This window comes from Silurus aristotelis (genome assembly GCF_946808225.1).
Source record: "Silurus aristotelis genome assembly, chromosome: 22".
NCBI lineage: Eukaryota > Metazoa > Chordata > Actinopteri > Siluriformes > Siluridae > Silurus > Silurus aristotelis.
In genome coordinates this window covers 10,941,183-11,002,130 of record NC_139595.1, presented here as the reverse complement: position 1 = coordinate 11,002,130, position 60,948 = coordinate 10,941,183, and the positions used below count along the sequence as shown (strand labels likewise).

The following is a 60,948-nucleotide window of genomic DNA, read 5'->3' as shown; positions in this document are numbered from 1 at the left end:
TAGAAGCCGAAATTAGTGTCTCTTAGCTATTATTTTGAAATCACCTCTTGAGGAACCACTAGATAACATAATTAGCATAGAGGAAATGTGTGTGGTTGTGAATATAATGAATATGTTGCTAATGCTAATATGCGTATTTAAACCTTTGTCCTCAACAGTTAACTTTTTAACTGGTCACTGTCTAAAAAGTGCAGTTTAGTGCAATCTTGTCAGACGTGCACACACGTGCAGTCTCTAAAAAATTACTTACAGTTTTAGGCAGGGCTAAAAAACGATACTTCTATAATAAGGACATTAACCCCAACCTCACCTAGTGAAACCCCAGTATGATATTTGCACAAACTATACTATTGTACATACACAGGAGGGGGTCGGGGTGAATCTTATTAAAAACTAGAAACATCACTGTCATTGATATTTTAATACTGATAAAAAATACACAATATACATGTGCATTGATGTAAACACATATTTAGAAATAATACTTCACAATGAATAATACTGTAATGAGTAATGGTTAAAACAACAAATCAAACATACATTACTTCCTATTGTCTCTTAAATCAAGTGCACTCCATCCTTTTCTTTCACCCATAAATTTTCATGTCCTCCTTTTCCTATAACTTATTCTGACTGCTTTCTATCTCCAAAGCAGTTTTTGGGCACCAGTGGCTTTGTTCCACTTTTTACCAATTAGTTTTGATTTATATATTTATATACTTCTGAAACATCTGAAATTATCCTCAGGTAAATTACTAAGCATGTAATAGCTGAGCATAATTATGGATGTTATTGCCGAGGGGGAAAATACATTAGAGTCATATCTTAATGCCAGGATTCCAAATCACTGTCTGTTTGGTTTCCAAAACAAACAAATTTTTGCAAGTTTTAATATATATTTATAAATGGGCTTTAACAAAGGATTTGTTTATGGATTAAGGAATCAGTAGGAATGAATGGCACATACAGCTTGGCGGTCTTGCATAAGGATGATGAGGGGTTCCAAGACCCTTTCATTGTTCATCTATCACAAATTAACACATTAAGAAGTCACTAGTTCTAAGATAGAAACAATGTGTTCTTATATAACTGCATATGATATTCTAATGGTTCACATTATTTAAACACTTTTATAAATGGCTTCAAAAATGATGGGTAATGACAGTACAAATGGTAAATAAAGTGTTATCATTTTTTCTCTCTCTAAGGATATGTTCTGAGGTGGATGATATATAATTAAAGCTGTATTTCTATTGATACTCAAACACAGACTTCGCTGGGCATTTAATTCAATCTTGAATATTAATTCTGTAAAGGAGAAAAAGAGCTAACACTGGTTTTGAATTTGTGACACATACAATTTCTGACTTAAGTGTTTAAGCTGCTCCAATATGTTCCGTTATTTTCCAAAATACTACATGAACAACTTACAGTGCCTTATTACAATTTAAACATTGGACAATTTTTTTTTCCTTTTTTGCAGGTATCTGCAATTAGAAGTGTTTACATAAAATTACAACTAAATACATATTTCAAACAAAAAAATCCATAATATTCAGATTTATAATAAAAATATGATTAACATAATTTCTTTTTTATGCATTACATGTATCAATTGCTTTTTTTTCTTTATAGAGGACACCATTATCTGTAAGTGCAAACTTATTTCTTTCCTATAGACACAAAAGCAAGGATGCTAAGCTAACACTGGCTGGCCTAATTTGAATTAAATACTGAATGGTAATTACTTGAGGCATCGAGTCCATAAATAAAATTTTTTAATGTACTTAAAGTGTATCCTAGTTTTTATCTAAAAGAAGTACTAAAATATTGATAAAATACTAATTTAGAAAATTTCACTGGCAATAAAAATGTGTAGAAATGTCACCTGCAGATGAAGAAACAACAAAAAAGTCACCAGTAACAATAAACAACTGGAGGTTGAGGTTTAGTAAAACCTTTTAGTTGTATCTGGTTAATGAAATTTCTGATGTTATATAGCTAGTTTACAGGCTGCTGTGATTTGTGGATCAGGCACACCTGTGATTCATACACAGTAAATTAATAACTCAAAATCATCCCTATAAAGTAGAGACTGCTGTCTTCATTCAGCTAAGGGCTCTTCAAACCTTCAAATCTTTCATAGAGCAGTATAGATTTACTAAAGAGAAATTATCATTATTATTTGTTTTCTACAGTAACATTAAACACATCATTCTCCATTGGTTTCCGTATTTCATCCTCTATTTTGCTGTTCATGTCTTCCATTCCCGAAGTCTTCATTACTTCCAACCCCAGTGGGTCCTCTTCTTCCACCTGTTTTTTCTCACCCCCCAACTCTTCCTCCTCCTCTTCATCATATTCCTCACCAACCCTGACCACTCTTATGTCACTCATGTCAAATTCTGGAAAATCTTCGTCTTTTTCACGTTTTGGGTCTTCATCGTCATCTATCTCCTCCTCAGCTTCGCTCTCCCTCTCATCCGAGTCAAGTTGTGAGGGAGGTGTAGATGAAGTATTATTTGGCTCTGGCTGGTCATAAACCTCCTTCCTGCAGTAGGAGTAGCGATGGTTCATGTGTTGGGAATAGGAGCCAGAATGCGAGAACCGTTTGCCACATTTATCACACTGGTATGGTTTCTCGCCAGAGTGTAGACGTGAGTGCTCAATTAGGTGGTGCTTGTGTTTAAATGCCTTTTTACAGACTCCACACTCATGAGGACGTTTACCTGTATGGTGACAATGAAAATGAAAATTTGACACATGTTCCACAACAATGCTGTACTAATACTTGCACTGTTTATTTATAATAGTTCTACTGTGAGATTTTTGAGTGTATACAGACCAGGTTCCTGTTCAGTGACTTTTGACTGAAAGCTATGTTAAACTTCATTTCACTGTTAAACTAAATCAACAAGTTTGAACTCACTGACATTTTTTATTGTAGCTACAGTTGAAACCAGATATTTACATACACTTAAAAAAAAACCCCACAAAAACTTTAATCTGGAAGGTGCATCTGGAAATTGCACCTAAGGATGAGCCATACTTGTGGAGGACAATTCTTTTTTTGATGTCTTGGTGGATTTCTCTTGATTTTCCCATGATGTCAAAGAAAGAGGCTCTGTGTTTGAGGTGTGCCTTTATATGCATCCACAGGTGTGCCACCAATTAACTCAAATGGAATTAATTAACCTGTCAGAGGCTTCTTAAGCTCAGAATGGAATCATCTGGAGTTTTTTTTTTGTTTAAAGGCACGATAAACTTAGTGTATGTATACTTCTGACTTTGATGAAAGTGATAATAAAAATACATAAAAATTCTCCCTCGCTCGATTCTGACATTTAACAAATGCAAAAAATATGTTAATATTTACTGATTTAAAACAGAAAAAGTTTACTCTGATTTAATGTATGACAGTAAAGAAATAAAAGTTTTTGTGTTTTTTTCTGAAGTGTATGTAAATATCTGGTTTAAACTGTAGGTACCATATAGGTAAATAGATTTAAAAATAGTTAAGAAATAATTAATACATTGCATGGGTAAAAGTATGTGGACACCACCCCTAATTACTGAGTTCCCTGAACTACCTTTAGCCACATCCACTGGGAACATGAATCATGCATTCTCCACAGATAAGCACTCGCAGACCTCCACTGGCCTGGACAAAGTCACAACCTCAACTGTGCCGAACACATTTGGGATGAATTGTGAAGCTAGTTTCAAGACAAGCTTTGTCCAACAATTGAACACCAATGTCAACTGCTAAAAGCAATAACTTAATTGAATTAAATTCATACAACTGGACCATGGCAGATTCTGCATCAAGGTAGTGGAAATGTCCAGTTAAATTCTATCAGCATTTTAACACAATTTTTCTATTCTGGTACTCAGGTGGCTCTCACCAGAAGGTTTTTACCATTCTGGACAATGGTGTTTTAGATTCTGTTAGTAAACATAGACTTCCAACATCATCTTGGAACTGTGACTCTAGTTCCTCGACACAAAAATAAGTACAGCATCCAGAATACTATCCTGGTGCTAGTCTGGTGTTGAGTGAGAGGCTCATGTAGTTCACATAGAGCAGTGTCTTCCTTGGGAGAAGGATAAATGACACTGACTATGACCACCGTAAATTTCAAAGAAAGATAGAAAGTGCAAAATTTAATGTTTAGGAGCTTCAGCGTGGATGTTCAGAAGTGTGTGAGAGAAAGAATGGTTGCGTGAGCAATCCAGCTGCTGTTTACTAGCAGACATATGTGTTAATATATGCTGTCATAGGTAAATATAAGCATGGCTTATTATCTCTCTCTCATTCTCTTACACGAGGTACCAGTGATTCTCACCCATCCTTTTTTTCTGACATGCCTGCTCCATCCTGTTGCCCCCTAATTTTGGAAGTAAATATGGGAGAAAGAAAATATTAATTATTATTATTATTATTATTATTATTATTATTATTATTATTATTATTATTATTATTATGTATCCTTGTTGTTACATGTCTAACTTGATGGAGTTGCAGGGATATCCTTATTGTTATATATAGGTCACTGTTCAGTATGATCAGGATGCAAGCAATGACTCCAGCAAGACTAGCTATAAGATAAGATATACATTTATTCATTCCACAGAAGGGTAATTTCTGACAGCTATGACAGCACAACTAAAAGGAAACATACAATATCTCACTAAAACTAATGTGAGTACACCCCTCAAATTTCAGCAGCCATTTTAGTATATTTTCACAACGAACAATATTATAGAAATGTTGCTATTTTGACAATAATGGCTGTATTTTAAGTTATTTTCAGAGGACAGTAAATCTTTACTGCTATACAAGCTGCACTTTGACTACTCTAAAATATATATAATTTTTTTATTTCTATATTATTGTCCCCTGAGAAGATATACTAAAATGGTTTCTGAAATGTAAGGGGGGTACTCACTTTTGAGATACTGTACTTATGAGGGATCTCAGGGATATAAGACGTCATACAAACATCCCAATTCATAGTTCACCAAAACACTCTATAACCATGATCCCCAGATCTGCTACTTTACCTTGGAAAAACCTATTTACAAAAGTTTTAAATCTTGACTGAGATATTGTCCTGAACATTACTTAGAAGGCTGGCAAGGTACCAACAAATAACCTGCACCTTTTGATCGAAGTTTCTGATCGAAGTTTCTGATCAAAGTAGGTGTTAATCGATCATAAGTGACCAAAGGTTCACTCAGGCACTGCACATGAGAGCATCCAGTACTTTATAATGCAGTAGTAATAATTTATAATCAGTGCTAGATTTGAGTGGCAACAAATATAGAGTGGATAAAACAGGGTTGATATGGTCATAGTTTCTGGTAACAAAAGCATTAACTAGTTTTTCTGCATCTTGTAACAGTATATTGCATGTTTTTGCAATATTTCTGAGATGAAAGAAGTCTATCCTCATAACGTTATTCACATGTACCTCAAAAGGACAGATTAGAATCTTAATCCCGCCAAGACCATTTACTGTTGCACATGGTATACAGTAACTTTGGATGGTCTTTTTGTCTAATCAGAAAGCCTACTTCTAGCTGAATGTTGTCCTAGTACTTCCATCTTATTCAAATTTAGAAGGAAGTTTATAAGCATCTACTCTCTAATGTCCTTTACACACTCCTCAACATTGATCTTATGTCTCTTATCTGGCTTTGCTGTTACATACAAATGTCTATAGTCAGCATAATAGTGAAATCAAAATATCATGTTTACAAATAATTTCGCCCAGAGATCGTATAAACAGTGGTACCTAGGAATATGAATTTAATTATTTTCGGGAACACGATTCGCACTCTGAAATGTTCATATACTGATACAAATTTCCCCATAAGGAATAATGTAAAGTGGGATAATTAGTTCCGAACTACCCCAAATATTAATATAAAAATACAACCAATATGCACTAATATTATTTAGTATTTACCATTCAATATTGGTGCCTTAAAATCTAAAAGAGGAAAACATAATCTTTACTAGGTACTTTACCTTTAAGAAGAGTGAATGCTGGCATGATGGAGATGACATTCGGAGGAGAATGATAGATAATTATTGTTTGAAAGGAGATAAATCTTTTTTTTTCTTTTTTTTTTGATACACTTTGCTTTCACTACTTTTGCCTCTTTTTTTTTTTTTTACACCCAGTGTATGCAATACTGTTCAGTGATGAATATTAACAATACAAAGACACAGAGATAAACACATCGCTGACAGTGCTCTCACTATGAAATGAAGATGCTAACTGGGGGTTGAGAGGCATGGGAGGATGTAAACCATCGTCCCTTGGAATTTTTGCCCGCGAGATTCGGATGATCCGTATTCTGAATTTTTATGTGTAAACTGATACGAAAATGTTTATGAATTTCGATTCGCATTCTGAGTTATACGTATTCAGGGGCATTCGTATTTAGAGGTACCACTGTATAAAGAGAAGCGCAGTCTGCCTAAGACAGATGCTTGTTGATCACAAAAATGTACCTTAGTAAGTGTAGAGAACACACCATTTACATGAACAAACTAATAATGTCAGATAAGACCTGAACAGGAGAGATTCCAACAATATTTTCTAGTCTATCAAGGAAAACATTATGGTCAATGGTGTCAAAAGCTGCACTAAGCCCAAGCAACAAAAGCAAGGAGACACAACCCCGATCAGAGGCCAGTAACAGCTCATTCACCCTTTAAACCAGTGCTGTCCTTGTGCTATGATGAGGCCGAAATTATGTGTGATACCTTTCATTAATGTTTTTCTATGTAAGTCTGAGCATAACTGCTGTGCTACATTTTCTATGGTCTTGGAGATAAAGAGGAAGTCTGATATCGGCTTAGACAACTGACATATATATTAAAAATATATTAGTTAGACAGCTGACAGAGATCAAGGTCAGGTTTTTTAATTGAGGATGTAATAATTGCCAGATTAAACGATTTAGGTAACCAGTGTTAATTAAAAGAAAATGTAAACAATGGCAAAATAATCAGTAGTGGACATAAGACAACTGGACATGATTATTCGGGATGTACAAGTCAAATCTTTGCTACAAAATTCGGTTGAAGCGTGATTTTTATCAATCATGGTGGAGGCAGTGTAAAGGTATGGTGCTACAGACATCATAGTCTTATTCAGTATGACAAATATAAATAAACTTTTAAAATATGTACAATATAGACTATAACACTCTCCTTGATATCCTGGCTGGCACAATCCCCAGAACTCAAACCTATTAAAATCTTGTCAAATGTGTTAAGCTCTTGTAAAACATTTTAGTATTCAAAACTTTCTTTCTTTTCTTTCTTTAACATACCCGTATGCTCATATTTATGACGAAGTAAAGAACTACTCTTCTGGAAAATTTTGTCACATAGATCACATATATACTGGCCACCATGAATCTTCCTCCTCTTCTTGTTGGGGGAGAGGCTGCTGTCATTGGGCCCGTCACACCCAGACACTGATTCATCTCCAGCATCAGTCTTCTCCTTTTGAAAATTTAAGCAAGGTGGTTAGTAAGATGAGTCTAAGCAATGAAATTTTCTATGGTTATGTGCAAGGATACAATTATTATTATATTTATATATAAGTCAACAAAACATTAGACATACACTGAACAAAATTATAAACGCAACACTTTTGTTTTTGCCCCCATTTTTCATGAGCTGAACTCAAAGATCTAAGACTTTTTCTATGTACAAAAAAGGCCTATTTATCTTAAATATTGTTCACAAATCTGTCTAAATCTGTGATAGTGAGCATTTCTCTTTTGCCAAGATAATCCATCCACCGCACAGGTGTGGCATATCAAGATGCTGATTAGACAGCATGATTATTGCACAGGTGTGCCTTAGGCTGGCCACAATAAAAGGCCAAACTAAAATGTGCAGTTTTATCACACAGCACAATGCCACAGATGTTGCAAGTTTTGAGGGAGTGTGCAATTGGCATGCTGACTGCAGAAATGTCCACCAGAGCCATTGCCCGTGAATTGAATGTTAATTTCTTTACCATAAGCCGTCTCCAAAGGCGTTTCAGGGAATTTGGCAGTACATCCAACCGGCCTCACAACCACAGATCACGTGTAACCACACCAGCCCAGGACCTCCACATCGAGCATATTCACCTACAAGATTGTCCAGCCACAAAGAGACCAGCCACCCAGACAGCTCTCTGCAACAATCGGTGTGCATAACCAAAGAATTTCAGCTCAAACTGTCAGAAACTGTCTCAGGGAAGATCATCTGAATGCTCATCGTCCTCATCGGTGTATAGGACAGCGTGTTCCAGTTCCTGCCAATATCCAGCAACTTCGCACAGCCATTGAAAAGGAGTGGACCAACATTCCACATGCCACAATCAACCTGATCAACTCTATGCGAAGGAGATGTGTTGCACAGCATTAGGCAAATGGTGGTCACACCAGACTCTAACCCCCAGAACCCCCCAATACAGTAAAACTGCACATTTTAGAGTGGCCTTTTATTGTGGCCAGCCTAAGGCACACCTGTGCAATAATCAAGCTGTCTAATCAGCATCTTGATCTGCCACACCTTTGAGGTGGATGGATTATCTCGGCAAAGGAGAAGTGCTCACTAACACAGATTTAGACAGATTTGTAAACAATATTTGAGAGAAATAGGCCTTTTGGGTACAAAGAAAATGTCTTAGATCTGTAAGTTCAGCTCATGAAAAACGAGGGCAAAAAAACCCAAAAGTGTTGCATTTTATATTTTGTTCAGTATAAAAACATCTGGTGATTAAATTCCACTTAGTAAGTCAGATGCTTTCTTACCTGACAGCCATTGAATACTTTTCTCTGTGTGTCTATGGATGGTATTGTGGTAATGGAGCTAGCCTCAGAGCTAGAGGAAGTGGTGTGGTTAACTTTGCCATTGGTGTAAGGGGAACTGTATGTGTAGGACAGCTGGGGAATGAGGATGGCACGCTGTTTAGTGGAAATGGCCGCTCTGAGGCAGGAAAGTCCACCAGGCTCTGCGATGGCAACCAGAGTAGGTAAAGGTGTGGCTATGATGTTTATCGGACTTTTAATGGACTGCGTCACATAAATGGTGTTGCCATCTAATGTATCCTTCTTGAAACATGTTAGATTAAGCGGTTCTTCTTGGGTGGGACCAGATGGCTTGGTGCCAGACACTGCAAAGGTGACCGAGGTGTTGCCATTGCAACAGGACTTTGAGAATGAAAGGTCCAACGGTTCAGCTTGTCCTTTTTCTTCTAAATCCTCCACCTTTATGATACTAGGGTCATTTGTAGAAAGGTTTAGAGGAGGATGATCAATGTTCTGGCCCACTGCTTTTTCAAAGTGAGCCTCAGTTGGAGTGTCTAAGTTTTGGGTTTTCGTATCCATACTTGGCACTGGTTCAGAGTTTGGCACAGTCTATAAAAAATAAAACAATAATAAGGATTTTAAATATGTATGCTAAAATGCATAAATATGTAATTTATTCATATAATGTCAGCGTGATAATCTTAAAAGCACAAGGGTCCACTGTCATGTGATTTACCTGTTGCCTATTTTGGGTATTTCCAGCTTGAGAGAGTAGTATGTTTTTTAAGCGCATTCTGTGAAACCATCTACTGACCACATCCACCGGCAAACTGACCAAACCTGCAACTTGGGACAGCTGCTCTTCACTGGGTTGTGAGTCTTTGTTGTATGCCTCAAGAAGAGGAAGGAGACTCTTTACTGGAGGCTGATCTGCACTTCCATTGTCTTCAACTCCCAACAGAGAAGAGAGAGACCTGTCAGAATCTTGTTCACTGCTGCTGAGACAATTCAAGATACCAGTGCTGCTGGGACTGTTGTCACAAAATAGACATGTAGCATAATTATGAAATCCATCACCACAAACAACACTTCTGTGAGGTGTTGTTGAATGACTCAATGTCATAATTTCATCTTTCCTTTCTCTCTCCTTTTTGCTTTCTATTTGTGAAACTTCTTTAGAATCTGTCTTAATCTCAGATTCAGTTTCGGTTTTCAACTGAATTCTCTGTCGCAAAGCAGGCCTCAGGTCTTCAGGTTGGCAGTTGTCACTACAGAACTTGGTCTCTTCTGTAACCTGGTTTAGTTCAATGAGTGACTTGTGTTCTGCTGCCATGATAGTATATTCTGGAGTTGTTTTCATATCTGTAGTTCCTACAGGTGGAGTTACTTGTGGTTGTGGATTCACAGCTGCCAAATGTCTCACCAACAGGCCCTGAGAATCACTGACTGTTCTTAGAAGCAACATTGCTGGCTGTGTATGCTTAGCCTGTCCAGGGACCAGCTTTGTGACCTTAATTATGGATGCTGCTTTTTTTGGAGCAACTGACTGTGTGGATTTTAGTATACGTATGTGTGCAGGTACAGATCTGGAAGTGGGTGTTTTTTGGGTTGGAGTGAAATTTGGCTGTGTTGTGTTAGTTTGTACCACCTTTAGATTTTGTGTTGAATTCATCTTTCCCACTTCTGGTGATGCCATACTTGGTTGCTGCACTTTTATTTGGGCTGTAGTTTGAGGTGGCAATGCCAACTGTGCTGTGTTTATGTCTTGTGAGTCTACACTATAGTTTACGATAATTTTGGAATTTCCATCCTGATCTAGCACAGGGAGAGATATAGCAGAAATCAACTGCAAATGGGGATGGGGAGACTGCATAAGCATTGTTTGTGCTTGTGGCTGCCCTTCATTTACAACTTTACTACTAGCTCCATTAGCATTTGAGCTAGCCACAGCTTGCCATATCATGTTCCCATCCACTGCCACTTTCAGCATGTTCTGGAGGTCTCGTAGGTTGATGCTAATTGGTTGAACAAGACCCACAGTAGGTAGCACTAATGTTTGTACCACACTCTGTGGAGCAGCTGTTTGAACAGAAATTCCATTGCCATTATTAGAAGTACTGGTAGTGGTGTTTGTAGTTACAACCGATGTAGTCTTGATAGGTTTAATTTCATGCTCTTCTTTAATCTTCTTAGGAGGCAGCTGTTCCTCTAAAGGCTTGTTATCAATATCAACTTTCTCCCGCAAGAGGATACGTGCAGGGCAATTCACATTTGCTTTGACTACAGAAGTGTTAGACAAGCCATTTGCAGCAGGTGCAATTGCTACACACTTCTTACTGCTGATGTGAGAACTGTAGGAGCCGGAGTGGGAAAAGCGCTTCTTACAGTGAGAGCATTCATATGGTTTTTCACCTATACAGAGAAGGAAGAGGACAATGTCATATCAATGTTAACATGTTCATTCTTTAATCACACAATGCTCAAATATAATTAGAAATGTCATTTAATTAGGCTTGTCTCAGATAGTGACCAAATTTATAAATGCAGTAAAATGCTAAAACTAACCGCTGTGAATGCGAAGGTGTTCCTTTAGGTGATGCTTATATTTAAAGGCTTTAGAACACTCTGTGCATTTGAACTTTCTGTTTCCTCCTGAATGTGAAACCATCCTCTGAAAGAGAAAGAGAGAACTCAAAATTCCTGTAGATGTTACCAAATGCTATGTTTATTTTGCATTCTGATAGATGATATATATGTGAGACATGAGATAATATGCATTTACAGGTCTCCTTGTTCAAACTCATTTTCTTTGCTTATTTGATACCAAATGTTAAATCCCCAGAGCTACTTTACAAAATGTAGTTAAAATCATTAAAAAGTTAAAGTTATTAGAACAGGGGATATGTCTCATGGTTGTGATTAATCAGGCATCCCTGTAGTTGAGGTAGTGCTGGTCGGTATAACCAAAAATTTATATCACAATATTTTTCTATTACGGTATTTTTTTTTTTATGCATGACCACATGCAGTTTTTTTTTTTTAATGTATTAACCACATTTTCTACTGATTCAGAGAGGAAATGCTGCAGCAGACACTAGTATTACAGGTTTGTAAGGCCCCGCAAAATGATGCCGTTTACAAAGAGGTTTCACTCATGATTCTAATAAAGTGAAGGAATCAGAATGCATAACAGTTGCAGTAAAAATACAGAACCTTTGATTGTGCACATTTTGCAAACAACTTGTAAATAATAATAATAATAATAATAATAATAATAATAAAATAAATAAATAAATAAAAACATCTTTTGTAAACCAACTGGCAAGTACACAATGTAAACAATCCCCTTCCCTTATACAGTAACTGCAAAGTTTAGACTTCTTTAACAACTGAACAGCAGGCATAATATTTAAACAAATCTAAAAGGTGTGCAACTTGCATTAGTAATACCATTCCTTCAAGTTCAAGCACAGGTAAGCAACACAGCATTCATGTTAATCTAAAAAGAGAATATATAAAACAAGTGGTAAAGACTTCTAAACGCTTCGTTTTATTTGAGTTTTTGTGTGATGATGAACACGGACATGAACAAGGAACTTTTTAGAACATAAAACATACAACTTAAGCGATATTTTAATAAAAACAGGCGAAGGTTTTGTTGCGTTCTATGTTCCTTTCTTTAATAATAATGTAATATCTGTAGAACTCAGCGATTCACCTCTGTCTTGCGCTTCAGACATTTTGCCTCTGTGTGCTCTAGTAGTTTAGAACTGCTCGTGAAGCAGGTGAGAGTGAGCTTCTTGTGCCTGCAAATTGTTTTATTTAATTTTAGTTGTCACTGTCGCTTTTATGCAGGAGAAAAAATACAGAATTTTTTTTAGTAATTAGATGTATTTTTTTTTATTAAAGAAATGTATATTTCCTTAAATAATTTTATCCTCCCACAACCCGCACTATTTTACCGCCCGCACCCACATTCACCCATCAAATCTTGTCCCGTGCCTCAATTGTTTGCGTCGTGTTTCGTGGGAGTGCAGGTCTCTACTTTCAATGCCTATCCTATCCATCACCGTCAGACTTAGTAACACATACAGGTGCATCTTACAGGCATACATACAGGTGCTTTTTTATTAAAAAGTGGAATTATTTTTAGTAATTCAATTCAAAAAGTGAAACTTGTATATTATATAGATTCATCACACACAGACTGATATTTCAACTGTTTATTTCTTTTAATTTTGTTTATTATGAGTAGGTTCCCTGGTGGTCTAGTGGTTAGGATGCGGCGCTCTCACCGTTGCGGCCCGAGGTCGATCCGCGGTCAGGGAACCAACCCCAGCCATTAGGGTTGCACAAGCCTTAGTGCCGGTCCCAAGCCCGGATAAATGGGGAGGGTTGCGTTAGGAAGGGCATCCAGCGTAAGAACATGTGCCAAATCAAACATGCGGATGGTCCACTGTGGCGACCCCTAATGGGAGAAGCCGAAAGTAAGTTTAATTTTGATTATTATGGCTTACAGCTAATACAAACCCAAAATTCAGTATCTCAGAAAATTTGAATATTGTGAAAAAGTTACAATTTTGGAGACTCATGGTGTTACACTATAATCAGCTAATTAAATCCAAACACCTGCAAAGGTTTCCTGAGCCTTTAAATGGTGTCTTGGTCTGGTTCAGGCTACACAATCATCGGGGAAGACTGCTGACTTGACAGTTGTCCAGAAGACGATTATTGACACCCTGCACATGGAGGGTAAGACACAAAAGGTCATCGCTAAAGAAGCTGCTGTTCACAGAGTGCTATATCCAAGCACATTAATGGAAAGTTGAATTTGAGGGAAAAAAATATAGGACTTTGGGGGAGATTCACAAAGAGTGGACTGCGACTGGAGTCAGTGCTTCAAGAGCCACCAGGCACAGATGTATCCATGAGCTACAACTAACGCATTCCTTGTGTCAAGCCACTCCTGAACCAAAGACAACGTCAGAGATGTCTTACCTGGGCAAAGGACAAAAAGGACTGGACTGTTGCTCAGTGGGTCAAAGTCATCTTTTCAGATAAAATGAAAGAAAATGTTGCATTTAATTTGGAAATCAAGGTCCCAGAGTCTGGAGGAAGAGAGGGGAGGCACATAATCCAAGTTGCTTGAGGTTCAGTGTAAAGTTTGCACAGTCAGTGGTGGTTTTGGGAGACATGTCATCTGCTGGTGTTGGTCCACTGTGTTTTATCAAGTTCAAAGTCAGCATAGCCGTCTACCAGGAAGTTTTAGAGCACTTCATGCTTTCCTCTGCTGACCAGCTTTATAGAGATGCTGATTTTATTTTACAGCAGGATTTGGCACCTGCCCACACTAAAAGTTGGTTAAATGACCATGGTGTTGCTGTGCTTGACTGGACAGCAAACTCACCAGACCTGAACCCCATAGAGAATCTATGGAGTATAGTTAAGAGGAAAATGAGAAACAAGAGACCAAAAAATGCAGATGAGCTGAAGACCACTGTCAAAGAAACCGGGGCTTCCATACCACCTCAGCAGTGCCACAGACTGATAACCTCCATGCCACACTAAATTGAGGCAGTATTTAAAGCAAAAGGAGCCCCTACCAAGTATTAAGTACCGTTATTTCTGGACTAGTTAGCGCAACCAAATATAAACCGCACCCACTGAATTTTACAAAGATTTTTATTTTGATCATAAATAAGCCGTAACTGTGTATAAGCCGCAGCCTACATTGAAACTAATGAACTTTACACAGGCTTTAACGAAAGACAGTGACTGTTACATGGCTTGTATCCAAACAGTAGCCTACCAAGAAAGTCATTGTTTACTGTCTTCTTCCTTCTTTTCACAAAAATTTATCTCGGGAGTTTATCTTTTGGCATCGTCATGCATTTAAAAATCACCATCGGTGAATCTTTTCCCCCGATGCCGTGCAGCTCAGAACACAGGTGAAGTGCGTTTTTTTCATGCCCGGTTGTTTTCAGCGGGACGAATGATTCGCATTTCCTGTAGACAGTCCGAGTGAGTGGCAGGTCAAACTTCAGAGGAACCTCATCCATATTTATGATGTGGTGCGGCCCGATTTAGTGGGAGCGCTATTTAATATAAAGAGTTTCATTGGTTCACCTGAACCGGTTCCGCAATTTCATTGGTCTAATGTTATGGGTCTCAGTTTTTTGGCTTTGAGGATTGTGAAACCGGGAAAAAACCCAGAGAAATCCATAAATTAGCCGCTTCGTTGTTTAAGCCGCGGGGTTTAAAGAGTGGGAAAAAAGTAGCGGCTTATAGTCTGGAAAATACGGTACATATACAGTAAATGAACATACTTTCCAGAAGGCCAACAATTCACTAAAAATGTTTTATTTATTGGTCTTCCAAAGTATTAAATATTTTTTTTTAAGAGTAAATTGGTGGGTTTTTGTCAAATGTGAGCCAAAAATATCAAAATTAAAAGAAATAAACACTTGAAATATATCAGTTTGTGTGTGATGACTCTATAATATACAAGTTTTACTTTTTGTATTAAATTACTAAAATAAATCAACTTTTTAATGATATTCTAATTTAATAAGATGCACCTGTACAGCTGTGCCCTCACCAGTGCAATAGTGAAAAGGGACCCCTCTCAAAAAGCGCTGCGTTCTAGACGTTTTTTAAGCGAAACACCTCGGTATTGTGGTTATACTAAAAATTCATATCATAACAAAAATAAACACTGGTATTCGATATAAAACGGTATGCCGCCCAGCACCAAGTTGAGGACCATTTAGTGTCGTTAAGTGCACATCTAATATCTCGTTAATTTTCTGGCACTTATGCAGAGTTTAAGGGTAAAGATAAGATATACCTCCTCTCTTCCATTTTTGTGGGCATTCATATGTCGGTCAAGCTGTGTGCGATAGGTGAAAGTGTAGCTGCAGAGGGAGCAATTGAAATCATCCTTGCTTTTCTCATGACGCAGTTTGATGTGTTCCTTCAGCGATGTGTGACGCTTGTAACCTCGGGAGCAGTATGGACATGAGTGAAGTTGAGAAAACTCATCAGGTGTACCTGAGAATAATTCACATTTTAGAGACACTTTTTTGTGCGTTTGGCCTGTGACATAGAATAAATGTAAAGACTAAAAGAAACCAGTACCACAGTTTCTCATATGCATTACATTAACCCAATCAACAAAGACTACCATACTACAACCCTGCACCTTGGATTTATGTGGCAAATATATATTTGCACTGCCTCAGTTTTACATACCATTTGCAAATTGTATAGTTAATGTTTTTATCTCGATTTATTACTATATTTTCTTAGTTTTTTAAAATATATTTTTTATTTATACAGCACCAGCACACCATGGCACACTAATAAACTGACTAACAAACTCAAATGAATTAATTGGAAGAGCTTATACAGTTATTTGTACCATTCTCATCATGGACTCCTCTTTCTGGTGTGCTCTGTTCTTCTTCTGGAATGTCTTGACAAACAATGCCTGTTTTCCCCTGCCATGGGGCTTCATTAACCCGATCTTCTTCATTCTCTTCATCTGTTAAACACTCCTCTTTTGTTGTAACAAACATGGCAGATATAGGTCAACACACACAATTATAAGATAGGCAAGCTGATGCTATTACATACTATTTTAACCTATATTAAAAACATGCATTATGCATATCTATTTACTCGACTAATTTCGACCTTTACTATAAAGTTTTCCCTTATTACAGCAAACAATAAAAGCTTTCTACATTTCCCCCACCTCTCTGTAATTGCTTGCACAGCTACATGAGTATGACATCTTACCTTTCACCCTTATTTCTTGTACTAAAGCATCTGGCCCCAGGTTGCCATCTGTATACATTCCAGATAATAACAATAATATCACAATCATAATTATTTCATAAATAAATTAATATTATGAATCATTGTATAAAACAACTGGTTTACTGACCGTTCAGTGTGTGCCCCTTGTGTAGTTGCTGTGCTGAACTGAGCTGGAATACTGTGGGCTTTTCCTCCAAAGTGTCAGGAATACTGTCTTCCTCCACAATGTGAAGTTTATCATCATCATCAGAATCTGAAGCTGCTTCCGACACATTTGAATAACTTCTCGCTGAAATGCAAAAAAGTGAATTGTGTGGGAAAAATTTTTCTAATTAAAATCAATGCATCAAACCTTATTTCTCAAAAGAACAAAAGACCTATACAGATAAAAATGATATAATTATATCATTGATCATTCTCTCTTGCAGATCAGTTTTTTACCTAACGATGCTCAAAATGCACTACAGTGCCTGTCAATATTTGGATGCGCCTATACTTTTATCGTTTTTGAGAGACACATGCATGTTTCTTTTGTTTATAGGCAAAAATGTAAGCAATATTAGTGCGATGGAGTTCTTTAGGTCTGGAGACTGGGCAGGTCATCCATGATAGATAACACTCCAGTCAACTGTTTGTTATTTAAATAATGCTTACAGAATTTTGGCATAGGTTTTAGGTCACTGTCTTGAAATGCAGACAGATTTTAATGATGTTAAAATATGGAAAGGTAGAAATGTTGGTTTGTATTCCTTTCACCCAGAATAAGTCTCGAACCTTCCTTTTTCTAAAACAACCCATTAAGCTTCTACATTCATGTTTGACTACGGGTAGTTTCTCTCCTGTACTCTGTCTTACTCTGTCTGCTCTTCTTCAAGCAGTATGATAGATGAATTCATAAAGCTCTTTTTAAAACAACTACCGTAATTTCCGGACTATTAAGCGCACCCAAATATAAGCCGCACAAACTGAATTTTACAAAGATTTTTATTTTGAACATAAATAAGCCGCACCTGTCTATAAGCCGAATGAACTTTACACAGGCTTTAATGAAAGACAGTGTCTGTTACACGGCTTGTATCTAAACAGTAGCCTACCAAGAAAGTCATTGTTCACCGTCTTCTTCCTTTCACAACAATTTCTCTCGGGAGTTTATCATTTGGCATTGTCATGCGTTTAAAAATCACCATCGGTGAAGCTTTTCTCCCGATGCTGTGCAGCTCAGAACACAGGTGAAGTGCGTTTTTTCATGCCCGGTGGTTTTCAGCACGACGAATGATTTGTGTTTCCTGTTGACAGTCCGAGTGAGCGGCAGGTCAAACGTCAGAGGAACCTCATCCATATTTATGATGTGGTGCGGCCCGATTCAGTGGAAGCGCGATTTAATATAAAGAGTTTCATTGGTTCACCTTAACCCGTTCGGCAGTTTCCTTGGTCGAATGTTATGGTGCTCAGTTTTTTGGCTTGAAGCTTGTGAAAACGGGGAAAAAAATTTATAAATTAGCCGCTTCATTGTTTAAGCCAAAACGTGGAAAAAAAAAGTAGCGGCTTATAGTCTATATACCGAAAAAATACGGTATATGGTCTTTGGCATTTGTACACCATCCTGTTCCAGCAGGATAGTGTACAAAGCAAGACCCATAATAAAGACAAAGGCAAAGTTTGGTAATAAGACCCAGTCTTATGGGGGGGGATTTGTAGCACTCCCAAAAAACCCTACCACCCACCTCAGGCTTGGGAGCCATCAAGCCTGCAGTTCATAGAATGCAGCCTGGTAGAATGAGATCGCTATTACCATTTGGGGTACATATATGTCCATAAACAAAACAGAAGCCATACATCCACCTGTCACATTACATTTCTTTGGGTTTGCACTTCAGGAGTGCTGCTGGTCATAGGCATCTTTATAGCTCATAAAAGTTAATGCTGCAGCCATATAAATAAACAGTGGAATAAGCATTGTGTGGGTAGGATACTCAGTCGATTAGATGCTGAAATATCACCGGAGCTCAAAATAAACAGAAGTGTAACCAAAAGAGGAGAAAACTTTATTTATTTAATTAAGGCAAAAAGAAACATTTGAAAACACATCAGAAGGTCTTTCTTGCAACTTGTTCTTTTAAGAGAATGAGAACTGGTCTCCATATTTGACTAGAATAAATTAAGCCACACTTAAGTCTTGGCTCCACCCCTTTAGTACCCACCATTGCCACATGACCCAGTAAAAAAAGTACCTTATCTTCCAGTCCACCATAGACAAGTACCCCTGGTGTATAGTCTGGACTGTAGTTCTTGGGCATGATGCAAATTCTTTTAGCTGACTTAAGGTGTAGAGTTTTGCTCTCAGGTCCAGAACGTATTGAATTTAATTTTTGCTGTTAGAATGATCCCACAAGGTTTGTGGGACCTCTTGTTCTGCAAACAACAGGAGTTTGAATTATTTAGAGCCAAGTATCCCAATTCTGAGCATCCTAAAACTTATTTTAAAACAAATTATATTTTTGAGCATTTAATTTAGTCGTCCGTTTAAACCCAGCCATTACGGAGGCACAAGCTCTTAGTGCTGGTCCCAAGCCCAGATAAATAGGGAGGGTTGCGTTAGGAAGGGCATCCAGCATAAAACATGGGCCAAATCGAATATGCGGATAACAAATAAGAATTTCATACCGGATCGGTCGAGGGCCGGGTTAACAACGACCCCCACAGGTATCGTTAGCCAACAGGGTACCGGTGGAAATTGGGCTACTGTTGGCCGAAGGAGGGGAAGAAGAGGAGGAAGACGTCAAGTCAAGTCAAAAAGCTTTTATTGTCATTCAACCATGTATAGCTGATGCAGTACACAGTGAAATGAGACAACGTTCCTCCTGAACCCAGGTGCTACATAAAACAACATAAAACAACAGTAAACAACAGTCACAGAAGAACACAGGGCCAGGAACTAAGATCCTCACCACATAAAGTGCATGTGTGCAACTGGTGCAAACAGTGCAAAGACATCACAAGACAGTGCGAGACAACACAGGACAGTGCAGGACAATACAAAATACACAAAATATAAAAATAAAATAAAATAAAAATAAACATCTACAGAGACAGCAGGAAAAGGAGAAGTGTAGGAGAGTGGAGGTTCGAGTTGGTACTTTAAATGTTGGTACTATGACTGGTAAAGGGAAAGAGATAGCTGATATGATGGAGAGGAGAAAGGTAGATATGTTGTGTGTTCAAGAGTCCAAGTGGAAAGGGAGTAAGGCCAGGAACATTGGAGGTGGTTTTAAACTGTTCTATCATGGTGTGGATGGAAAAAGAAATGGTGTAGGGGTGATCCTGAAGGAAGAGTACAGTAAAAGTGTAGTGGAGGTGAAGAGAGTTTCTGATAGGGTGATGAACGTGAAGCTGGAAGTTGAAGGGATGATGATAAATGTCATCAGTGCCTATGCTCCACAAGTCAGCTGTAATATGGAGGGGAAGGAAATATTCTGGAGTGAATTAGATGAAGTGGTAGATGGTGTACCTTGAAAAGAACGACTGGTGATTGGGGCAGATGGTGGTGGATTTTGCTAAAAGAATGGAAATGGCAGTGGTGAATACGTATTTTAAGAAGAAGGATGATCATACGGTGACCTATAAGAGTGGAGGAAAGTGCACACAGGTGGACTATGTTTGTGTTGGCGGGGGACAGTGTAGCTAAACAGCATCTGATGGTGGTCTGTAGGATAGTTTTGGAGACGAAGAAGAAGAGGAGGAGAGTGAGGACTGAGAAGAATAATATGGTGGAAGCTGAAGGAGGAAGAGTGTAGTGTGAGGTTCAGGGAAGAGGTCAGACAGGGGCTCTGTGGTGGTAAAGAGGTGTTGGATGATTGGGTAACTACTGCAGGAGTGATCAGCTAGAAAAGTACTTGGTGTGAAATCTGGAAATAGAAAGGAGGACAAAGAGACGTGGTGGTGGAATAAGGAAGTCTAGAAGAGCATAAGGAAAAAGAGGTTGGCAAAACAGAAGTGAGATCGCCAGAGTGATGAGAAAAGTAGGCAGAAGTACAAGGAGATGCGGCAGCAGGTAAAGAGGGATGTGGCGAAAGCCAAGGTAAAGGCTGTATGAGAGGTTGGACACTAAGGGAGGAGAAAGGGATTTGTACCGATTGGCCAGACAGAGGGACCGAGCTGGATAGGATGTACTGCAAGTTAGAGCAATAATGGATTGAGATGGAAATGTGTTGACTAGCAAGGAGAGTGTGTTGAGAAGGTGGGGGGAGTATTTTGCGCAGCTGATGAATGAGGAAAATCAGAGAGAGAGAAGGTTGGATGATGTGGAGTTAGTAAAGCAAGATGTGGATAGGATTAGTAAGGAGGAAGTGAGAGCAGCGATTAAGAGGATGAAGAATGGAAAGTCGGTGATCATAGGGTGCATAAAGACACCTGTCCACCCCATACAATCAGTAAGAATCCAACTACCAACATAGCCAAGAACAAAGAGCTGTCCAAAGACACTAGAGACAAAATTGTAAACCTCCACAAAGCTGGAAAGGGCTACGGGGAAATTGCCAAGCAGCTTGGTGAAAAAAGGTCCACTGTTGGAGCAATCATTAGAAAATGGAAGAAGCTAAACATGACTGTAAATCTCCCTCCGACTGGGGCTCCATGCAAGATCTCACCTCGTGGGGTCTCAATAATCCTAAGGAAGGTGAGAAATCAGCCCAGAACTACACAGGAGGAGCTGGTCAATGACCTGAAAAGAGCTGGGACCACCGTTTCCAAGGTTACTGTTGGTAATACACTAAGACGTCATGGTTTGAAATCATGCATGGCACGGAAGGTTCCCCTGCTTAAACCAGCACATGTCCAGGCACGTCTTAAGTTTGCCAATGACCATTTGGATGATCCAGAGGAGTCATGGGAGAAAGTCATGTGGTCAGATGAGACCAAAATAGAACTTTTGGGTCATAATTCCACTAAACGTGTTTGGAGGAAGAAGAATGATGAGTACCATCCCAAGAACACCATCCCTACTGTGAAGCATGGGGGTGGTAGCATCATGCTTTGGGGGTGTTTTTCTGCACATGGGACAGGGCGACTGCACTGTATTAAGGAGAGGATGACCGGGGCCATGTATTGCGAGATTTTGGGGAACAACCGCCTTCCCTCAGTTAGGACATTGAAGATGGGTCGAGGCTGGGTCTTCCAACATGACAATGACCCGAAGCACACAGCCAGGATAACCAAGGAGTGGCTGTGTAAGAAGCATATCAAGGTTCTGGCATGGCCTAGCCAGTCTCCAGGCCTAAACCCAATAGAGAATCTTTGGAGGGAGCTCAAACTCCGTGTTTCTCAGCGACAGGCCAGAAACCTGACTGATCTAGAGAAGATCTGTGTGGAGGAGTGGGCCAAAATCCCTCCTGCAGTGTGTGCAAACCTGGTGAAAAACTACAGGAAACGTTTGACCTCTGTAATTGCAAACAAAGGCTACTGTACCAAATATTAACATTGACTTTCTCAGGTGTTTAAATACTTATTTGCAGCTGTATCATACAAATAAATAGTTAAAAAAAAAATCATACATTTGTGATTTCTGGATTTTTTTTTTTTTTAAGATTATGTCTCTTACAGTGGACATGCATCTACGATGACAATTTCAGACCCCTCCATGATTTCTAAGTGGGAGAACTTGCAAAATAGCAGGGTGTTCAAATACTTATTTTCCTCACTGTAAGTGCCTATGCAATACTGCATGAAGAGATGATGCAATAAGCCATGACTCCCAGGAATGGTACTGCACTGTCCGCTAGAACTAACACAAATTGATGCCCAGGTCAATGGCATTTTTTATTCTAAAGATGATACTGCCCAAATGCCCAGCCATTGAATTATGATGAACCACATGGAACAAAGGTTCTTAAATGCTCTTCCATACAAACATCATCTGTTCCACGTTTTAAGAATACTGCACTTATTTACCATCTTTGTTCTTTGTTCCACTTTTGTAGTGGAACAAATGCCTCATGATCTTAATGTCATGCTAGGAACCTTGGGTATTTAGTAATATTGAGATCAGGGCTCTGTGCAGGTCACTTTAGCTCATCCACTCCAAACGTGGCAATGTCTCCATGTTCACCCTCAATTCCAATAAAGTTGGTATGTTGTGTATAATGTAAATAAAAACAATACTCAATCATTTGCATATTTTCCATATTCCATATTTTATATACAAAAGAGCATAAAAAACCTACTAAATGTTTAACCTCTTAGTCATCAGCCTTGTGCCTTGTGCAAAACCGATATCAAGTCAAGACCCAAGATCCTTGATGCAGTCCAAACTTCACCTTGAACCAGTCTGTCGTTCCTACTGCACACTTCACTGCTGTCACACTGTCCTCATACATGTCCTGCACCACCCTCACATACTTCTCTGACACACCTGACTTCCTCATACAATACCACAACTCCTCTCTTTGGCACTCGGAGTCTTGGTCGTACGCTTTCTCTAAATCCACAAATACACCATGCAATTCCTTGTGTTCTTCTCTATACTTCTCCATCAACATTCTCAAAGCAAATAAGGCGTCTGTGGTGCTCTTCCTCTGCATGAAACAATACTGTTGCTCACAGATGGTCACCTCTTCTCTCAGCCTGGCTTCCACTACTCTTTCCCATAACTTCATGGTGTGACTGATCAACTTAATTCCCCTGTAGTTACTGCAGGTCTGCACATCTCCCTTATGCTTAAAGATCGGAACCAGCACACTCCTTCTCCATTCCTCAGGCATCCTCTCACCTTCCAGAATCTTGTTAAACAATCTGGTTAAAAACTCCACTGCCATATCTCCTAAACATCTCCATGCTTCTACCGGTATGTCGTCTGGTCCAACCGACTTTCCACTCTTCATACTCTTAATCGCTGCTCTCACTTCCTCCTTACTAATCCTATCCAATTCCTTCTTCATCAACTCCACATCATCCAACCTTCTCTCTCTCTGATTTTCCTCATTCATCAGCTGCTCAAAATACTCCCTCCACCTTCTCAACACACTCTCCTCACTAGTCAACACATTTCCATCTCCATCCTTTATTGCTCTAACTTGCAGCACATCCTTCCCAGCTCGGTCCCTCTGCCTGGCCAATCAGTACAAATCCTTCCTTAGTGTCCAACCTCTCATACAGCTCCTCATATGCCTTTTTTTTGGCTTTCGCCACATCCCTCTTTACCTGCTGCCGCATCTCCTTGTACTCCTCACCCTATCAGAAACTCTCTTCACCTCCACTACACTCATACTGTATTCTTCCTTCAGAATCACCTCTACACCATTTCTCTTTCCATCCACACCATGATAGAACAGTTTAAACCCATCCTGAACACACAACATATCTACCTTTCTCCTCGCCATTATATCAGCTACATCTCTCCCTTTAACAGTCATAGTACCAACATATATAAAAGTACCAACCCGAACCTCCACTCTTCTACACATCTCCTTTTCCTGCCGTCTCTGTAGACCAGGGGTCACCAACCTTTTTGACACCGAGAGCTACTTCTTGAATACCAAACAATGTGAAGGGCTACCAGTTTGATACACACTTTTGAAATAACAAATTTGCTCAATTTACCTTTAATTATATGTTATTATTAATAATTAATGATATTCATCTATATCAGGGGTGATAAACTCACTTTTAAGTCATTTTTAATCACCGCATTATCTGTGTAAAGCTGCTTTGAGACAATGTTCATTGTTAAAAGCGCTATACAAATAAAAATGAATTGAAAAATTGAATTAAACTCAATTGCACAGGGGGCCAAAACTCAAAGCACACTTTAGGTTGCGGGCCGAACAGGATTTATTATTTATTGAACACACTAAAACTAAATGTTTTTTAAACATAAATATAAATAAAAACAGAGAGGAAAATTATTTCAGAATAAATCAACTTAAACTTTGAATAACCTAAAATATTTTGCCATCCATAAAAATATCTCCTGTCAAAATTTAGAAATATTATATTTTATATTATATATAAAAGTTAGAAATATGAACATGCTGCGAAAAAACCCTGAACAATTAAAAATGTTGCTTTTAAGTAAACTTTAAAATAACAACAAATAAAAACAATCAGATTTCTTTGCTCTTATGCCATTTTATAAAAAAGAATCTTAAACTTTGAATAACTTAAAATATTTTGCTCTCCATAAAAATATCTCCAGTCAAACACCAGACCTCTCACACCTTCATCATGCAGCTCATCAGAAACTCTCCCTCAGTAAATAACCGGCTGATGTGCCTCTGATTTCTCCTCTGCTTTTACACTAGCTTTACTTTGTAATTTTGCTCTGGTGAAAAAAGGTCTGCTGAAATGTCAGATTCTTCTTTAACTGTTCTACTTTCTGTATCTTCTGCTCTGCATTCAGGTTTTTCAGCTTCTCCTGATGTTTTGTCTCATAGTTCCGTCTTAGATTCAATTCCTTAATTACAGTCACATTCGCTTTACAAAAAGACACGGGTTTACCGCCAGTGTCAGTAAACATCTACTCACAATCAACTTTTCTCTTCACCACTGTGAGGCGCTGTTTCACAATAACTGTACAATAGGGTTAAATACATCAACAGAAGCTCGACTTGATTGGCACTGGAATGTTCCCAGGTAGTCTAGCGTTTGGTAAGGTAGCTGAAGCGCTGCATTATGGGATCTGTAGTTTGTGTTATCAGTGCATCATATCGCCGCGACATTAATAACAATAATAATAGATCTATATAAAATCATCTTGCGGGCCGGATATAATTGTACATTGGGCTGGATTTGACACTGAGTTTGACACCCCTGATCTATGTGAAGACACTGATCATGTTAATGATTTCTCACAATAATTATCAACAATGATTTAACAAGGTAGGAAACAGCTATTTTTAGAAAAGGCCCGCGGGTGACTCATGTGGTCCTTGCGGGCACCACGTTGGTGACCCCTGCTGTAGACGTCTTCCTCCTCTCCTTCTCCTCCTTCGGCCAACAGTAGCCCAATTTCCACCGGTACCATTTTGGCTAAAGATTCCTGTGGCGGTCGTTGGTAACCCGGGCTTCGACCGATCCGGTATGAAAATCTTATTTGTGATCCGCATATTTGATTTGGCATGTTTTACCCTGGATGCCCTTCCTAACGCAACCCTCCCCATTTATTCGGGCTTGGAACCGGCACTAAGAGTGGCTGGGGTTGGTTCCCTGATCGGGGATCGAACCCAGGCTGCAGCGCCACATCCTAACCACTAGACCAAGTAAGTAAGTTAAGTAAGTTGGTAAGTAAGTTGGTTCGAAGATGGCGGCGCGGCAGTAGCTCGCAGCGGCCGCTCCGGACCCAAAATGGTGCTACTCTCACTTTGTAGCCCGCCTTACTACAATACATGGACATCAGAGCAACCGGTGTCCCTGTGTACAACCGAAAAACCCTGAAAGAACTCAGCAACAACCCAAACAACACCATTAAGGATGACCTGCGGCAGAAGCTACGCGACCTCGGCGTGCTCCGAGAACCAGGCCTCCAGTCCTCGGCATCGCCTGCGGCGGACGGGCGGAGGAGGGGGAATCGGAAGCGCTGCGCGAGAAAACAGAAGCGCCGAAAGCGAGCGGGTGCTAATGCTAGGCTAAAAGCTAACCCTAGCCGGCCCGCTCTACCATCACTACTGCTGGCAAATGTCTGCTCCCTGGACAATAAACTAGACTACATCAGACTCCAACAAGCTACTCGGCGTGAGTTCAGACACTGCTGCGTTTTTGTGTTTACTGAGACGTGGCTGAGCGACAGAGTTCCGGACGCCGCCATCCAGCTGGACGGGCTAGCCGCGTTTCGTGCCGACAGAAATGCAGCTCTGTGCGGTAAGACTCGCGCGGCGGTTTGTGTGTTTACATCAACACGGAATGGTGTAAGAACTCTGTGCTTGTTTCTACCTACTGCTCATCGCTGCTGGAGTCTATTGTTGTGAGATGTAGACCTTTTTATTTACCCCGGGAATTCACCACCGCTATTGTGCTCGGAGTGTACATACCACCTAGCGCTAATGCTAAGGAAGCGCTCAGTGTGCTCTACGGGACCATTAGCGGACTTCAAAACTCACACCCTGACGGATTGTTTATAGTCGCCGGAGATTTTAATCACGCAAATCTCAGGACTGTGCTCCCTAAATTTTATCAGAATGTGGACTTTGCAACCAGAGGAGAAAACACGCTGGATGTTGTTTACACAAACATCCAGGGCGCATACCGGGCGAAGCCCTGCCCCCACCTCGGTTACTCAGACCACATCTCTGTTATGTTGATCCCAGCATACAGACCACTCAGCAGGCGTTCAAGACCAGTTCGGAAGCAAGTGAGAACCTGGCCAGCAGGATCCATGTCTGCTCTCCAGGACTGTTTTGAATGCACTGACTGGGACATGTTCAGGGAAGCTGCAACCAACGGCGATTTCATCAACTTGGAGGAATACACGTCAACAGTGACCAGCTACATCGGCAAGTGCATTGATGACGTGACTATCTCCAAGACCATCACTACACGCTCCAACCAGAAGCCGTGGATGACCGCCAAGGTGCGTGCGCTGCTAAAAACAAGAGACTCTGCCTTCAGAGCAGGGGACAGGGCGGCCTTGAAAACAGCAAGGGCCAAACTGTCCCGTGCCATCAGAGAGGCGAAGCGCGCACACGCCAAGAGAATTCACGGCCACTTCCAGGACAGTGGAGACACCCGGCGCATGTGGCAGGGCATCCAGGCGATCACGAATTACAAGACCACATCACCTGCTTGTGACCGTGACGCCTCCCTCCCAGATGCGCTGAACGACTTCTACGCCCGGTTCGAGGTGCAGAACAACATGGTGGCGAGGAAGACCATCCCTCCTCCCAGTGACCAGGTGCTCTGTCTAACCACAGCTGAAGTGAGGGAAAACTCTATGCAGAGTTAACCCACGGAAGTCTGCTGGACCAGACAACATTCCTGGCAGAGTGCTCAGGGAATGTGCACAACAGCTAGCAGATGTCCTCACTGACATCTTCAACATCTCCCTGAGCAGCGCCACTGTTCCTATGTGCCTCAAGACGACGACCATCATTCCTGTGCCGAAAAAGTCTTCTGTCTCCTGCCTTAATGACTATCGTCCCGTTGCACTCACACCCATCATGATGAAGTGCTTCGAGAGGCTCGTCATGAGGCACATAAAGACCCAGCTTCCACCCACACTGGACCCCATGCAGTTCGCATATCGTCCAAACCGCTCCACGGACGATGCTATTTCCACAACCCTTCATCTGGCCCTCACCCATCTGGATAACAAGGACTCTTATGTAAGGATGCTGTTCATAGACTTCAGTTCAGCATTCAACACAATCATTCCTCAGCACCTGATCGAGAAGCTGAGCCTACTGGGCCTGAACACCTCCCTCTGCAACTGGATCCTGGACTTCCTGACTGGAAGACCTCAGTCAGTCCGGATCGGAAACAGCATCTCCAGCACCACCACACTGAGCACTGGGGCCCCCCAGGGCTGTGTGCTCAGTCCACTGCTGTTCACTCTGCTGACTCACGACTGTGCACCAGCTCAAATCACGTCATCAAGTTTGTCGATGACACGACCGTGGTGGGTCTAATCAGCAAGAACGACGAGTCAGCATACAGAGAGGAGGTGCAACGGTTAACAGCCTGGTGTGGAGCCAACAACCGGTCTCTAAACGTTGACAAAACTAAAGAGATGGTTGTTGACTTTAGGAGAACACAGAGTGACCATTCTCCACTGATCATCGCTGGATCCTCAGTGGAGATCGTCAAGAGCACCAAATTCCTTGGTGTTCAACTGGCGGACAAGCTCACCTGGTCACTTAACACCGGCTCCATCACCAAGAAAGCCCAGCAGCGTCTCTACTTCCTGAGAAGGCTGAGGAAAGCTCATCTCCCTCCCCCCATCCTGTCCATGTTCTACAGAGGGAAAATTGAGAGCATCCTGAGCAGCTGCATCACTGCCTGGTTTGGGAACTGCACTGTCTCGGAACGCAAGACCCTACAGAGGATAGTGAGGACAGCTGAGAAGATCATCGGAATCTCTCTCCCCTCTATCATGGACATCTACACTACACGCTGCATCCGCAAAGCACACAGCATTGTGGATGATCACACACACCCGTCACACACACTTTTCACACTCCTACCATCAGGGAAACGGCTCCGAAGCATTCGGGCCGCCACATTTAGACTGTGCAACAGTTTTTTCCTGCAAGCCATCAGGCTCCTCAACAAAGAACTGAACTGAACTCTCTCTCACACACACACTTACACACAACTGTGTGACTGATCCGCACAAACCGGACTCAACAACCATCATACACTTCGTTCACCCAGGTTTCAATACCAATCACATTTTTCACTATCGCAAAATGTTTACATGCCGTCTGTTGCTGATTCCGGGACTTGTTATTTTGCACAATATTCTGTCCAAATCCTTTGGTTACTGTTAACTCTATTTTTAATTGCTGCTACTGCTGAATTGCACAAATTCTGTTTACATCTTTCTGTTTACACTGCACCTTATTCTGTTACGACAGGTTTTACTGGCGGAGCTATTTCCATTTTTTATTTTATATTTTGTGTATTGTGTATTGTCCTGCACTGTCCTGTGTTGTCTTGCACTGTTTGCACCAGCTGCACACATGCACTTTATGTGGCGAGGATCTTAGTTCTCGGCCCTGTGTTCTTCTGTTCTGTACTGTTTGTTTTATGTTGTTCTATGTAGCACCTGGGTTCATGAGGAACGTTGTTTCATTTCACTGTGTACTGCATCAGCTATATATGGTTGAAATGACAATAAAAGCTTCTTGACTTGACTTGAGACCACTAGGGGCCAACAATTCACAAAAAAATAAAATAAAATCATTTTTGTCACAGGCTTGTGCCTCCCTAATGGCTGGGTTAAGTCAAGTCAAGAAGCTTTTATTGTCATTTCAACCATATATAGCTGATGCAGTACACAGTGAAATAAAACAACGTTTCTCCAGAACCCTGGTGCTACATAAACAACATAAAGCTACAATACCGAAAAACACAGAGTTAAGGACTAGTAAGTGTCCTCGCCACAAAGTGCATAGTGTGCAAGACAGACTGCGCAAAGACAACAGAAGACAGTGTAGGACAAATACACAAAACACAAAATAGCGCCGCCAGTAAACCTGTTGTATATTACACGGTGGAGGGGGGAGAGCTTTCCTTAGCCTTCTCAGGAAGTAGAGACACTACTGGGATTTCTTGGTGATGGAGCTGGTGTTGAGTGACCAGGTGTGGTTATCCTCCAGATGAACACTAAGGAATTTAGTGCTCTTGACGATCTCCACTAAAGATCTATCTATGATCAGTGGAGAATGGTCGCTCTGTACTCTCCTGAAGTCCACAACCATATATTTGCTTTTATCAACGTTCAGAAACAGGTTGTTCGCTCCACACCAGTCTGTTAACCGCTGCACCTCCTCTCTGTATGCTGACTCGTCGTTCTTGCTGATGAGACACACCACGGTCGTGTCATCGGTGAACTTGATTATGTGATTCGAGCTGTGCATTGCTACACAGTTGTAAGTCAGCAGAGTGAACAGCAGTGGACTGATCACACAGCCATAAGGTGCCTTAGTGCTCAGTGTGGTGGTGCTGGAGATGCTGTTCCTGATTCGGACTGACAGAGGTCTCCCAGTCATGAAGTCCAGGATCCAGGTGCAGAGAGAGGTGTTCAGGCCCAGTAGGCTCAGCTTCTCAATCAGGTGCTGAGGGATGATTGTGTTGAATGCTGAACTGAAGTCTATGAACATCATTTGTACGTATGTGTCCTTATTGTCCAGGTGGATAAGGGTCAGATGAAGGGTCGTGGAGATGGCATCAGCCGTGGAGCGATTTGGACGATACGCGAACTGCATGGGGTTCAGTTAAGGTTGGAAGCTGGGTCTTGACGTGCCTCATGGCGAGCCTCATGGCGAGCCTCTTGAAGCACTTCATCACGATTGGGTGTGAGCACGAAGGGACGATAGTCATTGAGGCAGGAGACAGTAGACTTCTTTGGCGGGAACAATGGTCGTGATCTTGAGGCATGTTGGAACAATGGCGCTGCTCAGGGAGATGTTAAATTTCTTTTCGTTTTTTTTGTTCTTGTCTCGTTTTTACTGTGTACTGTGTACCACTGTGTATAGTAGAAATTACAATAAAAGCCTCTTGACTTGACAGTAAGATAACACAGCTACTTGAAAATGGCGGACAGTACAGGGTCAACCAGTAGCAGTAAAAACGGTGTGTCCCAAGTAATCCAAGGCAAGGGAGCATTTTACATCAAGCGCAAGGCATGAAAACATTTTTAATTAAATGCAACAAAGAAAACTGTACCAGCAAGTTATGCAAAGTGGAGCTTGTATGGATATGGAGCTTGTATGGGTATGAAAGTACCACAGTGATGCACGAGCACATGGAAAAAAAAAAAAAACACACTGATGTCACAGATGAAGGCGAAACATGAACACCGTAAGCAAAAACTGTATAATTAAATAATGTATATTTGCTAACTTCGGTAAAGTCGCACTGGATCTGTTTTGTCCTGACTGTTTTGTCACTCGTGACATAGTAATGAATTTAATTAAAATGGTGCACACAAACGCTAAATCTAAAAGCATCAAATAACAGCAGCAGTAAACAATTAAATTTTTAGTCATGTTGTGGTTTTCAATGAATGATTATTCATGCATTTTCGCATTGTTTTTCTAGTTTTTTAATCAGGCCTGCTGTGTTTCTCCATTCCTTTCTCTTTTTAAACCATTCGTCTACTACAACAGTAACCTTTGTTTTCAAACTTGATTTACTGGGGCTTTACTACGATCAAATGTTTCTTTTTAATGTTTGTATATTTCATTTATGGACACGACATTTAATTATTACACAAAATTAAATGAATTAAATATTCTAAAGCAGTGGTCCCCAACCTTTTTTTGCGCCACGGACCAAATTAATGTCAGACAATATTTTCACGGACCGGCCTTTAAAATGTGGCGGATAAATACAACAAAATAAAATGATATGACTGGCATAAAAACTGGTATTTTCTAAATATAATAATAAACGTGAATTCACGGTGTTGTTTCTTGTTCATTTTGCTAGCTTGGGGGTTTCAATTTAGCGGTAATGTATTATGTGTTACCGGCCGGAGAAGCCCCTTTAAAAAGGTAGTGGATGTAGGTAAGACATGTGGCCAAGGCAGGCATCATGAAATGCATTAAAAGTGAGTCATAGACAGATTTTCCAAAATAAAACCATTTAGAATCAGGTAATAAATAAAACTAAATTAATGTAAGTTTTTCTATTCTTTCTGTGCAGCCCCGATACCAAATGACCCACAGAACGGTTCCGGTCCGCGGCCCAGGGGATGGGGACCACTGGGTTATGGTATGGGCAGGCGTATGTTATGAACAACAAACACAGGTGCATTTTATTGATTGCATTTTGAATGCACAATGACACTGTGACGAGATCCTGAGGCCCATTGTTGTGCCATTCATTCACGACCATCACCTCATGTTGCAGCATGATAATGCACAGCCCCATGTAGCAAGGACCTGTACACAATTTCTGGAAGCTGAAAACATCCCAGTTCTTGCATGCCCAGCATAATCACCGGACAGGTCACCCATTGAGCATGTTGCTCTGGATAGGTTTATACGACAGCCTATTCCAGTTCCTGCCAATATCCAGCAACTTCGCACAGCCATTGAAGAGGAGTGGACCAACATTCCACAGGCCACAATCAACCTGATTGAACAACCTGATCAACTCTATGCAAGGAAGAGGCAAATGGTTGCACTGCATGAGGCAGATACTGACTGTTTTGCCAATACAGTAAAACTGCACATTTTAGAGTGGCCTTTTATTGTGGCCAGCCTAAGGCACACCTGTGCAATAATCATGCTGTCTAATCAGCATCTTGATCTGCCACACCTTTGAGGTGAATGGATTATCTTGGCAAAGGAGAAATGCTCACTAACAGATTTAGACAGATTTGTGAACAATATTTGAGAGAAATAGGCCTTTTGTGTACATAGAAAAAGTCTTAGATCTTTGATTTCAGTTCATTAAAAATGGAAACAAAAACAAGTGTTGCATTTATAATTTTGTTCAGTGTAGTTATATCTTGCCAAAGTCCCCACTTGCATCCTAAGCACATTGTACTGTGTCTAACTTTTAAGTACAACAAGCCTACTTAATAATCCCCCCCCCCACAACACCCCCTCTCTTTCTCTCCCCCTCTCTGTTAAGTCAAACATGCTACTGACGTACCAGTGTTCCTGTCTCCTCTTCTTTACGGATCCGCCTGATCCATCCCAACACCCTTTCACATGAACAGCTCATAGATCCATTACGAGCAACTCAAGAATTATGAAAATGGATTTGGACTGTAATTAATATAAACAGTCTGCTACAATGGCTTAGGACCACAGATGTCATATGTCAGTTATTTAATAAATAAGAAGCTACTCTGCCTCAGCTAGGGTTAAATAACTTTTTGCCAGCTAAAACATATTAATCAGTGCAACAATTATCTAATGCAAGGCATTTACCTATTTGATTAGATAACACTAAAGTACACCCAACCTGGAACTCTTAAAACACCAAATGTAGTCCTTTATTCTTCTATGGAATATAACTGAGCCATAGTCAGCACTGAATATATTTGACCTTAGCTGAACACAGACACTACTTTATGTGAAGTACATGAAGGGGTTTATTACTCAGCAGACTTATCACCTCGGATGCTGCAAACATTGACGGGAACTTTAACAAGCCCCTTTAAACGCACAATACCCAACATCTATCAGAATATCACCTGGTCTACCAGGGGCAAATGGATACTGGACTACACTCCTTTTACAAGGCACAGGCTCATCACACATATATATATATATATATATATATATAATTCATACAAGATTCATAGCAGTTGTTTTGTTTTGAGTTTATATCCTGAAAGCTAGGCAGATCTCTGAACTTAAACAGTGACAGGAAGTACTAGCATAATCTTAGCATTGATATCCACCTGTTTCCTGGGGAGCTGCTGTAAGAACAATTATAAGTATAACTTCTGCCAAAAGTAATAGTGATTACTACTATTACTAATAGTGATAGAGTAAAAGAAAATATGTTTTGTTTATGTGCGGTTTGTTTTTCAGAAGGAATATGTTAAAATGGCAATAAAAAGCTCATGAACAACATATGCATGTATTCATGGTTACACTTTGTGGAGGCCACACACTTATAACCACACCACTGCCACACACTTACCCTTATGGGTATGGGTAGGTTTAAGGGGTTAGCTGTGAAATGTTATATTTAATGCAAATGTAGATCCCACTGTGTTCTGGTTAAAATAATATTTTTGCTTATGGTTTGCATATAGTGGTGTTTTTAATGACGGCTTTCCTAAAATTATATCCTATTCCTAAACTAAGAAATATCACAATATATATCGCCTTGATTATAGTATTGCAATGTACTGTGAAATGCTGCATCGCAACCCCTTTACCATGAGATTCTTGCGGATACACAGCCCTATACTTCACTGGACCAATTAATGGCAGCTGTTCAAGACAAACTTCATAATGCAGACTGTGGCATGTTCAGGAGCAGCTCCGATGACATCAGCATGTTTATGGAAGCTGTTGCAGAAAAGCTGTGGAGGATATAGTTCAGAAAAGCATCATTAGAAGCTATAAGTGGATAAAAACATCTGTAACAATCTGAAATCTTGCACTGATGCCCAGGGCTCGCTACCACAAACACAGACAAATATAAGGTTGCATACTACAATTAGCACCAGGGTTCTGGAGAAACATTGTTTCATTTCACTGTGTACTGCATCAGCTATAAATTGGTTGAAATGACAATAAAAGCTTCTTCACTTGACTACAAAGTGCACAGAGTAGTGAAAAAGGCAAAACATCACTAAGGGACTAAACAAGTCACAGTTCCAACAAATTGGCTCTAAAAACCTGTAGCAAGTACTGTGGCAGAATGATAAAGAGAGTACAAACACCTTTTGCACTTGCTTTGAGGTGATAATCAACATTAAATGCAACAAGGGTCTATAAATGCCCAAAGCAACACAAGTGAGATAAGCATGCCAAAGTGCTCATGAAAATGACAGTATGGCTCCGCTGCTCTGTGTTTCTTGGCATCACTAAGCCATGCAGGACAGCATGCCACAATTTTGACACATGCTGGATTTTCAGCTGTTTAGTGAAGACAACAACGCAGAATCATCAGGGCAAATGAGAAAGGGTGGGACATAATTTCACGTCAACACATGAAAGATGCTGTATTAATCTAGAAGTGTGAATGCAACTGAGTGTTTACATCATGCAAATAGCGCATGTGAACACTGTGCTGTAACAGCTAACTGATATCATAGACATGAATTAGATACACACAAACACACTAGACCACTGCTATAGTACATATCTGTTAAGCATATCGCATGAACAGGTTTATGTCCTTCTGATCATTAAAATCATTAATGTAAATAAAAACAGCATGCAATTATTGCAAATATCATAAATCTATATTTTATTCCTAAAAGATCAGAAAAAATATCAAATGTTTAAACCAATGAAAAAAACATTCTCTGCCGTTTTTTGTTTGTTTCATGGTGGGGCAAAGTTTTATAAAGGGTGAATGGTCTGGACTGTAGGCAGACGTAATGTAAAAGTCTGAAGGATACACCGTCCATGTTTTCCAAAAAGGATTTTAAAATTTCATTCACCTGACCACAAAACAGTTTTTCACTTTGCCTCAGTCCATTTTAAATGAGCTTTGGCCTAGAAAAGGCAATGGAGTTTCTGGATCATGTTCACATATGTTTTCTTTTTTGCATGACAGTTTAAACTGCATTTGTGGATGAAACGGCAAACTGTGTTCACAGATAATGACTTCTTATGATTTCCATAACAGAAACATTCTTGTTTTTTAAAATAAAGTGCCACCTGATGTCCCAAAGATCATGGGCATCCTATATTGATTTTCACCATTATCCCTTCCGTCCAGAAATCTTTACAGATTCTTGGAATTTAAAGTCGTGGCCAAAAGTTTTGAGAATGACACAAATATTAATTTTCACAAAGTCTGCTGCTTTAATGTTTGTCATTTTGACAATTAACTAACTTTATTCAAGAAGTCAATATTAAGATCTGGGGAGTTTTTGGCCATAGACCCAAAATGTCAATGTTTTGTTCCCCCGAGCCACTTAGTTATCACCTTTGCCTTTGTCGTTTTCTTTGGCATGAATTTATGGAAGCCCGTTTCCAACAAAAAAAAAAACGTTTGATTAATTTTCTCAATTCCGAATGTATTTCTTGTAAAACTTATAGGCACATATAAACTCCGATTTTATCATTTATTTATCTCTGTATAGCTGCTTTGGGACATTGAACATGTATTCTATGCTCTATTGTAAATAAACTGAGTTCACAAGATTTTAAAATCATTTTATTATTTTTTTATTTCGATTTCACACAGCATTTTGGCTGTAGAACAGTTTTGTAGTGCATGCCACTATCCACAACAATGTACTGCTAGTATGCTACTATGTGATCTTGGAAAATAGCCTCTGTAGCACAACGTTTTGTTCTTAAGTCACTCCAAAGTTGCTTAAGTGTTATGTTTGTACCACATATACTGTTGTTGTATAGCACTTTTAACAAGGGACATTGTCTCAAAACAGCTTTACACAGATAATGCGATAATAAAGAATGAATAAGATCAGCCACAAAACCTCTGATTACACCTTCTCCCTCTGACCACAAAACCTTCTCTCACATTGCAGCTGAGTCACTTACATGCTTTCAGATGGCACTTTCTGTACACTTTTTGCTTCATTTTGGCCACTCTCCAACAAAGGCCAGCGATATGTGTAGGGCTGCAACAACTAATCAATAAAAACGTTAATAATCGATAATGAAATCCATTGTCAATGAATGCCGTTATCGATTTGTTGGGCTGCTTAAGTTTCGGTTTAGCATGACGGTAGAAAACACAGGCGCTGTGAAATGGCGAGAAAATGGAAAGTACAGGTCAACCGGCAGCAGGAAAAAGTGCGCATCCTGCAAAAGTCACGGATGGCGAAACATCAGCACGTTAAGCAAAACTGTTTAATCCTTATCATGTGAAAATGGTGTAGTTTAATGAAGTGCTGTTGTGTAAACTGTTGGTAACTTCGAAACAGTCGCACTGGATCTGTTCTTGTTGTGACTCGCAAACATCGGGTTGCGCAATCAGCTCACTCGCGATATAGTGATGGATTCAATTAAAACACAGCGAACAAACAGTAAATCTAAAAGCAGCAAATAACAGCAGCAGTAAACGAATAAATTTTTTAGTCACTGTTGTGGTTTTTAACAAATGCTTATGCATTTGTACACCAATGCATATTTTTTTCCTTTTTTTAAATCAGACCTGTTAGCTTGCTACGTTTCACCATTTCATTTTTTAATAGCATTTGTTTACTACAACAGTAACTTATATGTATTCAAACATGAATTACTGCTGCTTTACTACATTCAAATGCTGGTTTTCTTTGCTTGTATATTTAATTTATGCATTAAATTAGTACAGGTAATCGTCGACTTACGACCACGATTGGGACCGACAGACTGGTTGTAACACATTTGGTCGTAAGTAGAGTAGGCTATATGTACAGTACTGTCAAATTATGCCGGAAGCTGGTACGCACTGTCGTATGCCGCGGCTAGCGATTGTGGTCGAATGGTCGTAAGTTGCATAGGTCGTAAGTCAACAACTACCTGTATACAAAATTAAATAAATTTTATATATATATAGCATCTATACATGCTTTTATCTTCACAACTGAACAAAAGGTCTGTTTGGTTTTTTTTTTTTTACAAAAAATGCCAAAACAATGTATTAGCTTTTATAATAATTTATCTATGCATGGTTGTCAACTTGCAATTATCATTAAAATCAATGCAAATGCTGATTTACACAATTTACTTCACTTTGCATGCTTAACTGCTGTTTAGAATTAGTTTTTTTGTTTATTTTAGAAACCACCCAGAATGTTAGTGTTGGGCAGTAACGGTAACTTTTTACATTAACTAATACTGTAACGCGTTACTTTTAAAAATAAAGTAACTTCATTACCGTTACCGTATGGTGCGTTTACCCGTTACTTTTATAAATTAATTAATTTCGGCTGAAGTGTAGACTACACCTTAACTTGCTTACAGCAGCGTTGCATTGTAGGATTGGTGGATGAACCACTGTAAAGACGAAGAAGACGCATTGTAGGATTGGTGGATTACCCTCTGTATACACGAGGAAGACGCGCTGTGGGCGTGTCTCCGTTTATTCAGGTCTGTGCGGCAGTAATGACGAGTCGAGGCGAGAGCAAGACGAGTTTCTCAAAGTGGAAATATGCTCATTATTTCACTTTAGTTGAGCATAAAGACAAAAACTTTTTAGTCAAATGTAAGCTGTGTCTTTCTGGTTCGAAGCTCGTATCTACTGCGATAAACAGCAAGTCCAATCTGTTGAAGCTCCTCCAGGACCTCCATGCCTGAGGAGCTAGTAGCTAGAAGCTAACCCGGTGTTCTGTTCTACATTGTTGATAGTTTTCATACTTCAGCTGTGAAAGGAACATTTTTAAGAGCTCAACACAGCAGCAGAAGCCACTTTAGTTTTTGATTGTGAATATATTATTCAGCTTGTTTTGTTATTTATTTCAGAAATCCTTGTGATATATTCAGTTTGTGTTGGTCTGACTTTAATAAAATAGTGTTTAAAAATTACTTTGTGTTTAAGTCAGTTTTGTGTTTGTAGACCATAACGCATAAAAGGGCATTAATGGGAACATTAAAAAAGTTACTTTTAACAGTAACGCATTACTTTTTGGTGTAAGTAATCAACAAAGTAACGGGGTTACCTTTTGAATGAAGTAACGAGTAACTGTAACTAGTTACTATTTTTTAGTAACGAGAACAACACTGAATGTCTGTACCTTTAAAAAAAAAAAAAAAAAAAAAAAAAAACCCGAATTATCACATGTAGCTAAGTATTCAGACCCTTTATTTGACACTTTTTTATTATTATTATTTGGTACCCTTGGCAGCAAGGCCTAGTCCCTGCTGCATAAAAAAAACTCCCACAGCATCATGATACCACATTCATGAGCATGGTTTTGCGCAGGTAAAGAGTGGTGCCGGATTTACTACAGACATAACCTTTAGAACTGAGGTCAAACAGTTACATTTTTGTTTCATCAGTCCAGAGAATCTTTATCCCCACATTCTGTGACTCCTTCAGCTGCCTGAAAGCAAACTAAGTGGGCTTGCATGTGTTTTACACCAAGATAAGCTTCCGTCTATCTACTCTGGCATTAAGCCCGGATTGGTGGAAGGCTGCAGCGACTGTTGTTTTTTGGAACTTTTTGATCCCATCTCCACACAAGATCTCCAGGTCTCAGTCAGAGTGACCATCACAATATTTGTCAGCTCTCTTACTTAGTCACTTCTTCCCCAATTGCTTAGTTTGGCCAGGTCACCAACTCTTGGAAGAGTCCTGAGTTGTGCCAAACTTCTTGCATTTGAGAAGTGTGGAGGCTGATGTGCTCAATGTGGATCCTTCAGTGCAGCAGCAATTTTTTTTGTAGCCCTCCCATATCTGTGCCTTACAATCCTGTCTCTGAGCTCTGCAGGCAGTTCCTTTGAGCGCATGACTTGGGTTTTGCTCTGATATGCATTGTTATCTGTGAGGCCTTCTATAGAGGCAAATCATGTCCAATCAATAAACTTTTTCACAGGAAAGCACCAGTCAAGATGTAGAAAGATCTCAGCAATGATCAATGTGAACTGTGAGGCACCTAAGCTCATTTTTAAGTGTTTTTTGCAAAGTGTCTGAATACTTACAAACACTGGTGCATCTCAATTATTTAGAATATCATTAAAAAGTTGATTTATTTTAGTAAATAAATTCAAAATATGAAACTCGTTTATTATATAGATTCACCACACACAGACTGATATGTCAACTGTTTTTTTCTTTAAATTTTGATAATTACGGCTTACAGCTAATGAAACCCCTAAATTTTGTATCTCAGAAAATTAGAATATTGTGAAAAAGTTACAATTTTGGAGACTCGTGGTTACACACTCTAATTAGCTAATTAACTCAAAACACCTGTGGTGTCTCAGTCTGGATCAGGCTACACAATCATGGGGGAAGACTGCTGACTTGACAGTTGTCCAGAAGACGGTTTTGACACCCTACACATGGAGGGTAAGACACAAAAGGTCATCGCTAAAGCTGCTGTTCACAGAGTGATGTATCCAAGCACATTACTGGAAAGTTGAATGGAAGGAAAAATGTGGTAGAAAAAGGTGAACCGAAGCCCATTCAAGAATTTGGGGGGAGATTCACAAAGAGTGGACTGCATCTGGAGTCAATGCTTCAAGAGCCACCAGGCACAGACTGACTGACGCATTCCTTGTGTCAAGCCACTCCTGAACCAGAGACAATGTCAGAGGCGTCTTACCTGGGCAAAGGACAAAAAGGACTGGACTGTTGCTCATTGAGCCAAAGTCGCCTTTTCAGATGAAAGGCAAGAAAATTTTGCATTTTATTTGGAAATCAAGGTCCCAGAGTCTGGAGAAAGAGAGGAGAGGCACAGAACCAAAGTTGCTTGTTTTCAGTGTAAAGTTTGCACAGTCAGTGGTGGTTTTGGGAGTCATGTCATCTGCTGGTGTTGGTCCACTGTGTTTTATCAAGTTCAAGATCAGCACAGCCGTCTACCAGGAAGTTTTAGAGCACTTCATGCTCTGCTGACCAGCTTTATTTATTTTGCAGCAGGATTTGGCACCTGCCCACACTGCCAAAAGCACTAAAAATTGGTTAAATGACCATGGTGTTGGTTTGCTTGACTGTCCAGCAAACTCACCAGATCTGAACCCCATAGAAAATCTATGGAGTATTGTCAAAAGGAAAATGAGAAACGAGACCAAAAAAATCCATGCCACACCAAAATTAGGCAGTGATTAAAGCAAAAGGAGCCTTTCTACCAAGTATTGAGTACATATATTGTATATATACAGTAAATAAACATACTTTCCAGAAGGCCAATTTTCTTTCGGCTTCTCCCATTAGGGGTTGCCACAGCGGATCATCCGCATGTTTGATTTGGCACATGTTTTTACGCTGGATGCCCTTCCTAACGCATTCCTCCCCATTTATCCGGGCTTGGGACCGGCACTAAGAGTGGCTGGGGTTGGTTCCCTGACCGGGGATCGAACCCGGGCCGCAGCGTTGAGAGCACCCCATCCTAACCACTAGACCACTAGAGGCAAACAATTCACAAAAAAATATATAATTTTTGTCACTATGGGGAACTGGATGTGGATAACCGAGAATAAAATTCGAATGACTGTAGTATCAGGCTGCAACATAACAAAATTGAAAAAAGTTAAGGGGGTCTGAATGTAAGTAGACAAAACAAAAGAGATGGTTGTTGACTTCACGAGGTCACAAATTGACCACTCCCCACTGAACATCAACAGCTTCTCTGTGGAAATTGTGGAGAGCAATATATACCCTAGTGTTTACCTGGCAGCAAACCTCTCCTGGTCCCTCAACACCAGCTCCATAACAAGGAAAGACCAGCAGCATCTCTTCTTTCTGAGAAATCTGGGGAAGGCACAGCTTCCATTACACATCCTCACAACCTTCTACAGAGGCACCATCGAAAGCATCCTGAACAGCTGCATCACTGCCTAATTTGAGAACTGCACCATCTTAGAACCCAAGACCATACAACGGATAGTGAGGACGGCGGAGATCATCATTGGGGTCTTTCTTCCTTCTATCATGGACATTTACACTGCATGCCGCATCTATAAAGCCACCAGCTTTGTTGCTGACAATACACCCCCCCCCCCCCCCAGGGGTCTAAATACTTTTGCACTGAATATACAGTGGTGTGAAAAAGTGTTTGCCCCCTTCCTGATTTCTTATTTTTTTGCATGTTGTTTGTGACACTTTAATGTTTCAGATCATCAAACTAATTTAAATATTAGTAAAAGATAACAAGTGAACACAACATGCAGTTTTTAAATTAGGTTTTTATTATTGAGTCAAGTCAAGTTTATTTCTATAGCGCTTTTCACAACAGACATTGTCTCAAAGCAGCTTTACAGAAATCAACAGTCCAGGTGAATAGTGTGTGTTTATCCCTGATGAGCAGCCGTGGCAACTGTGGCAAGGAAAAACTCCCTTAGACGTCATGAGGAAGAAACCTTGAGAGGAACCAGACTCAAAAGGGGAACCCATCCTCATCTGGGTGATATCAAGAGTGTGATCAGAGACTTTAAACAATACAGAACACTGGAGAGTGAGAACTAACAGTAGCACTGGAGTGTGTGATTATAAGTAATGTTCTTTCTACAGTCTTATACAATCATTGTGGTTATAAAACTGGGAGCTACTAAGCAACTCATAAAATAGCTCAACATTTTCGATCATTGAGGGAAAGTGTTTGCCCCTGTTAAAACTGTGGTTTATCACACCTGAGTTAAATTTCTCTAGCCACACCCAGGCCTGATTACTGTCACACCTGTTCGCAATCAAGAAATCTCTTTAATAGGACCTGCCTGACAAAGTGAAGTAGACCAAAAGATCCTCAAAAGTTAAACATCATGCCGAGATCCAAAGAGATTCAGAAACAAATGAGAAAGAAAGTAATTGAGATCTATCAGTCTGGAAAAGGTTTGGGACTCCAGCGAACCACAGTGAGAGCCATTATTCACAAATGGCAAAAACATGGAACAGGGAGAACCTTCCCAGGAGTGGCCGGCCGACCAAAATTACCCCAAGAGCACAGTGACGACTCATCCAAGAGGTCACAAAAGACCCCACAACAACGTCCAAAAAACTGCAGGCCTCACTTGCCTCAGTTAAGGTCAGTGTTCATGACTCCACCATAAGAAAAAGACTGGGCAAAAATGGTCTGCATGGCAGAGTTCCAAGACCAAAACACCTGCTGAGCAAAAAGAACCATGAATTATGCTGTTTACCAAAAAATCCTGAAGGAGAATGTCCAGCCATCTGTTTGTGACCTTAAGCTGAAGCGAACTTGGGTTCTGCAGCAGGACAATGATCCAAAACACACCAGCAAGTCCACCTCTGAATGGTGGAAGAAAAACAAAATTAAAACTTTGAGTGGCCTAATTAAAGTCCTGACCTAAATCCTATTGAGATGCTGTGGCATGACCTTAAAAAGGTGGTTCATGCTCGAAAACCCTCCAATGTGGCTGAATTACAACAATTCTGCAAAGGTGAGTGACCAAAATTCCTCCACAGCGCTGTAACAGACTCATTGCAAGTTATCGCAAACACTTGATTGCAGTTGTTGCTGCTAAGGTTGGCCCAACCAGTTATTTAGGGGGCAAACAGTTTTTCACACAGAGCCATGTAGTTTTGGATTTTGTTTTCCCTCAATAATAAAAACCTTCATTTAACAACTGCATGTTGTGTTCACTTGTGTTATCTTTTACTAATATTTAAATTAGTTTGATGATCTGAAACATTAAAGTGTGACAAACATGCAAAAACCTTTAACTCTCATCAGACATTCCTAAATATTACTTTTATTTCATTATTCTTATTTGTCTGATCTGATTTATAACTGTGTTCAGAAAATCCCTGAATTCACAAAATGCAAATATTAAAAGCAAAATTAGTTAAATTAAGTAAACAGTACAATCAGTAAATGCTACATGTCTCCATGGCCACATTTATATGTATTAATCTATATATAATGTATTTTTTATACATGTTCACTATGCACTCCATCATCTAAGTATACATTCAATGTATCAACAGAATTAAGAGCAAAAAAAAAAAAAAGATTTTGTGGAAGGACATTTATTATATGCATTATATAATATGCAAATTATGCATATTTTAAAAATAAACCTCAGGATTCATGACTTTTGTGCCACGTGCGAAAACATTTAACATGTCATAACGTGGGTGATATTTTAGAGACAATTGCAACAGAAAATTAATGAGACACAAGCTAAATCACCTATGAAAGTGTTACATCACCTAGACTACCTGGCTCGCGTCCGACATCAGAGCCAAACCCCATTCGTCACTGCATCATCTAACGGTCTGCTCCGCCACTCCGGCCCCACCTACATTACATAAAACGCTACACAGGAAGCAGCACATCATTGCAATATACACCAACCAACCACCTTATGCGCTACTTTTATTCTTGTTCGCCCTCCGACTATCGAGCTGAACGAACGTGCCGAAATGAACTATAACAGGCAGTCAGACAGGACGGCTAACTAAAACCCAAAATCATGAAACTGAACGTGCGCGCGCACGCACTCTCAGCCACACATACATACATACACACACATACACACACACACACACACACAAAAAAAAAACATGTCTTTGTTGCACCGCAGAAATCAGAACATGATCTGTTTTCTACCTGTACAAGTTGCCATTTGCTGCACCGTGCACGCGCCTCGTTTTTTCGCTCCTAAAAATAGGAACGGATTTCGGGCGACAGTTCCTTTCCAAGGTTTGTGCTTCAACTGTTCCGAAGACAAGAAGCGGAGGTTTATCCGTTATACAATGCATTAGCTTGCGCCGTTCTTTTTCCGCTCATCGTTCAGGTAGATACGGTGATGGCTCCGGTAGCCTACGCGGGGCGGTGCGAGGCTCCCGCGTCACACGCACGCACGCACGCACGCGCACACGCACGCAAGAAAAAGGTAGCTCACGCTTCTATAACGGTACAACGCAGTCCTGGTGTTATTTAAAGGAAGCGCATCAACTTATATTGACACAACCAAGTAGCACCAAACTCCTCACTGCTTTTGAAGACCTTAGTTTGGCGATTACAACAATTACGTAAAATACAACATTCAAACAGCCACCGCAAAGTATAGGGGACACACTAGACAGTAAAAATATATTTTAATTTAGACAACTTTATACTTATTTACCAACTTATTTAGGCAAGCGAAGACTTGCAAGACTTAGACTGAATTATAATAGCGAAGTACAATGGACGTGGATAAGTAGTTTATAGAGCATGCTATATGCAAAGAACAAACTGAATACTGAAAATCTTTTTGTCTGTTTGTTTCCAGAAAATAAGTTACATGGTTTGTTATTCAATAAACGCCACAGGCCACGTAAAACCATCGAAAAACAGTGGAGGGTTACTCTAGATAACGGTGGCACCGAACAGCTTTCTTAAACAGGTAGACAAGCTAACGGTTCATTTTAAGCTATCCTTTTAAACCAAGTCTACACACATTTACTCAGCTCTTGGAAAATAAAGTAGCCATACTAGTTGATTAAACGCTAAAAAACTGGCCAATAGTTATCAGCAAATACGCCTTTGTTTCTATCTGTCCGGATCCTCACTGACCACTCACCGTTTTTTCTCCTTGGCTTCGTCTGCTTTCTACGCTGGCACCTGGGGCCATCCGCCATGATTTTGTACCGCGGCCTCGCTGAGCACGATAATCGTACCACCGCCCGCCCTATCCGAAGCCATCTCTGCAGCACCTGGTTTACGACACTCTGGTTTACGACAATAAACGTACGTGAAGTGTACTTTCTTTCCTCCCCAGGCAGTTTTATGAAGAATGTTTTTTTGTCGCACATATCAATAATTACAAAACCAAGTGTCCGAACAGAAGCACTTTGGACGTACGAGTGATTACGTGACCAAATAATTGATGAATTTATAAACATAGAAAAATGTAAGTTGTAAAATTCCATCACAGCCATTGAGCATGGCCTTTACAGTTCTAACAGCTACAGCTGTAAGTTTCTTTGAATAATGGCCTCTTCCAAATGCCATAAATGTATTCCCTGTAATACCCCTCATCAGCTTTCATGTGGATGGCTACCTCGACTCAATAGTGAAATGTGATTTTCAAATTGTGAACATAAAGCAAGGGTTAATTAAGGTCTATGTTGTCAACCTATTATTAACAATAATTATTATAGAGCAAAACAAAGTGATTTTCCCATTACCTTTCTCCCAGTAACCTCTCTTTATGGAATAACATTTTTAATACATTGAAGAGAAAATATTAATTTAATGCTCAGTACAAAAAATAGTAGGTTCCTAATAGAAATGTACACTTATAGCATTTTGCAGACACCCTTGTTCAGAGCAACACACAATTATCTAATTCTTTTAACTGAGCAGCTGAAGGTTAAAATCCTTGCTAAATGACATAGCTGTTCACTTACCTGTAGATATTCTTTGTACATTCTGTAAACAAGGGCAGAAAATCAATATATAACTTTATTCATGTAAATGTAAACAGCAGTTCTTGTTCAATAGTGATAAATCAAATCAGTCATTCAGTTAAGCTTAATAATACTCATTTTATTTTAAACAAATTGAATTGTTTTTCCATATTTAATAAAAAATTAATTATACAGTGCCTGACAAATTTTGAAAACCCCTAGTCTTTTATTTTTTTGTGCCATGCATGCTCCTTTTGTTTAAGTTTTAAGTTTTATTTGTCATATGTGCAAATGTCAGTGACAGTTTGTACAATAAAATTCTCAAGTGAGGCTACAGGCAAACTACAGCAAATATTAAACATTAAACAATAACCCAACCATTAGGATTGCACAATTAGGTGATGATTAGGTGATGGGTAGGTATGGCCTTAAGGAGAGGAGAGTGGAAAGGCAGATGGTGGTAGATTTTGCTAAAAGAATGAAAATGGCAGTGATAAATACGTATTTTAAGAAGAAGGAGGATCATAGGGTGACGTATAAGAGTGAATGAAGGTGCACACAGGTGGACTATGTTTGCAACCTGAAGGAGATTGGAGACTGTAAGGTGTTGGCAAGGGACAGTGTAACTAGACAGCATCGGATGGTGGTCTGTAGGATGGTTTTGGGAAAGAAGAAGAAGAAGAAGGAGGAGGAGGAGAGTGAGGACTGAAAAAATAATAAGATGGGGAGGAAAACTGTAGTGTGAGATTCAGGGAAGAGGTCAGACCGGGGCTCTGTGGTGGTGAAGATATGTGGGATGATTGGGTAACTACTGCAGAAGTGATAAGGGAGACAGCTAGAAAGGTACTTGGTGTCACATCTGGAAATAGAAAGAAATACAAAGAGATGTGATGGTGGAATGAGGAAGTGCAGGAAAGCATAAGGAAAAAGAGGTTGGCAAAACAGAATTGGGATCAGCAGAGAGATAAGAAAAGTTACAAGGAGATGCGGTAGCAAGTAAAGAGGGATGTAGCAAAAGCTAAGGAAAAGACATGAGGAGCTGGACACTAAGAAAGGAGAAAAAGATTTATACCAATTGTCCAGGCAGAGGGACCGAGCTGAGAAGGATGTGCTGCAAGTTAGAGCAATAAAGGATGGAGATGAAAATGTGTTGACTAGTGAGGAGAGTGTGTTGAGAAGATGGAGGGAGAATTTTGAGCAGCTGATGATCGAGGAAAATGAGAGAGAGAGAGAAGGTTGGATGATGTGGAGATGGTAAAGCAGGAAGTGGATAGAATTAGTAAATGTTTGCGGATTATATTATTATTTGGGGTTAACAGTGCAAAGTAATGGAGAGTGTGTTAGAGAAGTGAAGAAAAGGGTGCAGGCAGGGTGGAGTGGGTGGAGAAGAGTGATAGCAGGAATGATTTGTGATAGAAGGGTATCTGCAAGAGTGAAAGGGAAATTTTATAGGACTGTGGTGAGACCTGCTATGTTGTATGGTTTAGAGACAGTGGCATTGACTAAAAGACAGGAGTTGGAGCTGAAGGTAGCAGAGCTGAAGATGCTGAGGTTTTCGTTGGGAGTGACGAGGATAGACAGGATTAGAAATTAGTTTATTAGAGGGACAGCGCGTGTAGGACATTTTAGAGACAAGGTGAGGAAGGCTCAATTGAGATGGTTTGGTGCAGAGGAGGGACATGGGGTATATTGGTAGAAGAATGCTGAGGATGGAGCCACCAGGAAGGAGGAAAAGAGGAAGGCCAAGGAGGAGGTATATGGATGTGGTGAGGGAAGACATGCAGGTAGTTGGTTTGAAAGAGGCATACGGTATTGTTCAAAATAATAGCAGTACAATGTGACTAACCAGAATAATCCAGGTTTTTAGTATATTTTTTATTGCTACGTGGCAAACAAGTTACCAGTAGGTGCAGTAGATTCTCAGAAAATAAACAAGACCCAGCATTCATGATATGCACGCTCGTAAGGCTGTGCAATTGGGCAATTAGTTGAAAGGGGTGTGTTAAAAAAAAAAAAGCAGTGTGGCATTCAATCACTGAGATCATCAATTTTGTGAAAAAACAGGTGTGAATCAGGTGGCCCCTATTTAAGGATGAAGCCAGCACTTGTTGAACATGCATTTGAAAGCCTGAGGAAAATGGGTCGTTCAAGACATTGTTCAGAAGAACAGCTTACTTTGATTAAAAAGTTGATTGGAGAGGGGAAAACCTATAAAGAGGTGGAAAAAATTATAGGCTGTTCAGCTAAAATGATCTCCAATGCCTTAAAATGGAGAGCAAAACCAGAGAGACGTGGAAGAAAACGGAAGACAACCATCAAAATGGATCGAAGAATAACCAGAATGGCAAAGGCTCAGCCAATGATCAGCTCCAAGATGATCAAAGACAGTCTGGAGTTACCTGTAAGTACTGTGACAGTTAGAAGACGTCTGTGTGAGGCTAATCTATTTTTAAAAATCCCCCGCAAAGTCTCTCTGTTAAAAAAAAGGCATGTGCAGAAGAGGTAACAATTTGCCAAAGAACACATCAACTGGCCTAAAGAGAAATGGAGGAACATTTTGTGGACTGATGAGAGTAAAATTTTTCTTTTTGGGTCCAAGGGCCACAGACAGTTTGTAAGACAACCCTCAAACTCTGAATTCAAGCCACAGTACACAGTGAAGACAGTGAAGCATGGTGGTGCAAGCATCATGATATGGGCATGTTTCTCCGACTATGGTGTTGGGCCTATTTATCGCATACCAGGGATCATGGATCAGTTTGCATATGTCAAAATACTTGAAGAGGTCATGTTGCCTTATGCTGAAGAGGACCCAACACACTAGTAAACGAGCAAAGTCTTGTTTCCAAACCAACAATGAATGTTATGGAGTGGCCAGCCCAATCCCCGGACCTTAATCCAATCGAGAACTTGTGGGGTGATATCAAAAATACTGTTTCTGAAGCAAAACCAAGAAATGTAAATGAATTGTGGAATGTTAAGAATCATGGAGTGGAATAACAGCTGAGAGGTGCCACAAGTTGGTTGACTCCATGCCACACAGATGTGAAGCAGTTTTAAAAAACTGTGGTCATACAACTAAATATTAGTTTAGTGATTCACAGGATTGCTTAATCCAGGAAACAAAAATGTTTGAACAAAATGGTTTTGAGTTCGTACAGTCAACAGCATACACTGCTATTTTTTTGGACACACCCCTGTCAACTAATTGCCCAATTGTACAGGCTTAAGAGCGTGCATATCATGAATGCTGGGTCTTGTTTGTTTTCTGAGAATCTACTGCACCAACTGGTAACTTGTTTGCCACGTAGCATTAAAAAATATACTAAAAACCTGTATTATTCTGGTTAGTCACATTGTACTGCTATTATTTTAAACAATACTGTATGTAGAGGGGGGTATGAAGACGGATGATCCGCTGTGACGACCCCTAATGGGAGAAGCTGAAAGAAGAAGAAGAAACAATATTAAACAGTAAGAAGAAAAAAGAGAGAAAAGTAATAATGACGCATAAGAAAGTTATAATTATTTACAAGTGGGTGCAGAAGTGTATGTATGTACAGTATGTGTACATACACACACACACACACACACACACAAGGGTTGCCAGTAGTATTCTGTTAATTTTACAGATCTCCAACTGTTATCTATTTTACAATATGTTAAGTACATTACTGGATTTCACAGTATTAAAGGAGTTAATATGCAGTCACTAATACTATGTACTAATACACAGTATAGTGCTGTATTTTATTGAAATTACAGTAGACTAGTGGCAGGGCTGCCACATTTCCCCCATTAACAATGGTGCTTCATCATAATCCAAATACAGTACCATGTATTCAATTCAATTCATTTTTATTTGTATAGCGCTTTTAACAATGAACATTGTTTTAAAGCAGCTTTACACAGATAATGTGGTGATAAAAATGAATTAAATGTTCTTATAAGTGTAATTTTGTCCCTGGTGAGCAATCTGGTGGCGACTGTGGCAAGGAAAAACTCCCTGAGATTGCATAAGGAAGAAATCCTGAGAGGAACCAGACTCAAGAGGGAACCCATCCTTATCTGGGTTGCACCAAATGTCCATTTATTACAGATAAATTATGTTGCGGGGTACAGCGATGCAAGTAAATTATGGGGTGCCAAAAGGTTCAGTTCTAGGACCCCTGCTTTTCTCAAATTTTTTATTTTTTTATTTGTATAGCGCTTTAAACAATGAACATTATATACATGCTTCCTTTGGAAAATATTATTAGAAGGCATGGGATTAGCTTCCACTGTTATGCTGATGATACCCAGCTATATATCTCATCGAAACAGCTCAATTGGCTCGGATAACTGAGTGTGTCAAAGAATTAATAGATTGGATGGCATAACTTTCTATTATTAAATTCCGATAAGACAGAGATTTTGCTCATTGGCCCAAAAACCAGTACACAGAAGCTCCAGCATTTGAACCTGCATTTAGAAGGGTGTTTTGTACCTACTAGTTCAACAGTAAAAGACCTGGGAGTTATTTTACATTTACATTTGCGGCATTTAGCAGACGCCCTTATCCAGAGCGACGTACAAAAGTGCTTTGAGTCTCTAGCAATGAATAAATCTACACTGTTATGCCAGATTACAAACTTAATATAAATATAACTCTTGAATTCTACAAGGCAAACTTGAAAAGTGCTAATTTAAGTGTTTCAGGAAGAGGTAGGTCTTCAATCGTCGCTTGAAGATAGTCAGGGACTCCGCTGTACGGACATCTAGGGGAATTTCATTCCACACCTCGGTGCCAGAACAGAGAAGAGCCTTGAAGTATACTTACCTATCATTCTGAGAGAAGGTGGTACCAGTCGAGCAGTGCTGGAGGTTCTCAGACAGCGTGGTGCAGTGTGAGATGTGATGAGGTCACTGAGGTAAGATTGCGCTGGGTTATTTTTGGCCATGTAGGCAAGCATCAGTATTTTGAATCTGATACGTGCAGCTACTGGAAGCCAGTGAAGGGAGCGCAGCAGTGGGGTGGTGTGGGAGAACTTGGGCTGAACAAGCTGTGCAGCTGCGTTTTGGATCATTTGCAGTGGACGAATAGCGTTTAGGGGAAGACCTGCCAGCAGAGAGTTGCAGTAGTCGAGTCTTGAAATGACAAGAGACTGAACAAGCACCTGGGCAGCCTGTGTGGACAGAAATGGTTGAATCCTTCGGATGTTGTAGAGATGAAATCGACAAAAACTAGCCACATTAGTGACATGTGGGAAGAAGGACAGTTCATTGGCCATAGTTACCCCAAGGTTACAAGCAGTGGCTGAAGGGGAGAGCAGAGAGTCATGAAGTGTTATTTGGATATCTTGACCTGGAGATGAATCACCTGGGATGACCAGCAGTTCTGTTTTGCTGGGGCTGAGTTTTAGTTGGTGAGCACTCATCCATTAAGATATGTCTGTCAAGACAGCAACTTGTCTTTTAAAAATCATATCACCATATTACAAAAACAGCCTTCTTCCACCTTAGAAATATTGCTAAGCTAAGAAACATGTTGCATTCATGACCTCCTGACTAGACTACTGTAATGCACTACTAGGTGGTTGTCCTGCATCATTAATAAAAAAACTACAGTTTGTCCACAATCTGTCACGCTCCCTGAGATCTCAAAACTCTGGACTTCTAGTAGTTCCTAGAATAGCAAAGTCCATTAAAGGTGGTACAGCATTCTCACATTTAGCTCCTAAACTTTGGAATAGTCTTCCTGACAGTGTTCGGGGCTCAGACACACTCTTCCAGATTAAAAACGTATCTTTTTAGCAAAGCTTACACATAGCACACATCACATATCATAAACTTGTGCTCCAGTACATCTGATCAAATGCACATTATCAACTTGTGCTTGTTAATATCATGAACAACAGCTACACTAATTCTTCTCCACTGCTTCTCTTTCTCTACACATCCCAAGGCGTCCTGAGGTTGCGCCAGCCCCAGTTACGTCCCACCACATAAAGATTGTAAACCTTTAAAGAAGTAGATGTTGACCCAGCAAACATCCCAAACCATCTAGAGACGTACCAGCGCCAATTGGATCCAACTTTATGTGGAATTTGGACACTGGACCTCCTTGAGTGTTTAAAGGCGCTGGCATGGAGAAGCTGGTGTTGGATCTATAATGATTGCAAATGTTTAGCTATTTTTGAGTTGCTCAGTAGATCCTAGTTTTATAACCACAAATGATTGTAAAAGACTGTAGAAAGAACATCACTTATAACCTTACACTTCAGTGCTCATGTTAGTTCTCACTCTCCAGTGTTCTGTATTGTTTAAAGAATATAATCACACTCTTAATGTCACCCAAATGAGGATGGGTTCCCCTTTTGAGTCTTGTTCCTCTTAAGGTTTCTTCATGTAATCTGAGGGAGTTTTTCCACAGTTTTTTTTTGCCACAGTCTTCTCTTTTGGCCATGGCATGCTCATCAGAGATAAATGCACACCATCCACCTTAACTCTTAAAATTCTTTAAAGCTGCTTTGAGACAATGTCTGTTGTGAAAAGCCATGGCTTGCTCATCAGAGATAAATGCACACCATCCACCTTAACTCTTAAAATTCTTTAAAGCTGCTTTGAGACAATGTCTGTTGTGAAAAGCGCTATAGAAATAAACTTGACTTGAATCTTTCCCATTCCTACTCCGGGATTTCATGGAACCACCCAAGGCATTGATGAGAAACCATCCCCAGCTGCATAGTGTGGCCTCAAATCGAGGAGAGCACTATCCAGAGGCAGGCCTGGACAAAGTGGAAAGATCTGAGGAGGGAAAAGTGGCAGAAACAGTGGTCACTGGAACCTCAGGAGCATGTTTAACTCGAAAGAGAGAGAGAGAGAGAGAGAGAGAGAGAGAGAGAGAGAGAGAGAGAGAGAGAGAGAGAGAGAGAGAAGAAGGGACAGGAAGAGAAGGGACAGGAAGAGAAGGATATGGATTATTATGTTTCCTTATTGTTGTATGAAAGTTAAGGACACTGTGCAGTTGGGGACTCCGGCAAGAATCGCTATGGCAGCATAACTATAAGGGAGAACCAGAAGGCAACACTGACATGAGGGATCTCTGGGATAAGAGACGACCCACAACACCACCGTCAACAAACCTGAGTGAACGTGTGAGAGTGAGAAGACGACAGCATACAAATGTCCCAGTTCACCGAACACTCTATATCCATGATCCCTCCAGATCTGATTCTGGAAAAAATCTAGAAATCTAGAAAAATCTACTGATAAAATACTTGACTAAATAAATGTTTTTAGCCTCGACTTAAACACAGACTTTGGGGCTTTATAAGAGAAAGATCTGCCCCCTGCTGTAGTCTTAATTATTTGAGGTACCAACAAATAGCCTGCACCTTTTGATCTAAGTAGGCGTAGTTGATCATATTGGTACAGAAGTTTACTCAGATACTGTGGCGCGAGACCGTTAAGTGCTTTATACATCAGCAGTAGTATTTTATAATCAATGCAAGATTTAATTAAGAGCCAGTGTAAACTGATTCAAACAGGGGTGATGTGGTCATATTTTCTAGATCTAGTGAGGACCCTTGCTGCTGCATTCTGAACTGAAGCTTATTTATGCACTTACTTGAACACCCAGACAGTAAAGCATTACAGTAGTCTAATGTAGATGTAACAAAAGCATGAACTAGTTTTTCAGCATCCTGTAACGACATCATATTTCTAATTTTAACAATATTTCAAAGGTAAAAGAAGGCGATCCTGGTAATTTTATTCACATGAGCCACAAATGAAAGACTAGAGTCAATAATCACACCAAGGTCTTTGACTGCTGTACACACTGAGATAAAAACACTATCCAGAGATGCTACGTAATCGTAAAGTTTACTTCTAGCTGCATGTGGTCCTAGTAAAAGTACTTCCGTCTTATCCGAGTTGAGCAGAAGGAAGTTATTAAGCATCCACTGTCTAATGTCCTTTACCCACTCCTCAACATTTTTAAGCTGATCTCTCTCATCTGGCTTTGCTGAAATATACAGCTGTGTATCATCAGCATAGTGATGGAAGCGAATGCCATGTTTATGTATAATTTCACCCAGATATATAAAGCAGCATATATAAAGCAGTGGGACTAAGACAGATCCTTTGCGGAACACTAAACTTTACCTCAGAGAGTGTGGAGAACTTACCATTTTTTGTGACGTCATTTCCTGTTTCCTGTTGTTGAATTGTTTGCCGGGAGTTTTGTTTGTATCGGCGTTTTTTACAGTTTGTTTTTTATCTCTCTCATCGTCCAGGTTCTGCAGGGGAAAGTCTGGATGCCCTAGGTGGAGTTAGCATTTCCCCGACTCCGGCCTTAGAGCCCTCGCAGCGGGGCGAATGGGTGACGGCTCGGCGGCATACTCGCAAAGCCAAAGCTAATGCTAAGGCTTGCCCACGGGAGCACCAGTCCTCTCCGCGTCACGTGTCCAACAGGTTTGCTCTCCTCAGTGAAGCACCCGCTGAGAAACCTGAAAGAGCTCTGGTTTTAAGAGACTCCAATCTGCGGCACGTGAAATAAGCTAGACCTTTAGGGGCACCAGCAGCACAGGTTATCTGTATAACCAGGGCGCCGGACATAGCAGGTCAGCTTAGGTTCTTAGGAAAGCACAGGTTCTCTAAGTTTTTCACACAGGAGCTAATGATAAACGCCTTCGACAGTCAGAGATTACCAAGAGTAATATTATAGAGGTGTGAAAATTAGCGAAGGCAATGTCCGATGCAGTAACATGCTCTGGCCCCATCCCAATGCATCGTGTCGATGTAGCCTACAGCAGGTTATGTTCGTTGAACTGCTGGATGTCTGAGTGGTGCTCCAAAAACAATGTGGCTTCATTAATAATTGGAGCAATTTTGAGGGCAAGGCTGGCCTGTTAGGGCGGGACGGCATCCATCCCACTCGGGAAGGTGCTGCTCTCATTTCTTGCAGTATAGGTCATAGTCTCAGAACAGCACTAGTTAACTAGTGTCTGTCTAGAGCCAAGGCCAGGAAACAGACAGACAGGCTAAACCGACCATCTACTAGCTGGACAGAGTCGTCACTCGGGATCCACCAAATTGAGATCGTGTCTGTCCCCCGAGCGAAACCAAAATATAGGAATTCTCAGAAAGTCTGCTTTAGTAACCTGATTAACATTAAATTAAATAGGACTGAACGCACAGCCAGCACCTCTGATCTAAAGATAGGATTGCTGAATATTAGATCTTTCACGTCAAAAGCGCTTACTATAAACAAAATTATTACCGACCAGGAGTTTTAAATAATGTGTTAGACAGAAACGTGGATTAAACCGAATGAATATGTAGCATTAAATGAAGCGAGTCCTCCTGGGTATAGTTACATACACCAACCCTGTCTAAATGGCAGAGGAGGCGGAGTTGCAGCTATTTATAATAATAATCTAAGCATCACACAAAAGACTAAACACAAATGTAAAACATTTGAAGTTCTTTACACCAACATAAACTATTCAGTGTCCAAAAGCAGGTCCAGTCAGTCAATTCCACTAATTATTATTTATAGACCCCCAGGGCCCTACTCTGATTTTCTCATAGAATTTGCAGATTTCCTCACAAATTTAGCTACTTCTTTAGACAAAGCTTTAATTATTAGTGACTTTAATATTCATTTTGATAATCAGGAAGACTCCTTAAGAGCAGCAGTTGTGTCCATTCTAGATTCAGTTGGAATTAATCAGAATGTTATGGGACCCACTCATTAGTGGTGGACACACTCTTGATTTGTTGTTAACATTTGGATAAAAAATAAAAAACTTAGTCATAATTCCACAGTCTGAAGCTATTTCAGACCATTATCTCATCTCTTTTTAAATTTGCCTCAGTCATTGCATTTCTACCTCACCACGTTACCGTGTTAAGCGTACTTTCACGTCAGCTACAGCAGCGTGTTTTATCAATAATCTTCCAGAAATTCCGATATTAAATAGATCTCCGTCTGACCCCGCAGAGCTTGACTGGGCGACTGAATAACTAGAATCAACGTTATGTTATACTCTAGATGATGTAGCTCCCCTTAAGACCAAAATGATCAGGGGAAAAAAATTAGCACAGTGGTATAATGATCATATTCGCACCTTAAAACAGACCACTTAAAAATTAGAACGTAAATAGCGTCAAACAAAATTAACAGTATTTCATAGCATGGAAGGAGAGCCTCCTAAATTATAAAAAAATTCTTAGTGCTGCTAGATCAGCATACTTCTCCACCCTCATAGACAATAACAAGCATAATCCTAGATTTTTATTCAGCACGGTAGCAAAATTAACAGGAAATAAAAGCACTGCACTAACATGCACACAATCATTAGCTGGTAATGATTTCATAAACTTTTTTAATAATAAAGTTGAAAACATCAGGCAAGAAATCCAGACGGTTAATATAAATCCAAATTATTTTACAAGTAACCCTGTAGACAGCAGTGTTATTATAACAATCAATTGACAATCAATTACAAAGCTTCACGCCTATTCATGAGAACGACTTAATTTCATTAATCAAAATCATCAATTGGCATTCTATATCCCTTGCCTACAAGTTTTCTCAAACAGATAATTTCAGAATTAATTGAACCTGTTTTAAAAATAATAAACTCTTCCATTAGCATTGGTTATGTACCTAAATCCTTCAAACTGGCAGTTATCCACCCCCTAATTAAGAAACCTGACCTTGACCCATGTCAGCTGTCAAATTACAGGCCAATATCAAATCTCCCCTTTATATCCAACATTTTTGAAAAGGTTGTAGCACAGCAGTTATGCTCACATCTACTTATGAATAACATTTTTGAAATGTATCAGTCAGGATTTCGGCCTCATCATAGCACAGAGACGCCGCTAGTTAAGGTGGTAAATGACCTGTTATTGGCCTCTGATCAGGGTTTTGTCTCTTTACTTGTTTTGCTCGACCTTAGTGCAGCTTTTGACACCATTGATCATAATATACTGCTTGCTAGACTTAAGAACGTTGTTGGAATAAAAGGAACAGCTCTCTCTTGGCTCAGGTCTTATTTGACTGATCGCTATCAGTTTGTTGATGTAAATGGTGAGTTCTCCACACTCTCTGAGGTAAAGTTTGGTGTTCCTCAAGGATCTGTCTTAGGCCCACTGCTGTTCTCTTTATATATGCTGCCTCTTGGTGAAATTATACATAAACATGGTATTCGCTTCCATTGCTATATGCTGATGATACACATTTGTATATTTCAGCAAAGCCAGATGAGAGAGATCAGCTTAACAATGTTGAGAAGTGTGTAAAGGACATTAGACAGTGGATGCTTAAAAACTTTCTTCTGCTCAACTCAGATAAGACGGAAGTACTTTTACTAGCACCACATGCAGCTAGAAGCGAACTTTCCGATTACGTAGCATCTCTGGATGGTGTTTTTGTTTCAGCGTGTACGGCTGTCAAAGACCTTGGTGTTATTATTGACCCTAGTCTTTCCTTTGAGGCTCACATGAATAATATCACCAGGATCGCCTTCTTTCACCTTAGAAATATTGCTAAAATTTGAAATATGATGTCGTTACAGTATGCAGAAAAACTAGTTTATGCTTTTGTTACTTCTAGATTAGTCTACAGTAATGCTTTACTGTCTGGGTGTGCGAGTAAGTGCATAAATAAGCTTCAGTTAGTTCAGAATGCAGCAGCAAGAGTCCTCACTAGATCTAGGAAATATGACCACATCACTCCTGTTTTAATCAGTCTACACTGGCTCCCAATCAAATCTCGCATTGATTATAAAATACTACTACTGACTAAAACTCTACTAAAGCACTTAACGGTCTTGCACCATAGTATCTGAGTGAACTTCTGTACCAGTATGATCCTCCACGCCTACTTAGATCAAAAGGTGCAGGCTGTCTGATGGTTCCTCAAATAACGAAGACTACAGCAGGGGGCAGATCTTTCTCTTATAAAGCCCCACAGTTTTGGAACAGCCTTCCAATCAGTGTTCGGGACTCAGACACGGTCTCAGTGTTTAAGTCGAGGTTGAAAACATTTATTTAGTCACACCTTTGATCAGTAGATTTTTTCTTAGGTAAAGGCGCAGATCTGGAGAGAACATGTATATAGAGTGTTTGGTGAACTGGGATATTTGTATGCTGTCGTCCCCTCACATTCACACGTTCACTCAGGTTTTTTGATGGTGGTGTGGTGAGTCAAGTCTTATCCCAGAGATCCCTCATGTCTGTGTTACCTTCTGGTTCTTCCTTGTAGTTATGCTGCCATAGCGAGTCTTGCCAAAATCCAAACTGCACAGTGCCATTAACTTTCATACAACAATAAGGACACTTAATAAATCCATATCCTTCTCTTCCTGTCACCCTCTTCCCTCTCTCTCTCTCTCTCTCTCTCTCTCGGATGAGTTAAACATGCTCCTGAGGCTCCAGTGACCACTGTTCCTGTCCCTCTTCCCTCCGTGGATCTTCCCACTTCGTCCAGGCCTGCCTCTGGATAGTGTTCTCTTCGACTGGAGGCCACTCTGTGCAGCTTGGGACGGTTTTTCTTCAACACCTTGGGTGGTTCCATGAAATTCCGGAGTAAGAACGGGCGCTTTGAGGATGGATTGGACTGTAGTTAATGTCAACAGTCTCCTACACTGACTCAGGACTACATTTCGCTTCTGATCATCATCACTGTACCCCGCAACATCGTATATCTGCTACAAATGGACATTCGGTGCAACCCAGATGAGGATGGGTTCCCTCTTGAGTCTGGTTCCTCTCAAGGTTTCTTCCTTATGCTATCTCGGGGAGTTTTTCCTTTCCACAGTCGCCACCGGCTTGCTCAACAGGGACAAACTTACACTTATAAAGAACATGTTCACTTTTAATCACCACATTATCTGTGTAAAGCTGCTTTGAGACAGTGTTCATTGTTAAAAGCGCTATACAAATAAAAATGAATTGAATTGAATTGGGGGAGTGGTGGCTCCAGCGGTTAAGGCGCTGGGTTGCCGATCGGAAGGTCTGGGGTTCAAGCCCCGGTATCGCCAAGCTGCCACTCTTGGGCCCTTGAGCAAGGCCCTTAACCCTCTATGCTCCGGGGGTCCCTTACGAGGGGAATATCAAGGTCCGTGATGTCGGAGTGATGTGGGGCCGCCTTTCCGTGGGCTCACCACCTGCAGAAGGGACCGTAAGGGACGGTGCTGTGAGTATTGGGCAGCAGTCGAAGGCGGGGGCCTGCTTAGACTGCTGCCCCCGCGACCCGAATTACGGATAAGCGGGAGAAAATGATGATGATGATGATGATGATGAATTGAATTGAACCATTTACATCAACGAACTGATAGCGAACAGTCAAATAAGATCTAAGCCAGGAGAAAGCTGTTCCCTTTTTTCCAACAACGTTCTCAAGTCTAGCAAGCAGGATAGTATGATCAATGGTGTCAAAAGCTGCTCTAAGTTCGAGCAAAATAAGTAAAGAGACAAAACCCTGATTAGAGGCCAATAACAGGTAATTTACCACCTTAACTAGCACTGTCTCTTTGGTATGATGAGGCCTAATTCTGACTGATATATCTCAATAATGTTATTTCTAAATAGAACTTAACCGCTGTCCTACAACCTTTTCTAAATCCTTGGCGATAAAGGGGAGGTTTTAATTTGGCCTACAGTTGGACAGCTGACAAGGGTCAAGGTCAGGTTTCTTTATTAGGAGGTTGATAACTGCTAGTTTGCAGGATTTAGGTATATAACCAGTGCTAATGGAAGAGTTTGTCAATGTTTAAAACAGGTTAAATTACCTCTGGAATTATCTTTTTGAAGAAACTTATAGGCAAGGGATCGAGAATGCAGGTTGATGATTTTGATAAGGAAATAAATGAAATTAAGTCATTCTATTGAATAGGGGTAAAACTTTGTAATTGATTGTCTGTTATAATTACACTGCTGTCTACAGGGTTATTTATCAAATACTTTGGATTTATATTAATCGTCGGGATTTTTTGCCTGATATTTTCCACGATATAAGTTTATGAAATCAGTACTACCTTTTGATGGTGTGCATGTTAGTGCAGTGCTTTTATTTCCTGTAATTCTGCTACCGTGCTGAATAAAAATCTAGGATTATGCTTGTTATATTCTATGAGGGTGGAGAAATATGCTAATCTAGCAGCACTAAGAGATTTTCTATAACTCTAGAGGCTCTTCTTCCAGGCATTTACGTTCTAATTTCCGAGTGGTCTGTTTAAAGGTGCGCGTATGATCATTATACCACTGTGCTAAATTTTTCTCCCTGGTCAATGGTTTTAAGGGGAGCTACATCATCTAGAGCAGTGGTCCCCAACCCCTGGGCCGCGGACCGGCACTGGTCCGTGGGTCAATTGGTACCGGGTGACACAGAAAGAATACATAACTTACATTTTTTCTGGTTTATTTATTATCTGATTCTGCATGATGTTTTATTTCGGAAAATTACCGGATTCTCTCCGGCCACATCTGTCTATGACTCACTCTTGATGCATGTCATGATGCCTCGGTCACATGTCTTACCTCCATCTGCTACCTTCTTAAAGGGGCTGCTCCGGCCGGTAACATAATACATTACCGCTAAATTCAAACCTCCAAGCGAGCAAAATGAACAAACAACACAGTGGATTCATTTATTATTATATTTAGAAAATATCAGTTTTTATTCCGGCCGTATCATTTTAATTTGTTGTACTGCAAATTTTATGAGAAAATCATAGTAGGGCCCTGGGGGTCTATAAATGATAATTAAAGGAATTGACTGACTAGACCTGCTTTTGGACACTAAATATTTTATTTTGATGTAAAGAACTTCAAATGTTTAACATTTGTGTTTATTTTTTTGTGTGACGCTTAGATTATTATTATAAATAGCTGTGACTCTGCCTCTTCTGCCATTTAGATGGGGATGGTGTATGTAACAATACCCAGGAGGACTCGCTTTATTTAATGCTACAATGCATG

General features: G+C 40.1%; 1 protein-coding gene across 7 annotated transcripts; it reads right to left on the bottom strand.

The window, feature by feature from the left end:
- Positions 1-406: 406 nt before the first annotated feature.
- zeb1a (zinc finger E-box binding homeobox 1a) lies at positions 407-46,351 on the bottom strand. 7 transcript variants are annotated; one of them, XM_083525508.1, is made up of 12 exons: positions 45,144-46,351; positions 34,205-34,351; positions 18,882-19,062; positions 16,778-16,939; positions 16,630-16,677; positions 16,250-16,387; positions 15,677-15,879; positions 11,395-11,500; positions 9,566-11,241; positions 8,833-9,438; positions 7,351-7,525; positions 407-2,729 (listed from the first exon to the last, which is right to left on the bottom strand). In XM_083525508.1, the coding sequence occupies exons 7-12, from the start codon at positions 15,704-15,706 to the stop codon at positions 2,182-2,184; spliced, it is 3,141 nt and encodes a 1,046-aa protein (XP_083381634.1). In that variant the 5' UTR covers positions 15,707-15,879; positions 16,250-16,387; positions 16,630-16,677; positions 16,778-16,939; positions 18,882-19,062; positions 34,205-34,351; positions 45,144-46,351; the 3' UTR covers positions 407-2,181. The 7 variants fall into 7 exon arrangements, with proteins under 7 accessions (XP_083381634.1, XP_083381635.1, XP_083381636.1 ...); XM_083525509.1 differs by having other exon boundaries at positions 34,289-34,351; XM_083525510.1 differs by lacking the exon at positions 18,882-19,062.
- Positions 46,352-60,948: the final 14,597 nt, after the last annotated feature.

What these genes read in the sequence shown, in the direction of transcription:
- zeb1a (XM_083525504.1), bottom strand. Translation starts at nt 45,501, where the DNA reads ATGGCTGTGATGGAATTTTACAACTTACATTTTTCTATGTTTATAAAT. An exon ending in CAAGGGGCACACACTGAACG is followed by an intron (nt 16,678 to 16,777) that starts GTCAGTAAACCA and finishes GAATGTATACAG; the next exon opens with ATGGCAACCTGGGGCCAGAT. An exon ending in AAGTATTCAATGGCTGTCAG is followed by an intron (nt 7,526 to 8,832) that starts GTAAGAAAGCAT and finishes AATTTTCAAAAG; the next exon opens with GAGAAGACTGATGCTGGAGA.